Source organism: Chenopodium quinoa, unplaced genomic scaffold (assembly GCF_001683475.1).
Source record: "Chenopodium quinoa cultivar QQ74 unplaced genomic scaffold, ASM168347v1, whole genome shotgun sequence".
In the NCBI taxonomy this organism is placed as follows: Eukaryota; Viridiplantae; Streptophyta; class Magnoliopsida; order Caryophyllales; family Amaranthaceae; genus Chenopodium; species Chenopodium quinoa.
This window is the reverse complement of record NW_018745684.1, coordinates 7,966,957-8,027,904: the sequence shown is the minus strand read 5'-3', so window position 1 is coordinate 8,027,904 and position 60,948 is coordinate 7,966,957. Positions and strand designations below refer to the sequence as shown.

The 60,948-nt window shown below is 35.4% G+C and overlaps 6 protein-coding genes and 1 long non-coding RNA gene across 9 annotated transcripts; 5 read left to right on the top strand and 2 right to left on the bottom strand.

The window, feature by feature from the left end:
• Positions 1-301: 301 nt before the first annotated feature.
• LOC110717718 (transcription factor HY5-like) lies at positions 302-4,053 on the top strand. Of its 2 annotated transcripts, none has more exons than XM_021896483.1 (4): positions 302-450; positions 619-769; positions 2,910-3,066; positions 3,767-4,053. In XM_021896483.1, exons 1-4 carry the CDS (start codon positions 378-380, stop codon positions 3,821-3,823), a joined length of 438 nt encoding a protein of 145 aa, XP_021752175.1. In that variant the 5' UTR covers positions 302-377; the 3' UTR covers positions 3,824-4,053. The 2 variants fall into 2 exon arrangements, with proteins under 2 accessions (XP_021752175.1, XP_021752174.1); XM_021896482.1 differs by having other exon boundaries at positions 586-769.
• Positions 4,054-13,452: 9,399 nt separating this feature from the next.
• Positions 13,453-20,313, top strand: LOC110717959 (pectin acetylesterase 10-like). Its single transcript, XM_021896759.1, has 12 exons — positions 13,453-13,911; positions 15,057-15,139; positions 15,274-15,403; positions 15,524-15,597; positions 15,805-15,891; positions 15,970-16,094; positions 16,661-16,721; positions 17,078-17,131; positions 17,233-17,310; positions 18,114-18,219; positions 18,341-18,486; positions 19,597-20,313. The coding sequence occupies exons 1-12, from the start codon at positions 13,701-13,703 to the stop codon at positions 19,708-19,710; spliced, it is 1,269 nt and encodes a 422-aa protein (XP_021752451.1). The 5' UTR covers positions 13,453-13,700; the 3' UTR covers positions 19,711-20,313.
• Positions 20,314-20,438: 125 nt separating this feature from the next.
• On the top strand, positions 20,439-30,018 carry LOC110717958 (DEAD-box ATP-dependent RNA helicase 50-like). Its single transcript, XM_021896758.1, has 9 exons — positions 20,439-22,006; positions 22,304-22,515; positions 23,373-23,917; positions 25,232-25,426; positions 25,935-26,122; positions 28,135-28,348; positions 28,769-28,900; positions 28,980-29,155; positions 29,513-30,018. Exons 1-9 carry the CDS (start codon positions 21,858-21,860, stop codon positions 29,748-29,750), a joined length of 2,049 nt encoding a protein of 682 aa, XP_021752450.1. The 5' UTR covers positions 20,439-21,857; the 3' UTR covers positions 29,751-30,018.
• Positions 30,019-30,404: 386 nt separating this feature from the next.
• Positions 30,405-33,822, bottom strand: LOC110717924 (cell division cycle 20.1, cofactor of APC complex-like). Its single transcript, XM_021896719.1, has 5 exons — positions 32,881-33,822; positions 32,505-32,780; positions 31,516-31,785; positions 30,817-31,398; positions 30,405-30,722 (listed from the first exon to the last, which is right to left on the bottom strand). Exons 1-5 carry the CDS (start codon positions 32,929-32,931, stop codon positions 30,585-30,587), a joined length of 1,317 nt encoding a protein of 438 aa, XP_021752411.1. The 5' UTR covers positions 32,932-33,822; the 3' UTR covers positions 30,405-30,584.
• A 2,154-nt stretch (positions 33,823-35,976) lies between these two features.
• LOC110717810 (50S ribosomal protein L18, chloroplastic-like) lies at positions 35,977-38,950 on the top strand. The gene is made up of 3 exons (XM_021896590.1): positions 35,977-36,253; positions 37,953-38,114; positions 38,575-38,950. The coding sequence occupies exons 1-3, from the start codon at positions 36,065-36,067 to the stop codon at positions 38,722-38,724; spliced, it is 501 nt and encodes a 166-aa protein (XP_021752282.1). The 5' UTR covers positions 35,977-36,064; the 3' UTR covers positions 38,725-38,950.
• A 2,577-nt stretch (positions 38,951-41,527) lies between these two features.
• LOC110717698 lies at positions 41,528-45,766 on the bottom strand. Of its 2 annotated transcripts, XM_021896463.1 has the most exons (3): positions 45,063-45,766; positions 44,547-44,675; positions 41,528-42,610 (listed from the first exon to the last, which is right to left on the bottom strand). In XM_021896463.1, exons 2-3 carry the CDS (start codon positions 44,638-44,640, stop codon positions 41,826-41,828), a joined length of 879 nt encoding a protein of 292 aa, XP_021752155.1. In that variant the 5' UTR covers positions 44,641-44,675; positions 45,063-45,766; the 3' UTR covers positions 41,528-41,825. The 2 variants fall into 2 exon arrangements, with proteins under 2 accessions (XP_021752155.1, XP_021752154.1); XM_021896462.1 differs by lacking the exon at positions 45,063-45,766 and having other exon boundaries at positions 44,547-44,977.
• Positions 45,767-51,788: 6,022 nt separating this feature from the next.
• On the top strand, positions 51,789-54,397 carry LOC110717928. Its single transcript, XR_002510821.1, has 2 exons — positions 51,789-52,261; positions 52,360-54,397. It is a non-coding gene; the product is annotated as an uncharacterized LOC110717928 (long non-coding RNA).
• The last annotated feature ends 6,551 nt before the right edge of the window (positions 54,398-60,948 follow it).

Here is a 60,948-nt window from a genome sequence, read left to right as displayed (position 1 = left end):
TTAATATACAAGAAGAACACAACTTTACTCTCACAAACATTACTTAGAAATTTCATTAGTTTTTTGTCTCATCAATTTCACTGGGTCAAAACTTAATAAATTATTTAATAAATAATAGGGCAGACAATCGAGAATGAAGAGCATTAAACATAGATCAGTTAGCAAACGAGTAGCAACGTCACCATAAATATTTTCCCCCACAAATCCACGTTATCCTAATATTGTTAGTACTACGTGTATTTTTTACGTACTCTATATATATCTATATTCCTTGAATTTATATAAATACATACATAAAAATGAGACATGTTTAGCTCTATTATTCATATCCTCAAAAAATAAGAATTATACTATCTTATATTATACCTAGATAGATCATGGCTCAACCTGCTACTTTGCCTCTTCTTCCTCTTTCTATTTCTACTACAACAGGAAATAATAGCAACCTAGGTTGGTTTATGTTTCTTAAATTTTAATATAAAGGAATAAATAATTTTACTTAAATAATTATTACATCTTGTGTTTTAATATATGAAATAATACTAAAGGAACAAAAATAAAGAATTTTTTTTGGGTGTTATGCAGAAGAGAGTGATGAAGAATTGTTTATGGTGCCAGATATGGAAGCGGGAGAGGAAGAGGAAACAAAGATGATAAATCAAGGAAGTTTGCAAAGCTCGAATAGTAACAACAATGGTGGCGAAGTAGCGCCTCCTAAGCGTAAAAGAGGCCGTAATCCTGTTGATAAGGAGTATAGAAGACTTAAGAGGTTTGTTAATAGTTAATAATTGTGTTGTTTTCAATTTAAGTCATGATCTATGTAGGGGCTTTTTTTTTTTTTTTAAACATAATAACCAATAATGATTTAAGGTAATTAGTTCATTGGAAATTAATTAGGTTTAGCACTAATTTAAAGAGATATTATCTTAGCTATTAAGAAGAATTTGACACTTAATTTTTTCAAAAAAAAAGAAATATAAAAAGGTAATGGCAATGCAAGTACATTAGATTATTTTAAGATATGAGAATGAAAGGTGGAACATAAACTCTAACATGAAATTTAATGTACTATAAGTCTATAATGTACCTCAATCTTCTATTAAAAAAAAACAAAAAAAAAAACAAAAAAAAACAAAAAAAAAAAAAAAAAAACACTGTACCTCAATCTTTATCCTTAAATAGCCTTCCAATTGATTAAACACATATAGTTAGGCATTTGTTAAAATAAAAGAGAAATAAATACATGATTAAATTTGCTCAATATAATAATATGTTAATAAATCATATCATGGATTTGTGCCGATTGGATCGATTGAGTCTTAATTGAGCTTAGATAGATCTAATGATTTTTCTTGCATTGTGAGATCATATGTCACAACAATGAGTCCTTGAGAAGGATTGATCGGTTCCTCCATTACTCAACAAAATGTTTATTTGGTGTAGAAAATGCAATTGGGAGTGTAATGATTTTTCAATAACAATAATAATAAAACTTTATTTCTTTACCTTATAGGTCCGATAAATTTTGGGACTGAAGCTTTGTTGTTGTTGTTGTAGTAGTAGTAGTAGTATTTGTCCGATAAAAGGGTAAAATAAAGAAGTAGATTAAGAATTAGAATTAAAAAAGAGATCTTTGATATATATTTATATATGGACCACACATTATTGCATTGTTTTGAGTCTTTAAGTGGATTGTAATTTTGTAATCATGCTAAGCAAATATGGTAGTTATCAGTTTGTCATAATTTTATCTTGAAGATCAACAAAGTCATTTAAGCAATTTATTTAGTTGTTCATAATATATGAATTGCAATTTGCAAAGCTAAATACACCTTTTACATACAATATAATGGGAGATGAAAATTCAAAGCTAAACCTAATATTATCCAAAACCTTGTATACTTCATAGTTATTTAAATCTTTATTTATTTATTTATTTTAATTTGAACTCATCAACAAGGCTTACATATATACACAGTATATTTGAATATGCTTCTTTGATATTATGGTGATGTGTTAGTTTTTTAGCCTTTCCTTTTTCATACATGCAATAATTGTATATTTCTATCAAAGATTTTCAAGCCAAAAAATCAAGACAATAAATTACTACATTTTGGTGAATATATGATATATGTGAAATTGTTTGACAGATTGCTTGAATAATATTTGTTGGGCGTGCAATATTGTGTTATTGTCAACAAAAAATAAAAAAAAAAATAAAAAAACAATCCCTAATTTTAATTTCTAAAGTTGTATTGTTTGATGGGCTAGGTTAGCCATTCCATATCAATAGAACGACTATATACATACCAATCACTTATCTCCTCCATCCCACTGTAGTCGGTGATTCAATGTGCAAATATTTGGAAACTCGATCTGTTAGTAATTAGAAATATAGGGTCTATTCGGCATCACTGTGGTTTTCAGTTTTCTGATTTAGAAAGTCATATAATATAATTCATGAATAGAAAAAAAAAATAGTCAAATTTATTAAAATCATCATTATTTTTGAAAACTGACAATAAAAAAGTCCAAACCACATTTTATGGTTTACTTTTTTTGTTTTAAGTTTAAAAAAAAACAGAAAAATAAATAAAAAAATAAATAAAGACGAACGAACCCATAATTATTTGTTTTTGAGTGAGTCTATTGAAAACAATTTAAAAGATGGTTATTTTTTACTATGTACTATTTTTGAATAATAATGTTAAAGGGTTGTTTTATTGGTTGACCCCGCTTGCTAAAATTACCACCATTCGTAGCATTCGACAAATAAAGAAAGTCAATCAACGAATTATATAAGATCAAATCTGTGTCTAACCTACTTATACAATTAAAAGTTAGATTATGTAGTAATGAAAGAGTAGGATATTTTGTAATGGAAACTACGTTGGTTAAAATGCATGCAGGTTGTTAAGGAACAGGGTGTCTGCTCAACAAGCTCGTGAAAGGAAAAAGGTTTATGTGAACGATTTAGAGTCGAGAGCCAATGAATTGCAAGAGCAAAACTTCAAATTAGAAGAGAAAATTTCCACTCTTGTTAACGAAAACACCATGCTTCGAAAGGTACGTATATATGTTACTAATTAATATATTTGATAGAGTATAAAACATATTTTTAGAGTCTCAACCATTAGTTTAAATTTTTGGTTGAGGCCCCAGGAATATGTTTTATACTCTATCATTGATAATATAATTATAGCCTTAAATAACTTTTTTTTGAAAGACAAATGATATACGTAGTCCACAAAGTGTATAATATAAGAAGATTCAAAAGGAAAGATTACGAGTTACACAGTATTAAGCATTATATAATAACATTGGCTGACACAACACAAGATTTTGTTATAAATTCTCAAATTCATATCATTTTAAAAAGTGTATTTAATTCTTATGTACAATCTTAAAAGCTACTTCGTATATACGTACCTGTATCATATACGAAGTAGCAAGCCTAAAGTCCTAATGCTTAAGTGCCTAACTGTTAGGCGCGGTGAGTCGCTAGAAATGCCTCACTGGTAACTTCTTTAATTTTGAAATAGAAATATTGTTAATCATCATAACTTTGGCAAATTTGTTACCTTTAAATTCATCAAAATTTGACTCTAATAATAACCAGTCGCACCTACCAGTCGATGAAGTGTAATAACGTTGTTTGGTAATAAACTTAATAATTGACACAAAAAAATAAAGGAAAAAACAAAACTGTTTTGATACATTCTTACGAAGTATATTCATGTATTTATTTGTTTTGATATTATTGCAGATACTCATGAATACCAGACCAAAGACTGACGAAAGTGAAGACCCCAAGTGTTCATAATTTTAAGATTGCTCGCATTTTTACTTTCTTATTTTGCAAATTTCTATTTAAAGATGTAATTTGTAAAATATTTGAGTTATTTACATACAAAAGCTTATATATAGTTTAAGCATAGATACATAAACTTACCATCAAATATACGAGGCTAACTGTATGCATGCATGCATGCGAATTTTCAATTTTCTTTGGTAAAAAGGGTTGATAAATGTACAATTATTATTACTATTTATATCGTTATAAACTCTAGACAATTTTTTAAAAAATTAAATATTATTGTGCAGCATATGTTTCGTGTTTCATACTTTGATTTGCGCAATATTCATATATATAGGTCATGTTTTATTGGACTTCTCCGCAATTAATTACAATTCAATTCTGTTTAGTTCAATTTAGCTTGTTTATGATCTATGAATAAGGAAAATTACAGTCATGTGAGATCTTTATTAAATTCGTTGCGCCTATTTTACTTATTGACAATTAAGCACATTGAAATAATGCAATAATGTATTAGCAAACGCGATATGAAAAGTGTTGCAGTTTTAGTAAAACGAAGGAAGTACAAGTCAGTATCATAGTATGTGTTATGACCTTTTTCCTTCACGACTTTGTATACTAAAACATTAAATCACTAATTTTATACAATTAGAATTACGGATGTAAAAAAAAAAAGAGTGTGAGGTTCATTGTTATATTTTAAAGTGAAATGATTTTTGGCCCAAGCAATCTGAGATGGATTCTATTCAAATGAATTGATGAGGTGTTTCTGCGTTGGTTTGATCTTACTATAACTTTGATTATATATATTAACATTATGCTAATATATATAAAAAATGTTGATAATTTAATTTCGCAACTTCAGTACGAGTAAAAAAATTCCATATATGTGGCAATATAAAAATATCAATCAATTAGAAGATACGATTTGTTTAGAAATGTCGTAAATTGAATATATGATCTGATTTTAACAAGAATGCTTAAATAGTAGTTTCTTGCATGAAACTAGTTGAACTACACATAACTTAATTGGATCAAAAAGGACAAGACATGTCTTTAAGGATTGCCTTAGCTAGTATCCCAGGACTCGTTATTGGTGGTAAATTTCCTTTGATTGATGAGCCTTTATATAAGTCATGTCCATTGAGGTTTGTGTTCATTGAGTAATTCTTCATGTTTTTTGTTTTATACTTGATATTAAATGGGTGCACAGTATGTATTGTGCATACGCCTCCACCATCATATTTGCATTATCTCTCCCAGTTACCATAAGGAACATAGAATAAATATCAATAAAAAATAATATCTGAAAACATATCTTAAGGACGCCCTAAAGCGCTCATGGTTTCAATTCAACAACAAAAATTATCTTCAACTCCGACGCAACAAAACCCGGCCCCCCTTTTTGGTTGCCATCCACTTCCCTGTCCATCGTTAGCCTTTAACCCAGCCACATTCCCACCTACCTTTTTCTCTCTTCATTCACTCATAATATTTATTTGTGTTTTAAGGGATGTAAGTTGGATGTGATCAAATTGAAGATTTTTGAGAGGGTGGGTGGAGTTCGTTATTGGGGTAGGGTGGGTGATATGATGTGGGAGGTGGGTTGTTAGATCAAGGTTAGGTTGGGTGATTTTGGTTGGGTTGGGTTGGGTTTCGAGGTAAGTTGAAGGTGGGATGGGTATTTGAGTTGGTGCATGGGGGCAGTTTTAAGGTCGGATGAAGTGTTTTTGATAGAGTATAAAATATATACCTTGGCCTTAACCATTTGCTTAACCTTTTGGTTGAGTTGGTCCTTTAACATGGTATCAGAGTCAGTGTGATACAAAGGTCACAAGTTCAAATTTCATCCATCCCCCACTTTCAAGTGGAATATTTCGCGTAGGGTATGCGGAGGGCCCATGCTGCATCCACATTTCAGGGTCAACAAGCTCTCGTGTGAGGGGGCATGATAGAGTATAAAACATATTACTAGGCCAATCATCGACTTAAAATTTTGGTTGAGTTGGTCCTTTAACAAGTTTCAAGGTAGGATTGGGTGGTTTTGGGTTTGGGGCATGGAGGTAGGGTTGGGTTTTTTTAATTATTTTTTTTCATGGGTGGGTGTAAGGTAGTCTTGGATTAACAATGGTGGTTGGATAGTGGTTAGGTGGTGGTGGCTGGGGTTGGGGTATTGCTTTTATCAAGGTTTTATTTTATTTATTCAATCAAGCCTGATTTAAACTTGTTCAAACTCAAAATATAAATAAGCACATTCGTGAACAAAGCTCAAACAAGTATTAGCATCATTGACACAAATTACCTCACTAGCTGAGTATTGCCCCAAGCGCAAAGATGTTTTCTTTTTCTCTCTCTAGCTTTCTCTTTCTCTCTGGAAACTCATCAAGGGTTTCCCTTCTTGTTTAGGCAAGAAGGCCTTGGGAGCTTTCTTTTTATTAAGAGGATTGTCTTGTCCTAATTCCTGCAATCTTTCTAGCTTTCTTTTCTTAATGGATATTTCATCCTCACAAGTTCATCTACTGCCTTCCTCATCTCGGGTGATTCTTGTTACTGGGATATCTTAATGGTTGAGAATTGTGATGATAATAGTAACAAATCAGTTGATATTGTTACAAATCAGAACATGCATCCTTCTTCAGATGGTGATGCAATGGAAGGTGTTGTTACTGCTGCTAGTCCCTCAGCAACACCACCTATTCAACAAAAGGTGTCTTTTAGAGAGGTTGTCAAGGCTTCTTCTCAATGGTTCTTGGAGGCACGGAAGATCGTTATTACCTCCACTGAGTGGGAGGATGAGTCTTTTATCCCTCCAGCTCATGCTAAAGTTGTATCCTTCCCGAAGGCTAAGGCATCCGTGGAAACTAACTTTGATGGGAAAATGTTTAGGTATCTCTGTTAGGCCATCCTTTATAACTCAACGTGTTAGAGCGATGTGGAGGTCAAAGGGATCTCTAGAGGTAATTGATCTAGGCAAAGATGTGTTCCTTTTTCATTTATCAGTACAAGATGACTATGAAAGGGCTCTTCTTGGAGGTCCATGGTTTATCTTGGATCATTATCTAATGATTACGAAATGGAAGCCAAACTTCAGGCCATCAATGAACCCTTTTGACAGTATGACTGTTTGGATACGTTTTCCGGAATTACCAGTGGAGTACTATGATAAAGAGGCGCTTTTTGATATTGCAAAATTAGCTGGTAAGCCTTTACGAGTTGATTATGCAATTGATCACCTTTACTCGAGCTAGATACGCTAGAGTTTGTTTGGATATTGATCTTACTTCTCCATTGATCACTAAAGTTTGGGTGGGTAATAGTTGGCAAAATATCGAGTATGAAAACATTCAGTGTCTTTGCTTTATTTGTGGAAGAATTGGCCACACCAAAGACCATTGCAACGACAAAAAAAAAAACAATGAAAAGGAGATTATTTCAATCCCAATTTCTCCTAAAATTCAAGTTAACATTTCTGATCAGCCAACTACCTCCACCCCCCTTGTTTCAAGGGTCTTGGTTCCCCACTTTGATTCTGAGTATGGACCTTGGACCATGGTTACCAACTAAAAGAAAATGGGTACTTCGAAGAATTATAAAAAAACCTCTGCCAAACCAAACTAAGCCAACCCATCTTAGTTTGGTTTAGTTTACTAAGAACGATTTACCAACTAAAATGGTTCTAAGAATTTCTCTTCTTCAATTAGAAATTCTTCTGCAATTCTTGATTCCAATACTAATATTTTAAATAATGAATTTTAAAAAAAAAACAATGATGAGCTTCTCCTAGAAAATGACAAACAAAACCCCAAAAATCTTTCAAATATCACCCTTCTTTCTCACGTTTCCCCTTCCTCTTCCAATTTCTTCCCCTCAGTTCCTTCTTGCCAAATGACATCCACCGCCTCGAGTCCTTCAATGGCGATTGCAATTTCCTCTACCAATTCATGCCTTTTAAACTCCCCTTCTCAAAATTTAAACTCACAGAAGAAACCTTCCACAGACAAATTCTCAGAGAAATTAATTTCAAATGGAGAAAAACAAAGGGAAAATAACCCCAATTCGTCCTCCGACGCGATCAGGGAGGATTTCCAGACGGAGATCCTCATCGCCTCCGCTGATAATGCCGCCGTTGCTCCAAAACCTCCATTCATCCGCTTGCCTTCGCCCTCTGCAATGCAACCCAATCTCCTTCCCTCAACCTCTGTCAATAAGAGTTTCGTTCTCTCCTTACCCTCAATCACCCCCAACCACCACCTCGCCTCCCCTTCAACAATTCTTTAACTTCATCTCAAATCAGTTCCATCGTTCAACCGACCATCCCCCAGTCGACACCTCTTCTATGGTCGTCAATAGAAACCCCTCCGACGCCGGAGAAAATCTCAATGATGTACAATACCCTGCTTCAAATCACAAAATTGATCAACAATCAGCTATCTCAAACACCATCCTCGCCCAAACAACCTCAACAGCTTCGCCCATGGTATCAACAACAGGTTGCCTGGCCGAATTACCCTCCTCACAATCTAATCCCTCCTCCTCAAAACCCTCAGGCAATTCCTCTTTTGTCGGAAAACAGCGAGCAAGATCTCGAAATCCCCGATCACCATATGAAAATTATATGATAAAAAAAGAGGTGGTGGGACTTCAAATAGAGGTCAACTTCTGGGAGACAACAAACACGATAAGGGAATTAAATTCTATGGTGATTCCATTGAAAATGCAAGATGTGGTTCTGATGGATCGGAGCCAAGCCTGGAAGGATTGGGATAAGTTTAATCCCCTATTCTTAATGGGTCAACCTGTTCCTTCTTTTCCAGATTTGAATATGAAGATTGTCATGTGGAATGTAAAAGGAGCTTCCAGGAATGAGTTTATCCCACATGCATGGGAAGTGATAACGGCCCACAAGCCGAGTATTTTCATTTTACTGGAAACCAAAAGTGATGGTTGTCATGTTGCTGAAGTTTCTAGATTACTAGGTTTTGATCATTTCGAGTTTATCAAACCTAATGGTCTTCGAGGTGGTATTTGGCTACTGTACAGAGATTCTGTTGAGCTCATTGAGTATGTGGAAGGTCATACCAGAAATTACTTTCATGCTTTGTTTAAGTTTAGTCCTGAAGCCAAGGACGTTCTTTTGATGGCTGTGCATGCTCCTTCTTCACCTACAGAGAGGCACAGGCTGTGGAATGAGCTTCAAGCTTCTTTACCTCCTGATGATGCTCCTTGGCTCTTCCTAGGGGATTTAAATGAGGTCACTGGGCCTTCTGAAAAATTGGGAGGTATGAGATTTAGACAATCTCAGTGTGTTGATTTAAACCGTCTTGCTGATGCTGCTTGCTTTGTTGATCTTGGTTTTTCTGGAAATCCTTATACTTGGCATAATGCGAGGGAGGGTTTAGATTTAATTCGGGAACGTTTGGACAGGGCTCTAGGGAATCCGAGTTGGCTGAACACCTACCCTAACACCCAAATATTTCATCTTGCTCGCACTTTTTCTGATCATAATCCGATTCTATTGTCTTTATTTGATAATCATAGGGGCGGCCCTTATCCCTTTAGATGCAAGGCTACTTGGTTAGAACATCCTGACTTTAAGAAATTTTTTGTCAAAAATTAGTTTCTGCATGATTATGATTTCTTAAAAGGAAGGGATGAATTTCTCTTAAATATAAAACATTGGAATCATGATGTCTTTGGTAACATTACCAACAAAAAGAAAAGAATAGTGGCTAGAACTGATAATATTCAGATTGCTCTGGCTAAAAATTATTCGACTTTTCTCATTCAGTTAAAAAAAGAATTACTCTTTGAGCTTAATCAAATATATAAAATTGAAAGAATCATATGGGCTTAGAAATCAGGTTTGGATTGGAGAAGGAATGCTGATTGTAATACTAAGTATTTTCACTTAATAGCCAACATTAAGAAAACTAGAGGAAAAATTTTATCTTTAAAAGTGATGATGATATTTGGATTTCAGACTTAAATACCTAAAAATATGGCCAGGAATTATTATTATACTGTTTTCAAAAGTGTTCCTATTAATGAAACTCTTTTACGATCTTATTCTTATCCAAAATCTATTGACCCAACGTTGATAAATGATCTAGGGCTCCCTCCTTCTTTAGAAGAAATTAAATATGTTCTCTTCCAAATGGAGCCCATTAAATCTCCAAGACCAAATGGATTACAACCTATATTTTACCAAAAAAATTGGATTGCTCTGGGTAATTCGACACAGAATTTCATTTCTGATTGTTTTATTAAAGGCTCTATTCCAAGTTCTATTAACGACTCTAATATTTCTCTTATTCCAAAGTGTGACAATCCTTCTAATATGAAGGATTTCAGACCAATTGGTCTTTGTAACTCCATTTACAAAATTCTAACTAAATGTATTTCTAATCGTTTAAAACCTTACATGAATTATCTCATTAGTCTGTTTCAATCCAGCTTTATTCCTAATTAATAGAACTATTGAAGAATATGTTATTATTATTAAAGAGGTTTGTCACCACTTTAATAAAGCTTCTAAACATGCTAATCTTATGGCTTTAAAGATTGACCTATCAAAGGCTTTTGATAGTTTAGAATGGAGTTTTATTAAGGGTACTCTTCTTAGTATTAACCTCCCCTCTAATTTCGTCAATCTTATTCTAAGTTGTATTTGTTCTCCTTCCATTTCTCTCCTTTGGAATGGAGAGATTACTAATTCTTTCAAACCTTCTAGAGGTATTCGTCAAGGTGATCCTTTATCTCCTTATATTTTTGTTCAGTGTCTTGACGCCTTTCTTCTATGATTCAACAAAAGGTTATTCAAGGAGATTTGAAGCCTATGAAAATTGCCAAGGATATTAATATTTTACATCTTTTTTATGTGGACGATGTTTTTCTTTTAGGAAAGGCTTCTTCTAACATTCAGGTTATGATGGATGTTCTTGATCACTTTAAGAGTATTTCAGGCCTATCTATTAATATCATGAAATCATCAGCCATCTTCCCTAGGAAGATGAACCATAGAAAGTCTATTTGTGATATTTGCAATATTACCAATACTACTTCCTTTGGCAAGTATCTTGGTATTATCATTTCTCACAGCTGCACAAGCGTTTAAGTCTTATGGATTATTTTCTATTATTGGATAAAACTTGTTCTAAAATCAGGTTGGCAAGCTAAACTCTTAAACATGGCCGGAAGATGTACCCTAATTAAATCTGTTTTAAACTATTATCCTGTTTATGCTATGCAAACTAATGTTCTTCCTTGCAGCGTTCTTAATGAACTTCAGAAAAGGTGTAAACAATTCCTTTGGAATTGAGTCAATCGTTCTAGATATATCCTTTATGGCTAAATTAGGATGGAAAATTTTACTCAACCGCATAAGCTATGGGTTCAAATCCTTACTTCTAAATATTTAAAATTTTCTAACTTTTTAGATTATACCATAAAACCTTCTGACTCCACAATTTAGAAAGATATTTTTTTTGGTAGACCTATTCTCAAGAAAGGAATTATCATTAATATTGGGAATGGTGATGACACTTCTCTATGGTATCACCATTGGATAGGAGAGTGTCCTATTTACCTTATTCCCAATGTCAATATTCCTGATTCAAAAGGTCATTGGCGTGTTTCCAATATCATAAGAAATAATAAATGGTATTTAAATGATGTTTCTCATATTATTCCCTCTTTTCTTTGTTCATTAATATTAGCTTATCCTCTTCCTACCCTGGTTCAGGTTTCAGATAGGCTAAAATGGACCTTGGACAAAAAGGGGTCTTTTACTATTAAATCGGCTTACAATTCCAATAATCCTATCTATAATATTAACCCTTCCTTCTTATCTAACTTCTCTTGGAAAATTTGTGGAAAATCAGAGTTCCATTTAAGTATAAAATGCTTATTTGGAATCTTGTAAGGGATATCCTTCCTGTAAGTACTACTCTCCAAAAGAAAATCCCTTTCTTTGATCCCATATGCATAAGATGTGAAGCTACTCTTGAAAACACTATCAATATATTTAGGGACTGCCCTAATTCATCTGCTTTTTGGTCTTTAGTTTTTCAAAAATTTGCTCCTGTAGCTTTTGATTATGACTCCTTTTATAATACTAATCTTTCTCCTTGGTTATCTTTTAATTTCACTAATGACTATACTTGGAAAATTATTTTTGTGGTGGGTATTTGGCATTTATGGAATACTAGGAACATGGCTATTTTTTAACAAAAAAAAAAAAAAAAAAAAAAATGCTTTTTATAAATTCTACTTTTAATAAGTTCTGGGTGGATTACCATCACGCTCTAAATTTGAAACAGGGACAAGTTGGCATGTCCTCCTCTCCAAAATCTATTCCCAGGAGATGGGCTCCTCCTCATAAGGAGTACTTCAAATTGAATACTGATGGATCTTGAATGGGCCTGGACAATGCTGGTGGTGGTGGAGTTTTGAGATGTGAGAAAGTTCTCTGGCAAATTAGGTATGCTGTCAATTTCAATGCTATGACTTATGCTGCTGCTGAGCTCTTAGCTATCAAAGATTGGGTTACTCATCGCTTAGGCAAGGGAAATCAAGTTCTTGGAACTTGAAACAAATGCTAAAGCTTTAAAGAAGATGTTGGAGGATCCTGATTCCTTCAAAGATCATGATCTGGTATTATTAGGGATGTGGCTTCCATTCTTAGAAGAAGCTGGAAGGTTATCATCTTTCATGTAAACAGAACTGTCAACCGTGTTGCTGATAAACTAGCTACCATTGGTGGATCAAAAGTCAGATAAGGAGAAATAACCCACTACCATTACCCTCTCGTTGAGTTATTCGAAACATATGCTTCAGATATCCTAGAGATGGTGGCTCCTTAGTGCTGCTCAAGTTCAAGGTTGTGCGCCTAGTTCTTCTTTTGACTAATATGTGTTACTTATGAAGGATTTCGCGACCTGCCGCTTATCTTTAATTGCTGCATTTTCCTTTTATGTAGTTTGTTTTTGTGTTAACCCATGGTTGATAACCATAAACTCTACTATATTACATTGATGTAATATAAGTATTTCCTTTCCGTGTCAAAAAAATCATTGACACAAATTTCTATACCATGAAAAGATGACAAAATATCATCTAATCATCTAGAAGACTTATAAATGAAGACTTAGAACTTCACTCCTCATAACCACCGAACCACCACTCACGCCAAACCACCACTCACGCCTAACCCCTTAACTTCCATCGAACACATGTCAAAATAATTTGTTTTCTTTCAATCCATGAAGACTTTTCGGCCCCCCAAAATTTGTTAGACAAATAATCCTACATTGGTGATGAAATCCATATGATCCATAACCCTACCAATTTATTTATATGAAAAAGTTCCATTACCCTACCATAAAACCCCCTATTTCTTCTCATGCTACCACCGACAAGATACAGATTTTTACCAAAAAATATGGTATTTTGGTTCTAACAAGATCAAACACTCCTTTTACCAAGAAGAATGACAAAGATTTTACCCGGGAATATCGCCCAATTATAAAATTAATTCATGCTAACAATATCACTGTAGCACATCGGTGCAACATTAATTATTATAAGATTTTTAACCTATAGTTTTTATGTAATTAATAATAATTATGAGTAATGAGTAAGAAGACCAACATTTCCGTGAACTACAACTGTAAAGTCCAGCTGCATTCACATTTCTCACCTCTTTCTGTTTCTGTCACTTTCTTGGTGGCCCATTTCACATCCATTTTTTTCATTTTAAATCACAAATTACTTTCCATTTCTATGATAAATCTTGCTCTTAAAAAGGGTATTTTTTTAATTTTATTTTTCTTAAATCATTTATATTCTTTTGAGTGAGATTTAAGCAGGATTTAAGATATCCAAAATGGGAAATTTGAGGTTATTGTTTAATAAACCCATGAAAATTTTCTGGGTTTTGGGTGTTGTTTTTGTATTAATTTCAAGGAAAAGAGTTGATTGTTTTGAAGGATTAAATGTGACAGAGATTGTTTATGATGAGCAGAAAAATGGGTGGTCTAATAGACCTCTGTTGGTGGGTCTCACTCTAATTTCTTCTGCTGCTGCTAAAGGAGCTGGTATACTACTCTTCATTTCTCTATTATTTTCATAATTATTACTTCCTTTTTTTTTTTTTTTTTTTTTTTTGTCTTTTGAATTATAGTTTTATTTCTATTTGTCAGTTGAATTGCTTTTGCTATAATTTATTTGTAAGCATTTGATTTTCTGTTGCATGACTGATTTATTATTGTTTTAGTTCAAATAGTTTGCAACTTTGCAATTTTGCATGCATGCTCAATTCATTGATGTGTAATGTCTTCTTAGATTGGATGCCGACTTTTCGATACCAGAGATCGAATCTCGTTTACATATTGTCTTTTGTGACTTACTATACGCCAAAAAAAAAAGTTGTTTAACTTCCTAGAGCTTCAGTGTAGATGTCTAAGGATTTGTTATGCTAGTTATAGTTAAGCTGCTTAGATTTGGTCCTAATTACACGCATTTGTACATTTGCCTTTGCAAGATGAATCGGATGTATTTTTTGGAAAGTAGCTTTATAAAGATGTCAAATTTGTTGTGCAATTAGAATTTTATGACTAGTTCCATGTTTGGGAAGGGACTATATATTTGTTAGAATTCAATGTGTTGTCTAATTCCTGAAGTGTTCATTCTTAATTGGATTGCACCGCGATCACTTTCATATGAACATGTAGTCATTATTGCACTGTGATCACTTGTACATGAGCATGTAGTCATTAAAATCATTCTAATCACTTGTACATGAAGTCATGAAGATCTAGTCATTAAAATTGCCTTTATAGATATGATTTTCTTCTATGTACTTGATTCGGATTGCAATTGCATTTTAGCTTGTAAATCTACATTTTAGCTCAAGTGCTCATGCTGGCTACTTGACAATCATATGAATGTGTATGGACTATGGACACTTCAATTTCAGTCAATAAACATTGTTTTAATGCATGTATAACAGAAAAATGTAGATCTCATGTCCATATCATAACTTTGGGCACTAGTATTGGTGTCCACATGTCTTCAAGACTTCAAGTTGAGATCTTTTCATGTCACTCTCGGATCCATACCCGAGTCTGACACTTTTATCTATGGTCCAAGCATCACACTTCATATATTAGACACTGTCATTGCTCTCATTGGACAGCCATAATAGCTCCATATAAAGCACCTCATTGATCTCAATGTGCAGTCTGCTTGGATGGATCATTGCCGGGATACCATCTCCACCGTGGATTTGGATCAGGGGCAAACAGTTGGCTTGTTCAACTTGAGGTGCGTGAAAAAACTTGAATATTTAGCGACATGTTGCTGGCATTGCTGCTCTTCAGCTGGCATGCTCTACAAGTTGGAATCAATATCCCCCTTGTTGGCTGCAGTACTGATTTTGTCACTTGAGATGATAACAGGGGGGAGGATGGTGTGATACAATAAGAAATTGTGTGTATAGAAAGAAAACACGTCATGGTTCCTCAAAGTATATGGAGAAGTTCATACCGTTTTCAGGATTACTCAGCAATAAGCGTTCCGAGAATCCTGGTATATGTTTGTTCATTTACTTGTTATATCTTCTTTATTCTTTACTTATTGATTTCTATTGGATTTCTGCTCTATCAATGGACTAATTTTACTTCATTAATGAGTTAATGGTTTCTGCAGATTTTTACAATTGGAACCGAGTAAAAATTCGCTATTGTGATGGTGGCTCATTCAGTGGGGATAGCCAGCATAAGGTTTGTAAAACCATGGTTTATTTTACTGAAAGAAATTGAGGATATCATAAAAACACAACATAATTCTAGCCAATTTAAAATTAATACTATTATTCAAAAAAAATTTAAAATTAATACCAACTACATATTCTGTTAGCAATATTTGCATTGTCAAAGTTACTGTGATTCTTGTTTCCTTATACTTCAATTGAATGCCTTTTTTCGTAGGGAGCACAATTGTACTTTAGAGGACAGCGTATATATTCAGCGGCTATGGAGGAGCTAAAGTCACTTGGGATGAGGCACGCAAATCAGGTAATGTTTCTTTTGTTCTGGATGGAACCTATTTATGTGTATCTGGGCATCTGCATATGTTGACAGTTGATTCTACAGGCTCTTCTCTCTGGATGTTCAGCTGGGGGTGTGGCGTCGGTACTGCATTGTGATGAATTCCGAGCATTATTCCCAGGGCATACAAGAGTAAAGTGTCTGAGTGATGCAGGGTTATTCCTTGATGCGTGAGCTCCTATTACCTAATTGACTTATAGTCATTCTCTCCCTCTTAAACTTTTTTTGAAGGAACCCTCCCTCATTATTTAATCAGACTAATATATTCCTGTAAAGTATTTTGATGACCATTGAAGCGATCAACCTTTTTTCCATGGATGCAATAATTTTTCTTTTTTTCCCCATTGGATGAGTATTTTACTGTCTTGCAAGATTATTTATCAAAAGAGATGGAAATCCCGAATTATTTCAAAAGTGAATACTCCGTAATGTATCATATGCACAAAGTTAGTGCTACTATTATTGTAGAGTTAAAAGTGTATGAAAATAACATACAAATGAAAGCATGACTAACACAATCTTATCCTGATAAATGTAGTTGGAAATTGGCAATGAATCATTTTTAAATGCGGTGATCTATTAGTTATATGATGTCTGTCGAACAAAAAGAAATTATCTATAAAAAAGGGAAATCGGAGCTGGAATATGAGGAATGGTAGAGAGAACCCGCTAACAAAAGGAAAAAGAAAGCATCAATGGCATTCATGATTTTTTACAGTTGTATTTGGTATTACAGAGTTGATGTGGCCGGTCAACGCACTATGAGAAAATTATTTGGGAATGTTGTTCGCTTGCAGGTATTATTCTGAAATGACTTAGTAGATATAGCTCTTATGCAAGCATGTGCACCCTATGTTAAGTGTTAATTACTTAGTTGTGTAGAAATTTGAGGGATACATATGGCAAGGCCTTTTACAGCCATACGTCATCCTTGTTATCCTTACTTTAGGAGTCAGCTTCATGATCACATTCATTGAAAGTTCTCTCAATTTTGTAAATTTTGTTCAGTTAGACTTCCTTTCCCATTTGAACAGAATAAATGTGAAGTTTGTGAAACCTCTTAATAAGCCATCTATTTTCTCTTCTTTTTCCACCTTTTCAGTTCTATTTTTTTTAGATACTAAAGTATTTTTCTTTCTTGTGAAATTTGCAGGCTGTGGGTCCACACCTTCCTCGCAGTTGTACTAGCCGCCTTAATCCTATCATGGTAACATATTTAGCAAGCAAGCATGTTATATGAGTTAAAAATAGAATTACAAACATTTTTATGCCCCAAGCCTAATCTTCTGTTAACTTTCTCTTCCCCAGTGTTTCTTCCCTCACCGTTTAATAGCAGATGTTAAGACACCATTATTTCTCGTCAATGCAGCATATGACTCGTGGCAGGTTTGCCTTTTGATGTTTTGACTTGAATTCGTTTCAGATGAACTGTGTCTGTCACTGTGTGCATTGTGAATTTTATTCTGAATTTGTCGTGGTACTAGTGTCTTTCAAAAAGAAAAGTGTGCAGACTACTATGGCGTCACCTATTTAACTATGAATTTGGGTTGAATCAGGCAATCAGCATCATCTAATAGAACTTAATTTGTGGATCTATTATCAACAGTTGCTGGGCTTTTGACTGCCCTCCACATCTTATTATCACTTGTTAAAAAGTGTCATTCAGAAACTAACTACTAAGACCATTTAAGTAAATCATTCTTAGTATGTATTAACATACCTTATGTAGTGCATTATGAAGTAGCTCTTATCAGAGCTAATGTTCTTGCTTGACAAGAGAGTTGTTTTAGTATTTAGACCTAGAACCCATGGTGCCCATGGCCTCACATTTTTTCTTCGGGTCAAGGCCTCACCGGAGAAATTCATGTGATAATACCCCACATCTTTTTGGTTAGTTATGTCCATTGCTCTGGATTTGGGACCAGAACTAGACCAATTTGAAATGTTACTGTCTCTGTCTTGTCTTTGCTGTGTAGTAAATACATGGAAGGATCCTAATTGATTGGTTGATTGGACTTTTCAACTATCTCTAGACTGCATTAATCTTGCCACCTTTATTCATTTTTTTTTTTTTTTTGTTTTTTTTTTTTTTTGGGTATCTGCTATTGTTCTAACAATCCTTACTTCGTATTATAATTGAAAATTAACCAAGATGACTTACCTATGATCCTACGTTTTGCTTCAACCAGATTCAGGCAAGTTTAGCTCCTGCGTCTGCTGATCCTCACGGAAACTGGTATGGATGCAAGTTGAATAATGCACACTGTAGTGCTCCACAAATCCGATTTCTCCAAGGTTCATTATAGCCATCTTATTTTCACTTCCTGTCTTTTCATATCCGTTATGTTATGGTTTCTTACTTTATTGATAGGCTTGCATTGAAACAAATTACTGAAACTGAACCATTTTGAAACAGGTTTTAGAGGACAGATGCTTGGTGCAATTAGGCGCTTTGGTAAGTTCAGAAAGAACGGGTATTTCATCAACTCATGCTTTTCTCATGGCCAGACTGAGAGACAGGATACGTGGTTTGCCGCTGGCTCACCTCACATTGGAAATAAAGTATGTTCTTATTGTTTTATAGTCCTCCAAAAAGCATAGCTTTGCCTATCAATGGCCATTTTAGTTTCTCAAGTTGTAGTTTAGAAAATTGAATTAGATTGTGGGTATATGAGGCCTATGTGGGCTTTGTCCCACGTTAATAGTGCATGTTTCCATTAAAAGCTATAGTAAAAATATTCAAAAGTTAGGGTAACTAAAACTTCCAGGAACAAAAATTTCCAGCTCATATAATCGCTATCACAATACTAACTAAAGATTGGATGCCATTTCACAACAAAAGCTTCAATCAGAGCAACGATATACCAATAACCTTGGTCAATTGGGAAATAGAGGAGTTTTGCTCATTTTCAAGTAATGCTAGTCTAGACTCTAGTGGATTCTATTGGTACTAAATCGTGTTTACCAATTTCAGTACCAAAATATTTCCATCAATATGAATTTAGGCTTTGTAAAATAGACTTCTTTTTCAGAACTCAATTGACGCTAACAATGCACAAATTAGTACCAATAGGATCTCACTAGAGTCGTCAAGGACCTTTGTGACTAGAGGTAGAGACTTTCTCGTCATTGAATTATCAGCCGTTTTTATTTCCCACCCAGATTTTTTTTATAGTTATGACCTTTAATGTCTTGATTATTTAGCTAAGCCAATCAAACTCTGTATGTTTTTTTTAGGAAAGTCAATCCAACTCTTGTACCCTCGTTTTTTGCATCTTATTGTCAATAAAAGACCAACCTATGTAAATTTGTACGAAAATTTGTTCATTTAATATTCTAGTTGATGCATTTGTTCTATAAATATTGCACCTTCGTGTTTTTGTTTCTCGTTTTGATATAAAACATAGCATTTTACCATTTTTACACAACCACAAATTACTGTTGTCGACCCAACACTGCCCTTATTTCTTGCCACATTTATTGCATGGGTTGATTAACGATGTTGTCATCCAATATATACTCCAGTCAATCCCATTTGCCCCCCACCGGCCACCACCTAGGGAGAAAAATTGAGCAAAAAGAAAAAGAAATGGTTGCTAGGGGCAAAAGGGATGTCTTTTCCCTTTACTTTTCAAAATCATCTTGTTAACAGAAGTTATTTATAATATGCAGGGGATCGCACAGTCGGTTGGCAACTGGTATTTTGATCGAGCAGAGACAAAAATCATTGATTGTCCCTACCCTTGTGACAAAACTTGTCACAATTTGGTTTTTGCACATCTTTAAAAGCTTATTTAATTTTATTATTCACACACCCACCACGCCCAACCCCAACACCACCCAAACAAAAAAAGTATACAATACGGTTGCACATCATCTCATAGTTTTTATAGAGAGCATAGATAGAATATACTTCATAGTATCTATCAATAAAGTCTTTCTTTGGCTATCAAAAATCACTATTGATTTGCTCGAGATGTAATCGAAGAATTTATAGCTGAGATTGAAGCTTATAACATTTGTGCTTGAGTTAAGCCCAAGTTTTGTGTGGGAAGTTTCAGTGTTAACCATGGCTCATGAATCACACTGTTGCGTACTTATACAAACATAGGCTTGGAGCTCAGAGGTGTAAAGGTGGAGGCTAAGCGTTAGTCCTCGGAGAAAGACGAAAAGCAGTGAAATAGTATATTGGAATAGAGTATAATGTTGTATACTTGTATGCACGGCTGTGCAAGGATTAAGAATAGCAGCTGAGTTTCCAGAGCGATGCATAGGCGGCTTTTATCATGATATATGTTGTTTCCGTTCATTTAAATGTCTGTCTAAGTACAATTTAAGACAATAATACTTAATATAAATTTAAGTGTAATACATTATCATTTTTGGTTATTTCTCTCTTTACCTTTTCTCCCACGATCGATCCACACTCATTTTCTTTCGCCCAAATTGAAAGATACATTGTACTCCATATCTGAGTTTGCCCAGGTTTTATCTTCTTAATAGTTTAATAACTAACATTTGTTTTTCAAGTGGCAACGTTATACTTTTGCTGTTTTATTTTAGGATTTTTAGCTGACACGTTTTGACTCGTCATTATTCACATAAGTTACTTTGACTCTAAATTGTGACCCATAAGGGAAAAAAAATATATAATCGAGTAGCGTCTTGTTTGATTTGTTTCAACGTCTATTTTCTAAATATTAAATTTTTATAATTTTTGGTTGTACAAAATTGAAGATATTATTATTATTAATGCATTAGCAAACACGTCTAAATAAAATGTATCAACAAAGGAAATACTCCATAATACTTTTGGGTAAATTTAGATAAAGCTGCTAACACCATAAATAGCCATGAATAGGGTAAAATTACGCAATTTTATTACATTACGAATTTGCCACTTATAAACAAACAATGTGGTAAACTTGTATTTTCTCCGCCAATTTCACTAAGGGGTCGTTTGGTTCGCAAGGGGTAATCGAAATGGATTGAACAAAGGGAAAAGAAAAGAATGGAATGAAAATACCATATATTTGCTATGTTGTTTGTTTTAAAAACAAAGGGAAACAAATCCCACTAGTCCCACCACCACCACACATCCACCTAATTCATTAACTTTCCACCTTTTCCAGCCACCATCTATCCACCAAACCACTCACCGCACCTCCCCCACCATTCGCCGCCCTACGCCAACCCTCCCCCACCCCTGCCGACCCAGCGCAGCTGATCCCTCCCCCGAGAAACCTCCCTTAGCCCAGAAAACCCTAGAATCTAGTCTCACTCCCCGTAAAACCCATCGGTCAGCCCTCCCCCACCCATCGAAACCCTACCGCCTAGGGTTTCGATGGTGGGGGAGGGTCGGTCGTCCGTTTTACAGTGAGGGAGATGGGTTTTTTTTAGGTTTTTTAGGTTTTTCGATGGTGGGTTTTTGAGAGTGAGGATGGTCGACGAAGGGAGGGGAGGTGCGACGAGGGGTGGGAGAGAGGCGGCGAGTGGTGATGTGGCTGGCCGTGGTGTGGTGGTGCGACTTTTCGGTGATTTGGGTAGGTAAGAGGGTGGTGGTATGGTGGTCTAGTAGTGGCTAAGGAATGAGAATGGAAATACCTATTGGGGTGGGGAATCAACTTAGAAGAATTTAGGGGAATGAAAAGGTAAAATGGAATGGGGAAAAAGGCGTAACAAATAACAACAAAGAGAATCAAGACAATTGATTCCCATTTACTTTAATGAACACCGCCAACCAAACGGCCCTAATTATTATACCAGTTTAATAACCATGTTATCACATTCACTCCTAACGAAAAGGCGGGACAAGAGTCACAAACTCCCAGTACAGAGCCAACAGAGGCACACAACAATTCATCTTCTTCACGGATTTCAACAGTAGCAGAGGAGAGAGAATTTCACAGCCAAACAAGCTCAGAAGTTCAGCAATGGCGGTTTCTTCATCATCCTTTAACACCGCCTTTGCTCAACCCAAATTCATGTCTCTACTCTCACAGCGCTTCCGTTCATTCCATCCATGGCGTCCTCACCTCGCAGCTAACCCCAAACTTCCCGCCATTTTTACGCCTAAATCAAGGTATGAACTTCAATTACTTCCTTAACTCAATTCATTCTTAATCATATTGTTGATTATCATACTCAATTTCATCCATTATTTGTAATTATGAATTTTCAATTGAATTTGAATTTCTGATAATAACTGTGAATTCAACTGTATGCTTTTTTTTTTTTTTCTTCTAAAGTGAATATTATCGAAATTTGTAATATGAAGTTGAAACGCAATTATGTAATTTCGATTATATACAGTATTTGTGTGTGTTTAGTAAAGAGATAAACCTGGAATTTCCTGCTAAGGAATTGTTGGATTTTGTAGAAGTATGACGGTTAGGGTTAATGCTTGTTACAAGAAGAGGCCGATGGATACACCGGGGGCGTACGAGTTGATTGATGAGGAGAGTGGTGAGAAAGTGATTCTTTGGGGTGGAGTTGATGATGTTGAACCTTCAATTCCTAGTAAGAAAGTACTTTCCTGGACTCCAAGTAAGGATCAGAAGAAATCTTCGAATGCTCGGGAAAATATTGAAGGTACATCTTTTTTAGCTTATAGATTCTGTGTAATGGACTTGTGTAGTTGTGTTAACATAACTTGATAACCTCTTTGATTATGATTTATGAAACTTACTTATGTTGCCAGCCTGCCAATTCTCGGTTTAATGCATTTTATGTGCAATGTTTCTGAAGTTAATGCTTGTTATTATGCTTTCACCTTTCGTCGCTGCCTTCTTGGTATTAATAGAAGAAAACAATCTTCTTGGTTTAACAAATGAACTTAGGATAAAAGGAAAGGGGTGGTGGAGTTGTGACTTGTATGGTTATTGTTAACGGATGAACTTAGAGGAAAAGGAAAGAGGTGGTGGAGGTGTGATTTGTATGGTTGTTGTTAACGAATGAACTAAAGTATTTATCTTCTTGGTTGGAAGGAGTTAGGAAGGATATGAAGTATATGGATTTGTACGAGAATGAGGCATTTGATTGTAAGGGATAGAGGAGGAAGATTTTTGTGGATAACTATATGGAATAATCACTGTTGGTTCATGTAGCCGACCCCACTTATGGGATAAAGGCTTTGATTGGTTGATTGATTGATTTGGAACAAAAAAGAAAAACAATGAACAACTAACTTTAGAGTTCCTTCTTTTCTTTTATGTTCTACTCGCTTTTTAAGAAGCCATTCACTTCCATATGTTATGCTGGGTTATGCAAAGATCTTCCTATTTATCCATTAATTTGATCATTAAAAAAGGGTTTGATATGAGTTCTAATAAATGAAAGTTTTTTTTTTTTTTTTTTATTTTGTAAAGAAAATTCTGTATCCTTGATTTTATATTTTTTATTTTAACAAATTTATTTTTCTTTTTTACTTTTCGATGTATCCTTCATAGGCAGTGAACCTTCGTCCGCTCACAAAAATGTTCGTTCGTCTCCAACTACTCTAAGATTGTCCAAGGGTGTTGGAAGGTTGAAAGCTGTCAAAATCAAAAGCATTGTAAGAAAGACTTCAAGGGAAAAGGAGAAAATTAACGAGCATAGATATGAAGAACCAGATATGGATGAACTAGATGATGATGACGATGATGATCCAATTGTATCGTCGGATCCTCAAGGTGTCTGGATCAGAAAGAAAAATATTTCTGCTAAGAGTGGCATTGAGCAGCTCATGGAAAATAAATTGTCAAGGAAACCTTTTGAGCCAAAGGATAACTTGACTGATGCTGGCTCATATGTTTCTGCTACTCATTCAAGAGGATGGAATGATAGAGAACCAAGACGTGGTTATAGGGGTGAATCAAGAGACTTGAAACCTACACGTAAATATAATGCTGGGAGTGACTTTTTCAGTCGAAAATCATTTAGAGAATCGGGTTGTGGTGATGAAATGATTGAGGCTCTGAGGGTACAGGATTTTGTTCGCCCTTCAAACATTCAGGTACATCAATTTATTGCTTGTAAAAGTTCATTTGGAGTTTTCAAGCTACTCTCTTGTCCAATTTACTGCATTCATGAACCTATTGTGTATCATCTAGTCTTGTGTTTGTCTTTTCTCGCTCTTGCAAACAGTAGAATCTGGTCAGTTGTGTCATTTAATTTATTGGTTCAAAGTGATTCCTTTTCTTGTTTGTTAAAGTTTGAACTTGAATTACATGTGACTGCTACAATCTGTTATATTGCCTGTCTACTAGATGATTTCTGCATATGATATGTATGTCAGTTCTTGTGTGCAAAGGTCTTATAGGTGCAGCGGTTTGACAGCTCCCTGTTGGACCCACAATCTCGTTTCACACCCACTTTTCCATTAGAATAACCATACAAATACCTCACTGACTCCCTTCACATCCCCTTTTCTATTAAAATTTTGTACTGTTATAAATGTTTGAACTAATGTGGGTTGGAGGAATCAAATGCATATTTATCTTATTGATATTTCTGTTCTCACTACACTTACATGCTATTGGTTAATACCTACTCATTTATTTACTCCTCAATACTTGTGGATATTTAGCATGGATATTATTACTTAGATATATGGAGTATTTGCTTATGATGTGTAAACACTATTTACATTCGTCTCAACTGATTTTCTATTAGAAAATCTTTTTAGATGCTTAAAGCATAGTTACTGATCAATAAGAATTGGTCATAATTAGCTATATTTGACAACAAAAGTGAAATATTGCCAATTTTAAACTGCATAATGTGGTAAAGTATCATGCTACTTAAAATATCATGTTTTATAAACTACATAACTTATTATTCCATACTATATATTTTTGGCCAATTTAAATAAAAGACAGGATGTAACAGGTAAAAAAATTGTTCTAACGTGGTGAGTCACTGTTACATAATGGAATACGTGGTGAAAAGGACGTGATTTTTGTCGTGGATTCTGCAGAATGGAAAATCCCAAAATATATTACTGAACAACCGTTCTGTAACGGAATAGCTGACTTTTAATTCCATCCAAAATCTGACATCCATTTTGCACCATACTGTCATGGTATTCCTACCAAACCCCCTATTTGCCCAATTAACTGCATCATATTGTGCAGACTGCGGAGTAATTCAGAAGCTATTTTTCTCCGAGGCTAAAAGCTTCTTATTATTTTTCTGAAAGTTAATGCCAATATTAAACATAAAGGAAAAATTACAGTACTTCTGATTGGTTTCCATTATGTTTTGTATACTATATGAGTGCTATATACACTTCATGAGACTTACTATCACTTGAGATTGTTGAATGCAGGCAATGGCATATTCTCCTGTTGTAGAAGGGAAGAGCTGCATTATAGCTGATCAAAGTGGATCAGGGAAAACGTTGGCATACCTGGCTCCAGTTATTCAGCGTCTTAGACAAGAAGAGATTGAAGGAATTAGTAAATCGGCATCAAAAAGTCCTCGAGCTGTAATATTAGTCCCAACTGCCGAGCTAGCTTCCCAGGTGAGCTGATACTGTGCCATGATTGCCATCTTCTTGCTTTTGCATCATCTAGTGCTTAATATGCTTCTATTTTTAATATTATACCTGTTTTGTTATTGCTCAATATGCTCATTTATGACATAAATTTTCTTTGAAGGCATTTCTTATGTTTCTTCTTAAGCTTCACATATTGACAGGCCCTTTTCTTTTGAATATACTTGTTTTACCCGGGATATACTTGAGAAACACATCATTTTCTTTGTTAATGGTTTTCCTTAATTGATTGATATGTTACAAATACATGATATGCAAGTTAAAACTAAAGATTTGAACATTATTGTCAATTGTGAATTTTAATATATGCGAGGAGCATGGAGCATATGTGCCTGAAATTAGAATAACTAGTCAGAAGTGTTCTGAAATCCTGTTCTTAATGGGGTCCATCCTGTGACAGTGGCTCTAGACTGTCTTGTTTTTAAAATTTTGTTACACTGAATCTGCATTCTGTTTCGCTCATGTTTAAATGCAGGTTCTGCTGAATTGTCGATCCATCTCAAAACATGGTGTTCCTTTCCGCTCTATGGTTGCAACAGGAGGCTTTCGACAGCGAACTCAGTTGCAGACTCTTGAACAGGATTTGGACGTGCTTATTGCCACACCGGGACGTTTCATGTACTTAATCAAAGAAGGGTTTTTACATTTAACAAACCTTAGATGGTATCTCTCTCTCTCTCTCTCTCTCAGATTGGACATAACCTTATTACTGAATAGACAAAAACTCTTAGCAGTTTCTTCCACAGTAGTAATTATGCTCCCTTATTTATATTACTTATTAATTACTCCGTTATATATTTATTTATGTGATGATAAAAGAAGCATTATTTTTAATATCTTTTCTGCCTTATGATTATACCTGCTTACATGTGAGAGAATCTGTTACCTTGTTTACCATGTTGTCAATAAGGAAACACTTTTGATTCTAGTGAAGAAATTAGTTGTAGTTGCATAAGTAGAAAATCAGTTTGAAACATTGAAGGTTTTCTCTTTCTTCTTTTCTAGTTTGTTGTCAACTGTGAGGTCATCTCAACTTGTGGATAGAATATACATTTTAGATACTGAATTTCCTAGTCTGGAATTAGGCGGTTGTGCTGTAGATTATAGATATGATTATACCTGGGAAATTCAAGTCACCCAAAACTAAATACTATGATTTTTGACTCAAACCAAAATTATCTGGACCCCGTTGGAGCTTGAGCCAACTCAAAGATACTATGACTAATATGATTGATTTTTCATAACAGTTAAATTTCAATAGATCCAATGTGATCCTGACTGAATTGATCTGAACTGAATCAAATGACTCATCAGCCTAATACTACCCAAACTGAAATAACTTAAATCAAACCCAATGAGAATGATCATTTTCCACCCCTAGACATAAATATACATGATTGAGCTAGATACTAAGCACATTCTCTCACAAGATTAACAGGATATAACTCCCTCCATCCCACTAACATTGCCTCTTATACCCTTTAATTTACCTTTTAAAGAGTTCATTTGAAAGGATGTAGTGTTCTTTTTTGTCTTTTGTGGTTGCACATGGATTGTTAAGGGAGGAACATATACTAGTAAGGGAATGGGCAAACACAATGGGACATCCAATTTAGGATAACTTCGTGGGATGAAAGAGTAAGTGATAAGAGCAAATGATAGGTCCCAATTAGACGGTCATAAAATTTGATCTCTTGTCAGTAGTACCAGGATAAAGCATCTTACTTAATCTGTTCTGAACTTCTGATGATGATGCACTGTGTTTGAAAATTTTAAGGACAATTTTTATAAATATTGTCTTCCAATGCAACTGTGTAAGCTGGTTTAACCTGTATGATTGAGTGACAAACTCTCATTACTACATATATACATCCTTGAGAGCTGAGAAAAGTCTTTGGCAAAATGAATACAAGTAGATGAATTCATTGCAAGAATCAACAAAAGATGGTAGTGTAACCTGTCAATTGACAAAAAGCTAGTCCTTCAACAATGGTGTCCATAATTCCTTGTTGCAGATGGGACGTTGAGGTTTGAAGATTTCATAGAGATTATGAGAATAGTACCATCATAAGGTGACTATTAATTGGGATTACTGGATTATGAATCACTTACATATCAATTGTTTTTACTGTCAAGGCCTTAAGATTATGGTCAGTCAGTTTTTTTAAGCAGATATTTGCATATTTCAGAAATATCAGATCAATAGATCATACCAGACCAGATCATATCTTTTTATTTGAGTTTATTTATCGCAAAATTTCTTTTATTCCATAATAATAATAAATTACAAAAATTTCATATTTGGATAGTACACATTAATACGAATCCAATGAGTTATCTTAAGGATTAGTGTACAAATAAGGTCCAAATTTAGTCAAATCTGGAAGTCAAACTAGGTCATGTTATAAGTATTGAGACCATGGTCTTGTAAAAGGAAATTCATAGTCAAGGCCTTCCATCCTACCAGTATTGCTCTACAATAAATGTCTTTGTGTAATGAGATGTTTGCTTGTTTCATATTGGGTGACATTGCAAGTTGATTGTACGATGCTTGATATGACCTTGGTTAAGGGCTTGCCTTTTTTTTTCTTTAATATACCTTCAGATCTTGTAGGCCTACTCTAATGACAGCTGAGTAGTTTCACTGTTATCTTACTGTTAAATTTATGTCACAGTGCTGTGTTGGATGAAGTGGATATACTCTATAGTGATGAAGATTTTGAACAAGCTTTGCATAGTCTAATTAACACGGCACCGGTTACTACGCAGTACCTCTTCGTGACCGCCACATTACCTGTGGAAATTTACAACAAACTAGTTGAGACCTTCCCAGATAGTGAGGTGATCATGGGTCCTGGAATGCACCGGACGAGCTCCGGTCTTGAAGAGGTGCATATCATACTACATTCATTTTGAAACAACCTCTTTGAATCTGTTATCTGACATTACTTAAATTGTGCGCAAAAATTCTTTCTGTATGCTATGCCAGTCTAGTTTTGTAGAATCTCAATAAGTTTCCAAATCTGCTATATGGAAGCTTAAATATTCAAAACATAAAGCGGAGATTTTTGGTTTTTATTTATGCTTTAAGAGTGGCACAAAGGCTTAATTAAAACCATTGGATCATCTTTTGGTTTTTCAAAGCAGAGATATTAGCTTTACCTTTACTGTGAAGTGAATTCTGTAGGCTGTAACTGTAGTGACATGTTGAAGCCCGTGGCTCATACTATAGATTTGACATGTAGGAACTGAAAAAATCTAAAACAAATGACAATGTGGTAGACTCAACCAATTACTGTTGCTGGGCAGGTTCTTGTAGATTGTAGTGGGAATGAAGGGTCAGAAAAGACCCCAGAAACAGCATTTTCCAATAAGAAGTCTGCCCTTTTGAGGCTTGCAGAGGAGATTCGAGTTTCTAGGACTATTATATTCTGTAATAAGGTAATTTGGACTACTTTCCATTCTGTGCGCACTTGTGAATGATTTGATTGTTCTTACTTTCAGTCTTTGATATATGTAGATTGAGACATGTCGAAAGGTTGAGAATGCCCTGAGACGTCTTGATAGAAAGGAAAATCAGATACGAGTTTTACCATTTCATGCTGCTTTGGAACAAGAAACAAGGATCACAAATATGAAGGAGTTCCTTAATTCAAAAACAGAAAATCGTTCTCTGTTTCTAATTTGCACCGACAGGTTTGTCACTGATGCTTTTTAGTAATAACCAAAAATAAGCTTGGCTCTTCTCTATTTATGTTTTAGTTATGTTGATCAAACTTGTCTACAGCTAAAGAGTATTGGCAATTTTGATCATTTATATATATAGGATTTTGGACTTGACCGATTCAGAATATTTTGTCCATCTGTGAAGATTTCAGTCCCTTTGTCACTGACATCGCTACTTAGGGATGAAATGAAAATTGCATTTTACAAAATCAATTGTTAGATTTGTTTTAATTTGGCCATCTTGCTTTGTTTAAAGTAGTATAATACTCAGCTACTCACATCCTGTGTTAGGAGTTCCTAATTTTGAGTGCTAAAACATTGTTATAGGGCTTCACGGGGAATTGACTTTCCCAGCGTGGATCACGTTGTACTGTTTGATTTCCCTCGCGATCCCAGTGAATATGTACGTCGTGTTGGCAGAACAGCAAGAGGTGCAGGAGGTATAGGCAAGGCTTTTGTGTTTGTCGTTGGTAAGCAAGTTTCTCTGGCAAGGAGGATCATTGAAAGAAATGAAAAGGGTCATCCTTTACATGAAGTGCCTTCTGCTTATGAATTAGTACGGTGATAAGTCTCAGACAGACCTGCACTTGTGAATGTTGAAATTAGTAATGCAAGGGGTCAGGTTACTTGTGTAATTTTTAACCTTTGACTCCTACATTTTTGAGTTGTAAAATAAATCATAGCTAATCATTTTAACAAGTTATAGTTGCGAGAAGTAGGAGTCATTATAGTATGATCTGGTAAAATGTATGAATTTTTTTGATTCGTGCATGTTGATAAAAGTAAGATATGCTAAAATATACAGTATGTCAGTATGATGTTTTATTGATCCATGGAGAGGCTAGGAGTTATATTTGTCTAAAAACACAAGGTGCCAAATGCCGATGTGCTAATGTAAAATGAGTTGGGTCACCACTGAAGGTGCTAATGCTTGCCTAAGTTACTTGTAAAAGGGGCTGGGTAAGTTGATAACGGTGGTGCACGGCAGTGATTTAGGAGATATGAAACAGAGGGAAATAAGAGGTAAAAGAACTCGATTCATTTAGCTAACCGCGTTGATCAAGGTATGATTTGATTCAACTAGGGTTTATTGCCCCCTAATTAAGAAATTTTGACAGAGTTATTTCTTTCATTTTAGTGGTTGATTTGTGCTTTATGCATTTCAAGACTAAGAAAAGAGAACCAAAATTTTGATACCATGTTGAGAATAGAATAGTTGGGAAGCTCAAGTATATTGCAATGATCAGTTATATAAACAAACTACAATGGTAACAACTAACCTAAGCTTAATCCTAGAAATTAGGTATATATATGGACTAACTATAATAACAAACTAAGAATGTATCCAGTAATTACAAAATATATAGACAGAAACATTTTAGATTAATGATCCCCTGTATCAACGGATGCGACTCACATGAGCAAATGGCTCATGAGTCACTTCTTTCTTAGGCGTCGCTTGGTCTGGATTGCCAAATACATTCCAGATGCGCAAGGTCTCGTCCCCTGCAGAAGCTACTGCCAAGCCATCAGGACTCTGTAACATAAATTCCAAAAAATCAGTAAAATACAAATAATGAGGTAACTTGAGAAATAGAAGCTGCAGTTCTCAATAAACCAAGAAAAATTACCTGAGACATGAAAAGTACTCTGGACGTATGCCCAGTAAGCTCTGCCATCTGCACCATTGATGGATATTTCCACAAAATTAAATTGTTATCAGGAAGCCCATGTGAGCTCAGCAGCTCGCGTTCATTATTGCTCCATATCAAAGCCGAAACCTGGGATCCAGTGTTTACCGAGTTCAAGCATGCACCAGTATTAATGTTCCAGAATTTTATGCATTGATCGTTCATGCCTCCTCCAGAAGCCAGCATGTTACTCTGAAAGGGACACCAAGCAAGGGCTTTAACTGCAGCAGTGTGGTCTTGAATCCTGTGCAGCCACTGAGTGGCAGAATTGAAACTGGCCATTGATCGATCCCAGATGTGCACAAGGTTGTCGTTGCCTCCACTGGCTAGATATCGACCTGAAGGTGACCATTTCAACCCACAAACTTCATGCCGATGTCCTCTGTAAGTTTCAACTATATGACTCCTAACTCTCAAGTCATTGTTTATGATTCTGCTGTCTGCTGATCCAGTGGTGAGGATGTTTCTGTTCCAAGCCAGTGAACCAATACGAGCTTGGTGACCTTCCCTTAATGTTCTCACCTGCAAGAACAAAACAATAACAGTAAGAAATCAAGCGAAACATAAAACTCAAGCAGATGAGAAACCAGGACTACTAACAAAAACAAGAAATAAAGTATGCAAGTTAGATTTATTCACCTTTCTACTGGCAGTAGAATCCCAGACCTGAATTTTAGAATTGTCCAAGCCAATGGCAATATGACGACAATCAGGCGCCCAACTCACACTAGTTACTGGGCCTTCATCATCAGAAACAGTCACAAGCTCCAATGTAGTATGTGTGGATGCATCCCACAGGTATACAGTGTTTTCAAGAGCAATAGCAAGAACATTGCCCTTACCCCAATCGAGTAAGTTCAAGTAATAGTCATTTATCAGGCCAGGGCAATCCAGTATGCGCTCTGCAGTCTGCAACACAATCACAGTGTAAATTTTAAGAATTGAACACCAAGAAAAGATCAAAAAAGAGCAGAACACAGTAAGAATATGATCTTGGAGTCTAGGCACTAAGCAATAGGCAAGTTCACATGTGTAGGCTAAGCAAGACTAGGCACTTCAGTTAAAGATGATTGGTAACTCATACCTAACATCTATACATACAATGATACAAACACATTCAGAAACTCTGAAAATAAGATATAGTATTCATTGAAATTTTCAAAATTATGCCTCATAAGTCCATAAATAAAAAGCATACTCAATAGATATTAAATCATACTTCGTACTATGTAACATTTTTCCTCTTTTGCTTAAGAACATTGGAAAATTGTTGCCAATACGTGCACATTTATCATACACTAAGCCCTAAACAGATAATTTGACAGTAGAAATAAGACAATCATACATATAAATTTTATCAAACACCATCATAATATCAAACTTCAAGTAATAAATAAATAAGTAAATAACACAAGGGTTCATGATAAATTTTCTTCTTTAAAACAATAGAAATAAGTACCAATTTCAACCATTTGAAACAAATTGATGATCAAGGTCTTAACTCTTAATAATCAACATTACTAAATTTTTAAGACATACTCGTCTAACTCTTACATATTCAGACACATTTCCACAACACCAAATTATAACACATAACCGAAAACATAATCAGAGAAAAGTCTATATACCTGAGGAACACGACGTATTCGCTTTGGAAGAGACACAGCCTCCAAGTTGGGGGTGGCAAGGGGAAGTGGGGCGGGTGGCTTGTTACTGAAAGCAAGAATTCTAGACCTATTCATCCCAAACACCTCCTTCAAACGCTGCCGGTACGCTTCCTTTGACGGCGAAAAGGGAGATTGATCCTCCTCCTTCTTCTTCTCCTTCCACCCTTCTGTCAGCATGTAGTGCGCATAATGGAAATCCATAGCCGACCTACTTGGAATAAATCTATCCAACTCCAACTGATTTTTTCAAATCATTCCCAAAAAATACAAATTATCAGTAGCCGTTAACCTAATAATCCGACAATTATTCAGATAAAAATAGAATTAGAGGTCTTACATTTTCTTTAATTCGATTATGGGTCAAATTGTAGCGAATGTGAATTGACATGGTGTAAAATAGATTGGATCGCAAGAATTACCAAGTTCCGACGAATTCCGAAAAAACCCTAAAATTCAAAACAAAACAACAACAACAACAACAACAATAACAATAACAAAAATAATACAGAAAGAAGAAAAATACAGAGCAAAACAAAACAGAGTTAGTATTAAAGAAGATGAGAAATTGGAAGAAATAAAAAGAAGTTACGAAATGACGACAACGAAAGGTTGGCGCTTGCAGAGGAGAGAGAGAAATTGAGAGCGATTTCACCAAATTCAAGCGTCGATCAATTGACGGAGATGATGAATGAAAATGAGGAAAATACTTTGGAAAACAGGTTGAATGTTTTTATAATGGTAAAATAATGTTTAAGGGCGCGCTTCTGTTTACTTAACTCGTACAATCAAGTCATTTTGTGGGTAAGTAGATTGCTAGACCGTAATTATGAGTTGTTATTTGGCTAGCACCACATTAATCACGTTGTCCCTATTTTTATTTTATTTTTCCTTTTTGACCATTTATGATTTTTAAGACCCGTGTTAAAATGTACAGTACTTAGTACGGTTTTATGTTGGTGAATTTTGTTAGGAAGGGGTTTTGTTCAATGACTTCAATTTTTTTTTTTTTTTTTTATGTGTTTTACCAATTATTGTTACAGTAAATATAGTCATTTATAAGGTAAAAAGTATATATTTTACAGGTTTTATTCATAATTTTAAACAAAAAAAAAAAAAAGACGATATGATCTAAGATCGATTTTTAAAGGGTTTTGAACTAAACCAAACTGAACACCGATTTTTTTAATTTCTCGACCCAGAGATTTTACTTAATTCTTCGGTCCAATTAAAAAAAACATATATATACCCTTTTCTCTCCATAACTAAAATATTTAACATTCTCCATTAAACTTATTCTACCGTTACCACATGTAGATTGGATGCAGTCAAATTAACTAGCTTAGAAGAATCCGAAATAGCTTAGGCAAATTGAAGTTTTGAATTGGATACATGACACTTCATTCAACTGTCGTGTCCGTGTCGGACACTGTGACAGACACCGACACTCATTGAGCACACGACGATACGTCTCACACCGTATCCTACTATATGATATGGTTTGTTGTGCTTCGTGACACGCCACCTAATCTTTTTCATCAATTTTTTTAATAAGAAAGTTTATGTAAAGTTAGATAAAATAAGGTAATAGTTAAATAATATGGGTGCCTTTATATATAGTTCATTGTTCATATGACATAGTATTATCTAATGAGAGAATGGAATGACAAATATATTACACTATATGAATTATAACATCACGTACCCGTGTCCCTTATTTTTTATATAAACGTTTTTCCATATCCGTTTCGTACCAATATCCGTGTCAATACCCGTTCTTGTGCAACCTAATTGCATGATACAAAGTTACTACTCCCTCCGTTTTTTTTTATAAGCCAGAATTACTATTTTTGTCCTTTTTTTTTATAAGCTAGAGTTTCATTTTTGGAAATCTCTTACAATCTATAACTAATACTAAATTAGCAACCGCTGACGTCATCTTTTTTCAAAGCTGTACACGTGGCACTATCTCATGAAAAGATTTCCCGCTCAAATGCTAAGCCCATTCAACATTTTTCAATTCAAATCTATCTATCTATAACTAATACTAAAGTAACAACTGCTGACATCATCCTTTCCCATAAGTGTACACATGTCGAGTTGTGGCAGAAAATTTTCCCGCCTAAACTATATGGGATGTCAACAATTTTTTTATTTTTTTTTGGTCAGCTACTTCACTGATACTCCAATTTTCCAAAAAAAAATATGCATGTGTAATTTTCATTTTTTATCTTTATAATTTGAAAATTTATATCAATTAATGAAACAAACTTAGTCCAATAATTTCACAATTGTGACGATATAACAAATTACTTCCTTTGTCCCATAATGCTTGACACAGTTACCATTTTTGTCCGTCTCAAAATACTTGACACTTTACTAAATATGGAATGTGACCACTAATAAAAAAATATTTTCCTATACTCTCTTTGGGACCACAAACACCAAAATCCAATTAAATCCTACATTTTTTCTCTCCTCACTACCCCCACCTCTCTCACTTTTTGTTTTCTTACAATATAAAAATAAAAAAGAGAATCATTTATATAATAAACAAATGTTTTAAATGGACCTACTTGTAATTTTCTTAAACTACGTGTCCACCCCAACGTCCCAAGTATTATGGGACGGAGAGAGTATTTGACGATTTGTCAAATCGTGCATCGCACGAAACTAATTTAGTAACTAATACTAAAATAGCAACCGCTGACATCTTCTTTTTCCTCAAATTGTACATGTGTCAGCTTTTCCTTTAATTTTTTCTTACCTAAACTTTTATTTTTCCTCTTCCATTTTTTTTTTGGAAAAACTAAATATTGACTGTAAAGTAACTTTACACAGTATATTATCTTAAGTTATATATAGCTAATCTTATGGAAAACAAATATTAATCCTATATATATATGTGATTACTCCGTCTAATTACAAAGTCCACTACATAAATTTTATTTTGTTTGTATTATTTTAATTTTTTGTAGTTTGATTTATGTTAATACAAAAATTTTAAATGTTTTGAGTGATATTATGACTTGAAATATACACAATTATAAATTCTTTTTATTATATCTGTGCATCGTACGGGAGCTACTCTAGTTTAATAATATATCTTTACCCACTAATATCCCCACTCTTTTTTACTTTATCACTTCTCACTCTTCCAATTGTCCCACTCCCTCTCACACCATTTTATTTTTCAATAAAATAATAACTTTATCCACCCCACTAACATCTTATTTTATCAAACCACTTAAAACTCCACGCAATCTCATCTCTAGCCTATCAAAAAATCAGAGGGAGTATTTACCAATACGTTAATCTACCTCTTAAATCAATTCTATAAACCATTTATACTCTCGGTTGCATAAAATAATTAGCGTCGCCAACCTACTAAAACCGTAAAACCCGAAAAAGAAAAAAAAAGGAAAAAAAAAAAGGATAAGGTGCTCAACGATAAAAAGGCGGGGGAACGGCAATGAAGAAGATAAACAAGAGTGAGAAAAAAGAAGCTCACAAAATATTCAGGCATGGCTGCCTCTGCCTCAGCATCACTCTCATTCTTCAATACCACTTTAGCTTCATCTTCTTCTTCACAACAACTCTTTCAGCCGCCTAACTTCGTCAATTTCCGCCCACAAACTCTCCCAATCATTCAAGCTAAGGCTCACACTCGCCGCGAAGACCGCACTGCCCGCCATGTTCGTATTAGGAAGAAGGTATTATTGATTTTACCTCTTTTCTTTTGTTGAAATTGAAGCAGTTTTTTGGTTTCTGGGTTTGTTTGTTTTCTGGGGTTTGACCATTTTGCTTTAATTTTTGTTGGGTATTTTGTTATTTTAAGAATTGTTTTGTTTTGAATTGTAATTTTGGAGGATATAGTTTTGTGTGTGGTGGACATTGGTTGGGAAATTGAAGTAAATTGTGAAAATTATTGTGTTGGATGTTGAATTTTAGGGTCCTGGTAATTTGATTAAATCCCATGAATTGGTATCCAAAATAGGTGAATTGGTAGTGTGTTGATAAATGTAGCTAGTGAATTGCGTTACCATACCCGTTCTCGTGCCACGAATCAGGTGTCTACATTTTTAGGAAGAATGTGGGAAATGTATGATTGATGTATGGTTAGATTTATTTAGAGAATGAAGCAAAATGTGATAATCAATTGGAAGTTAAATTTAGTGAATTTAGAGTCGTGATAAGTATGACCCTAAATTTAGTTGTTCTTGATCTTTGGAGTGTAAAAAGAATGTGGGACTTACAAAAGATTATGTAAGGGAGAGTTTGTTTGGATACATGTTGTGAATTGTGAGCTTGGTTGCTTATTATGCAATCTAAGAGCTATGGTGTTTTTGGTGTGAAATTTTTTTAGTTGGAATATGGTTTGAAGTCCATTCAACTGTGTTGCTGTGTCATTTTGCCGAGAATTTAAACGAATAACTAGTATGGACAAAAAAAATTGGTTCATCTTGTGATTCTAGAGTTCTATCTGCATCGTGTATTCCTCATTGTCGGTAATTTCAGAGGCCTAGGTTTTGGTGTATATGGACTGTTTATTTGGTGCAAGATTAGCTCTGCTTAACTGAAGGGTTCGTAAAACAGGCTGTATGCAAGAGAATCTATTTCTATGGTCACTAAAAGTACTTCATAAGAGCAATGTTGATGCACTTGATGAACTATTTACAACTCTATTTGGTTAGACTCGTATTCTCATGTGGGGACAGTCGGACACTTGATGCATCAGTCAAGATTCTCTGCCTCTCTGGATCATTGCATCATAACAGTGTCATTATATCTAGCTATTAGAATGGTATAATAGATCAAATGGTTTCTTCCCATGGCTCCACAATCGAGGAAGTCGAGTAGTATGGAAAATGGAGGGGATGGGTAATTCAACATTAAGAAACTGCTATATATACAAAATTATTTGATATGTAGTATTTGTTATTAAAAGGCGGGATTTTTATCAGTTCAACATGCTTGATATTTATTCTGAAGATAACAAGAGAGTAAAAAGAGCACCAAATAGTATAAAGTTGTCAACTTATTGAACACAATTTGTTGATCACCTTATAATTTAAGTGCTGAGAGTAGTTCAATTGATGAGCTTGAATTCATTTTAAATATGGGATGGACTTGAAGCGGTTCCTTTTGCCTTCTTGATTTTTTTAAAGGTTTAAGGTTTTTCAAAGAAACTAAACTCAAGCGTGTACTGCCAGCAAATGCTTATTTCCCCTTATCACCCCTTCTTGAGCTCTCTCTCTTTGAAAATCCTATTCTTTTCTATCCTAATTTTAGTTTAAAATGTTGCTTTTTTGGGGTTTATCTTCTGTATCTTAAAATCCAACTCTATGGGCTTGGGAGTTGGCATCACACTCTATTCCAAGTGTTCCAACACTAATATTTGAGGTTCTTCAGGTAGAAGGGACACCAGAAAGGCCAAGACTCTGTGTTTTCCGCTCCAACAAGCATCTCTATGTGCAAGTAATCGATGATACAAAAATGCACACTCTTGCTTCAGCTTCTACAATGCAGAAACTTATATCAGAGAGCATTGACTATTCATCAGGTCCTACAATTGTAAGTATATTGTCTTAGAGACCATTGCTTTATATCTTTTTTACACAGGATTTTATATATGATTATCTTCAGTATCCTGGCTTGCATTTCTTATCCTTTTGAAACACAATGAAGTATGTTGAATTTTCTAAGCTGGTTGAATCCATTATCTAGAATTCGATCATGACAGTTTGTTTAAGGTGACAATTAGCTGTGGCAGGAATCTGGACTTTCCGCTGTAACAATATGTTTTTCGTAGATTGACAGAACATTATTACGGAGGCCGTTTGTAAATAATAACAGGCCACATTTCTAATTTTAGTTCTTTGTAAAAAAGGGTAACTTTGCAAAAATAGTATGTTCTTTGAGACTGTTGACAATCCTACATGGAATGCGTATCTGCCCATTTTTGTTTAAACAAATTTGTGTTGAGTGCAATTTTCTGGAATGCCTTGCTGATTATTTTGTAATTTAATTACAGGAAGTGGCACAGAAGGTAGGTGAAATAATTGCCAAAAATTGTTTGGAGAAAGGAATAACTAAGGTGGCCTTTGACCGAGGTGGTTACCCTTACCATGGACGTGTTAAAGCCCTTGCTGATGCAGCGCGAGAACATGGCCTTGTATTCTGAAGTTAATTGTAACTAAATTCCCCTTCCCGTGAGAAAAAATTTTCCCCAGTCTGCTTAGTTTTGCAGCTGCTTTAGCAAAGAATCGTAGTTGTAATGTTAAAATTTTTTTTTTTTTTTTTGGTACACTAAATGGCATTTGAAGAAGTATCATTGATGTCAATGCATGTAAAATTTACATTTGCAAAGATTGAAGCACGTTTAATTTTCTTGTCATGACTACTAAATATATTAAGTTCTTACTTCTTAGGGCTTGTTCAGCAAAATTAAACACTACCTCCAGGCAATTACGACTGCCAAAACTCTACTTGCCTTAACTGTATAACTGATTGTTTAGTCTAATTATCATGTTAAACCATTAATGCCAGTTGCCAAATACGCCATCAATACAATTTCCACTTAAAAATGGAAGTAGATGGACAGACAGTAAATTTATTTAATCAACTAACAAGCATTCCATGTAAGGCATACTGTTATGTTCAATCGGTTTATGTTACCAAACTAAAATACTGAGCCATCAATTTCATTTTTTTTTTTGGACCGTCTTAACCATACTAATATAAGTGCTAAAAAGGGGATTGGGGGTACAAACATAGTGGATTGCTTGAAAATACAAATAAGGGGTTGAGGGGATTCATCACTAGTATTAGCCATAAGATGTTCCACACTTGATCCCTTGCGTTTCTTGATCCTGCAAAAACAAACTCTGTGATACCTTTTACCTTTCTTGTTCTTCACCCTTGACGTGATAGGCCTTCCATGCTTCCTTGACGAGGCAAAGAACTCGAAGGTAGAGAGTGGTGGAAAGGACTGCTCCTAGTCTGGTTCAAAACTCATGGGGTCTTCTTCAGTAGAACCTATGGATTCCACTTCAGCGATGTCAGTGGTAGTTAAAACTCTCGCAGGTTCCTCACTCCCCTCCTCGATACTTGAACCCTCATTGTTGCTAGAAGTTAGGCAAGTAGATATATGATCATCTAACTTCTCAACAATAGCGGTGCTGGACTTGAACAACATCGTTGACCATGGCGGCATCCATGAATTGCGTGGCCTTTTCCTTTTGGCTCTTCCTAACGCGATTCCTCTTTTCCAGACCACCATCTTAGAGGGCATGAACAAGGTTACAGGAACATTGGAGTCCTTTGCCTTGTGAGCTTCCAGATGCTCATCATGGGAGGTCTTTTCTTTCACTCGTACGGTCATCCATGAAAAAGCAGAACCTTTGAAGAAATTCAAGGTATTCCCTTGATTGAGATCCGAGTAAGACAATTCGGAAATCTTAAGGGATGGATTAACTCTCAATCTGTTGAGGAAGATATGAGTTCTCCTGAACCCTTGTTCTTAGCCTGTCTAGAATCCTAAAAGTTAGGGGGGCTAGTGGCATCATTATCCTCCTTAAGGCTCTCTACCATCATCTCACTAGCAGCATCCATGGTGGTTAAGTTTGTAACACCACTCTCAACATCGCTACTAAACAACCTATCAGATTCTAGATTGACAGAAGGCTTGCTCATCTTTCCCTTTTTGTTGAGAAAGGCGTGGGACAGGTCGAAATCCTCGGTCCCTCTCTTGCCCTTGAGCTTGCTAGTTCTGCTTCTTAGATCCTCCACTATTTCCATCTCACAGAGGATGTCTTGGTTGTTAGGCTCAGCCTTGGCTGCTTTGCCAAGGTCTTCATGGGCCTCTTCAAGTTGATTGAGCTTGATCTCGGCTAAAGCTCTTCTGTAAAATGCTTTCGTGTTGTTTCCATCAAGCATGATGACAATCGAGCAGATCTCCTTAGTTTTTTAATAATCACAAACCTTTAGGGCGCAAGCTGCAAGGTTTAACTCAAGGGATATGACAAGGTTCCATAATGGAACACTATCATCTTCATTTCTCGGAAGTACAAAACACAATAATTTCAGTCCTCTGTCATATTTAGCCCCAGGAAAAACGACTTCACCTTTCTTAAAAAGGATATTGCCCTCCTCCTTCAAGACCTTAGCTTGATTTAGGATATTTCGGGGGGCAATTATTAGAAGCAAAGTTGACAATGCTTTTATCATAATCGTAGTTGAAGTGTGTGTGCATAAGGGCGATATTCAATTTTTTTGGCAATCCATAACAAACTTATGAAGAAAAGGATTGACTAAGAAAAAACTTCAACAAAAGGAACTCACGAACAACACCAAGTTGTAAATAGTAAAGAGAAACAAAATTGAGGGAAAACCCAATTAAAAGAACCTAACTAGAAGCTGAAGAAAGGAAACGCTATATAACAGTCGGAGAACGGAGTCCAACCACAACCAGCTGGAGAAAAGGCAAATCAAAACAAATACACCAAACGGTAATCGGAAACTACCACTAGCGACCACATCCGCGGAGATAGGCAAGAAGCACAACCAATACGACATTGGTTTGTTTCTCAAGGGGCATAAACTGCCAGCTGACGGAGAACCCGCCAACTGGGTTCACGGTCGGAGAACCACCACTATCGATCCGTCACCGAAAGAGGCGATACCCAGGCCAGGTCTAGCACCGTTAGCTAAAGCGAAAAACAAAACCCGCGGCTGGTTACGACGGCTCGAAATAACGACCACCGGGTGAGGCTTGACAGGGGGTTTGCCGGCGATCGAGGAGCAAGCCAACCCACTCTAATCGCCGGCGACCCGTCAGATTCCTGCTAGTAGGGGAAGAGCTGGTTTTTGTAAAACCAGGGGCTCGATTTTACTTTTTTGGGGTTTTCAAAAAAGGCGCGAGAGGCGCGTTCTGTTGCTCCTTTCTTAGTAGCCATCAATTTCTATCACTAAGCTAAATCCTCATCAGTAAATAAAATATCTTATGCGATGAAGGTCTAGATTGAAAACAAATGACATCCAAAAACAACTTACGCGGAGATTGTCTTTGTTGTACAGGTTCAGTATTTACACCAATTTGATTGCCCTAAAGTTTGAATAGCCAACTTCCAACAAGGATAGGTGACTCAGATATTACATTTCCAACAAATCAGAGAATTTTCTCGATAAATATAATTCCACACCAGAACACAAACAATAACCTGAGGAATTGGTCTCAATCGAGACAACCATCAATAAGCTGGTCTTGATCAAGACAGCCAAATACTAGTCTTGTTTAGCAGCAGCAGATTCACCAGGCAGGTCTAAACCACAGCTGCTAACAAGCCTTAGTGTAGCAGTTTCAGTCTCGGCTGGCAGATCTACGTCACAGCTGTTAACAAGCTCTAGTTTAGCAGTTCCAGTCTCAGCTGACTGGACTAAGTCACAACGGCTAACAAGCCTCTCAACAGCAACCTTCATCACATCACGCCTCACTCCAATGTCAGCCACCAGCCTGCTAACACAGTACATACCACATCCCACGGCTGCCAACCCACTACAGCTAGTGGTTAAGAATCTTAGTGGGGAAGAGACAATTGCACTCACAGCAGCTACAAAAGCCGTGGCTTGTCCACTTCGCCCCACACTTATGTCTGTTACCACAAGCAAACCCGTCTTGCAATATATGGCAAAGTGCTCACAGTTATTCCTGAAGATGTTGTAACCACCAAAACCATTCTCTAAGAGAAAGGAAGCACGGGATAGAACATCTTCTGGAGGGTCTGAGGGGGCCAACGTGCAGGTTCCACCACGTGCCTTTGCAAGGAAGAAAGCAGGTGTTACCTTGTATTCAAAGAGATAAAGCTCGCCATCCCAGAGGAAACAGTCAAGACAGGATGAAATGACACCACTGAGGTTTGATTGGTCACCACATACAGGGCACGGACTTTTTGTACGATCAGAGGAAGCTGATGAGCTGAAGACAATATTGTCTAGAAAAGTTCCTGTGCCTATTTCCTGGCCTGGTCCTCTTGTAAAGTGGATAACTTTTCCCTCGCCAGCATATATGCCTGTCGAAATTTACACCAAAGCCAGATAAGCACTTGCAAGTTCTGCAAGAACATGTTAATAAAAATAATAAAAACAAAAAGAACAAGACACCCATAAAGGTCTCATCCAAGAATCACGCAGTAAATGGACCTAAATCACAGTGGCTAAAAGATGAAGCTAATTTATCAGAACTGCGAGTTCTTTCGAAAATCCTACCAAGTCTTGATGTACAACGTTTTGATTTTACTCCAAACTTTAATTCTTGTTAGAATTAAGAGGAGTTAGACTATCTACTTCCTTAAAGGCATAATTAAAATCAACAGTGACAAAAGCGCTTGAGACTTGAGAGCCTCATTTACCTTAAGGAATAAGGATACACATAAGGGTTTCACTTTCAAGTTTCCTTCAAGGTAATACGTCTAGATAGCTCACCCTTGATGGTTAAACAATATTTCAATCAAACAGACCAATGGTACTGTGCCCTGGGTCTAGAAGCACGGCATAAGCAACCTTACACATCCAATTTATCAAAATTTAACTTATACCATGAATTAATAGTTCCCACTTAACTCTTCAATAAAAAAGTGCTATAGACTAGGAAAATCAGAATACTAATGCACAGCAAGTAACTAGCAAATAGAGGAAAGCTTGAGGAATTTTGATTGATAATGGAAGTAACGGCTACAAGGAACGACAGAGTTACTACTTCTCTTGAGGAATACTACAACTACTACTACTCTACTACAAAATTCTCCAATAACATGAACCTACTGTTTCATTGCTCATCCTTATATATCAAGCTCTCCCTCACAAAAGTACTCTCACATTAAACAAGAAAAGAATGATGTAACAACATTCCCTTCCTTAGTCCAAGATAAAAAGTTGATAATCAATACTTTCATACCACAACCATTTTCTCTAGTCAAGGAATGTAAATTTTTAAAGACTTAAATTTCTGACTTTCCATTGTGTCAGCCCTGAACCAGCACTACATGGCTATATCCTCATAAATGGATAAAAGGTAACTCCATACCAGAATGAACATCATCTAGTTTTGAACAAACATAAACCAAATCACAGAGATATAATGTATGACAAGCAGTGATATCTAAACTTTAAACTACAAGCAGTGATTCGAGGTGAAGAGCACAACAAAACCATGTATACATCTAGAAACAAAGTGATAATCGTACCATTACTGTTGTTTAATTACTGAACAACCCAAATACTACTTCTGATTAGAGCAAATGGCAGACTATATTAAAGCTACCTTCATACTGAAGAAAATTACAGAACATAACCTCAATCACGCTGATTCGTGTATAGTTGCGCGAGTATCATACGGTTCTTATCCTCAGGTAGTCAGGCCAAATAAAAGTCCAACATACTGGTCAACTATATTCTACAAAATGATCCATAACTCAATGACCGAAACCCGGAGAATCACATACTTCGTGCATCATGTGATTCATATCAATCCAACAAATAAGCTGAAACTAATCAGCAATAATTTGTGATTAATTTCCCATCAAGTGCTCCCAATAAATACTTGTTTAGTTACAAGATCAAAAGCTTATAAAACACAATTTCATAATACAGATAAAATTAATAAATACCCTTTGTCAAAACCTCAATAATGTTTCAAAGTACTAGATTTCATTATCATAAAACTAAAGATAACAAAGTCTAAAATTAGAAAGTTCCAGAAAAAGCCAAAATTAGAAAGAAACAATTAAAACCCAATTCCCACAAACATGTAAAAATCCCAAACAACATTTTAACTTCTACCCATTAAATTACTAAAATTGATTTAAAAGGGTTTTCAATAATTTCGGCTACATTGCTTTAATTAGAAAAGGGTACAAAATAAGGAAGAAAAAACCCACAAAATTACAAAAGTAAAATACAAATTAATTAAGAAAAAAACCAGAAAAAGAGGAGAGAGGAGAAAAATACCATGATGAGAGTAAAGATAGGCGTTTCTCCAAGAATAGATGTGATCTCCGGGTTTCAGGACTTCCTTTGAAATCTTATTCGAAAAAATTCCCATATTTTTTAATCCCTTTTTCTGGTTTTCTTCTTTCTCTGAAAAGTGGGGAAAAACTGCAAATCTATGAAAATGCAAAATTTAAATCCAAAGTTCCCAAATTTATTGTTTCCTTCGTAATTAAGGCAGCAACAGAAGTTTTTTACGCTAATTTAAGATTTGATAATTAGATGAAGTGTAATTCTTGATTGAGTTTACCCTTTATATTACTGTATTATTTCTTTTTGGGAAATTCTCAACGATGACCCAGCTTTTTCACACCAATGGTTACCTCCCTTTTTTTAATTATACAAAATGACTTTAGTTAAAAATTTCATCTCACTCGTAACCTTATTTTATTAATTATTAATTATGGTTAGATTTGTAATTTTTTTAAAAAAGATTAAAAAAATTAACCCCAACCACCAAAAACCAGCCACACCCACCTGCCAGCCACCATCACCCTTTCCGGCGACGCTACCCTAGGTTTCTCCGACCGCCAGCGATGCTACTCAGGCTCCCCGTCCGCTAGTGACGCTGCGCCAGCTCTACCTCGACCATCGCCAATCAGATTCCCAAATCCGCACCCACGACCCTCACTCTCTCTCTCCTCCTTCTCACGTAACCACCTCTAAATCGCCGAACTCAGATTCCCGACCACCCCCAGACCATCAAATTAGCCAGATTCGACCACCGATCGATCTCTCTCTCTTTCTTCTCCGCCTCTCCTTCATCGATTTCTCTCAGATCCCCGCCCAGAATTGAAACCTCAAACCCTAAACCCACCACCCCTCCTCGACCAAAACCAACCCCACGGCGAGAATCGAAGGTCAAAGGAGAGAAAGTTGTGAGGTTAGGGTTCGGGTCTAGGCGGTGGAGGGTGGAGGCGATGGTTCAGCGGTTTGGTGGCAGGTTGGCGTTTTCAGATGAGGGGTTCGGTGGCTCCGGTGAAGGTGGAGGTGGTGCTGGTCTGGCTACGTTTGGTGGGGATGAGGGTGGAGGTGGTGGCTAAGATGGTGGTTTTTCTTTATAGTTTTTTTATTTTTCAAAGCTAACCATAGTTAGTTTTTTTTAACTAAATAACACTTATTAATGTCATACGTGAGATAAATTTCATAATTAGGGTCATTTTGTATAATAAAAAAAAAAAAGGAGGTCACCATTGGTGCGTAGCAAAAGTTGGGGGTCACCATTGAGAATTTCCTTTTTTTTTTTTTGAATAACCCTTTATATTATTTGTATTATACCATGTATATTCCAATTAGGATTTAAGAATACTTAAATACCCCGTAGTGTTTCACAAGATCCTGTTGCTGAATGCTAATACATACAGTAGGAAATTGCCCATTTGGATAGCCTAAGGACCCATTCTATTAAGCCGTATGAATAATTTCAGTTCATAAAATATAAGTTCGGTTCAACAAAAATAAGTTCAATTTAGTAAAATTAAATTATAATCAGCAAAGATCGATAACTTCAAGGAAAAAATGTATAAGAGAATCAATAAAAATAATTTTTATTCGGCAAAAAATAATATCAGCTCAGTAAATTTAGTTCGGTAAAAATAATTTCGGTTTAGTAATAAGGTAAAGAAAACAAGACCTAACTAAATTTATCAGTTTTTTTTTTACTTTTTAAAAAATACAATAGGAAATTTCTAAAATTATATCTTATTCTCTTTCTAAATTTTAATTGTTCAAATATTGTACTTGATAGGGTCGTAAAATATATTATTTATATATGTTAAACTCTTTATTTTATATTGACATTTAATGATTTAAGGGTATATTAAGCAACTTTCTTCCCGAGACATGAGTTAATACTATTTTATTTATTTGGTTGTAGGAAGGAAGATTACGGCATCAAATTACATTTTTACAAACCGTTCGGATCAAAAGAAACAAAGGCCACAAGACGAGATTAAGTTACATTTGTTTCAAGCCCAATAAGATATTATTGTGAACGGGCATACTAGAGAAAAGAGAGCTACATACTCATCAAATCTTTTTCTTTTTCTTTCGATGAGCAGTGAGGTAAATCTCTTGAGCGATTTTCGCGGGTACCGAATTGTCAAGCAAGAGATGATAAAGATAAAATTAGATAATTATTGAAGCGAAAAATTCGGATTAGTTAGGGATCGAAGACTCTTATTGATATACATGGGGCTGGCAAATTGGAGGGATTATCATAGTGATACAACCACGAATGCTGATGCTAGTGCCATACATGTGACCACAGGGAATGAGACTGCTCGTGCAATGCACATGGTCAGAGAAGATACAATGAATGCTGCAAATCAAACAACTGGCAGTGCTGAGTTGGAAGGAATTATTCTAGAAAGGGAATATTAGCGAACAAACTCCCATATTTACGCTTTTCTGTTATTTTAACTATTTTCCTTGTAATTAAGGCTATTATAAAAGCCATTAGTGAAGTATGTAATAGTTATCAGAAATCAATACAATATTCCCACCTTCCTCTCTCTATCTCTCTGCCTTTGTAATATCATTAATACATTAGTCAAGATCCTTGTGATTTCCCTTCATTCTATCGGATTATCACTGGAATTAATTAATCACAGCACTCATCTCTTCATTGAGGTTGGGTTGTTATACTTTATTCATTCATACAAAATTACTATTCCATCGAAACGCTGTTGCTTACCTTAATTCCCTTACTACTGTTCAGTTCAATTGCCTGTAGGAATTGTGACTGGATTTTGCTGGATTATATCATTGGTATCAGAGCAGTACGATTCTCGGATTCAATATGCCACCCAGAAAGAACCCCGACCAAACAGATGAAGGTGAAGGCATCACCCAGGCTGATATGCAGAAACTTGAGGTAACCTGAAAAACCTACTGGAAGCTCAGGGTAAAGAACTAGCTGATTCTTGTAAGAATAATAATGTAAATATTGATAAGAATACTAAGTCCATTGTTGATTTGAATGATTTAATCGTTGGTCTATCTATGCAAGTAACGAAACTAGTGAATGATAAACGAGGTGAAAAAGGGGATAGCTCTCGGAGTATGGTAGAAAAATATGGAAATAGCCCTGGCCCTTTTTACTCCACTAGGTTAACCAAGATAGAATTTCCTAAGTTTAATGGAGAAAATCTGAAGTCCTGGATTTACAAGTGCAATCAGTTTTTTGATCTTGATAATGTGCCTGACATTCAAAAACTGAAGTTAGCTGCCATTCACCTTGAGGGTAAGGCTTTATTGTGTCATCAAGCTTATGCCAAGGATAACCCTCCATTAACGTGGGATCAATATGTTAATGATATTACTAGTAGATTCGGTGATTTATATGACGACCCCATGGCTAAGTTAAAGGCTCTTAAACAAGTTGGCAGCGTGCAAGAGTACCATGATGCTTTTGATGAGATAGCCAGTAGGTTAAACATGTTTGTAGAGTACCTCCTAAGTTATTACTTGGGTGGATTAGAGGAAGAAATCTAGCTTGCAGTAAGAATGTTTCATCCCACAACCCTACAGCAAGCCCATTACCTTGCTAAATTACAAGAAGCCTCCATTAGAGCCAGGAAACCCACAAAAATCCCACTAAAACCATCACTACACCTTCTTTCCAACCCCAAAAACACCCCAAACACTTACCAGACCACAAATAAACCTAACCTTAACAGAAGGATTCTTACTGCTGCTGAAATGAATGACAAAAGGTCAAGGGGTCTTTGCTTTTGGTGTGATGAGAAATATGAAGTAGGGCACAATTGCAGGGGTAAAAGACCTAGGCTCTACCATATTGAAGTTGAGGGTGGAGAAGAGGAGCTAGAAGAGGAGCAGGAGACATTAGAGGAAGTGATAAATGAGTCAGCAAGTGCTCAAATATCTCTACAGGCCCTTGATGGCGTAAGCACTTTCCATACCATGAGGATGAAAGGATTGATAGGGAAGAAATGTTTGCATATTCTTCTTGACACTGGCAGTACACATAATTTCATTGACACTCCCACAGCTTTAAAACTCAGTTATAAGGTGGAAGGTGTGCCACCCATGTCGGTCAAGGTGGCAGATGGGGGGCAATTAAGGTGTGATAAGGTGGTGAAGGATTTGGAATGCCAAATGCAGGGCTATAAGTTTAAGGCTGACTTCTTACTCCTCCCCTTAAGTGGAAGTAACGTGGTCTTAGGTGTGCAATGGTTTGCAACCTTAGGACCTATCCTTTGGGATTTTAAAAATCTGGTGATGGAATTCAAAAATGAGGGGCACAAGGTGAAGCTGAGGGGTGCTACTTCTAAAAAGCTTTCAGGCATTCAGTCATTACAACTTTCCAAATTAACGAATCACTCCGATGAACTGACTATGCTGCAGGTGATACCGGGAATTGAACAAATCAGAATCCAGAGTGTTGAAATGTCTGGAAAAACTCCACCTCACCCAGCCATGCAGGCACTGCTTGCTAGATTTGCTGATGTCTTCTCTCCTCCAAAGGGCCTTCCTCCTGCTAGGGCTCACTTTGATCATAGGATCCCACTGAAGGAAGGCACTGATGTAATCAATCAAAGGCCATACAGGTATCCTGCTGGTCAGAAGATTGTTATTGTGGAATTGGTTTAAGAAATGCAAGAACAAGGCATTATTAGGGATAGTAATAGCTCTTTTGCTGCCCCTGTAGTGCTAGTGAAAAAGAAAGATGGTGGTTGGAGAATGTGTGTGGATTACAAGGCCTTAAACAAAGCTATAATCAAAGATAAATTCCCTATACCCATTATTGAAGAATTTCTAGATGAGCTGAAGGGTATAACTTATTTCTCCAAAATTGACCTCAAATCTGTATACCATCAAATTAGGATGCATCCTAATGATATACACAAAACAGCATTTAAAACTCACTTTGGCCATTTTGAGTACTTAGTTATGCCCTTTGGGTTAACTAATGCCCCCTCAACTTTCCAGGCTTTAATGAACTCAGTCTTTAAAGTTTTTCTTCGGAAGTCCGTTCTTGTGTTCTTTGATGACATCTTGGTATATAGTACTACATGGGAGCAGCACTTGCAACATGTTCAAGCAGTGCTAGAGACTATGAGATAAAATTCACTGCAAGGAAACCTCAGCAAATGTTCCTTTGGCTTCACAGAGGTGGTATACCTAGGACATATTATTTCAGCAGAAGGTGTGAGAACCAAACCGGATAAAATCAAGGCAATACTGGAGTGGCCTCTACCTAGGACACTCAAGCAATTAAGAGGATTCCTAGGGCTCACTGGATATTACAGAAGATTCGTCAAAGATTATGGAAAAATTTGCAGGCCTCTAACCAACTTGCTGAAAAAAGAGGCTTTCAAATGGAATGAGGAAGCAACCGAAGCATTCACGGACTTAAAAAAAGCTATGACGTCCCCACCTGTGCTAGCATTGCCTGTCTTCCACAAACCTTTTATCATTGAGACTGATGCATCAGGCATTGGGCTAGGAGTAGTGTTATTACAAGAAGGGCATCCTATTGCATATGTTAGCAAGGCGTTGTCAGAAAAGAACTTGCATCTCTCGGCTTATGAAAAAGGAATTAATGGCAGTAGTTTTTGCTGTGAAAAAGTGGCACCACTATTTGATGATGATGCCTTTTATTGTCAAGACTGATCAACAAAGCCTGAAATATCTCCTTGATCATAAAGTGGTCACCCCCTTCCAACAGAAATGGTTCTCCAAATTGGCAGGCATGAATTATATTATTGAGTATAGGAGTGGGAAAGAGAATAAAGCAGCAGATTCCCTAATTAGGCTCCCTGAGCCTCAACTGATGCAATTGTTAGCATCAAGCATTCGCTCTTCTTTAATGGAAGAAATATAGCTCACTTGGAAGAATGACCCCAATGTACAGAAAATTATAAGGGAGCTACAAGACAAGTCAGTGTTACATAAACACTACTCATGGGAAGCTGAACAATTAAGAAAAAAAGGAAGGCTGGTGATAGGAGATAGCAATGATCTCAAGGTCAAAATCTTGGCTTGGATGCATTATTCTCCTATGGGGGGACATTCGGGGGTCGAAGCGACACTCAGGAGAGTGAAGACTCTGTTTTATTGGGCTGGTCTTACGAAGAGTATCAGGAATTATATCAAAAAATGTACCATCTGCTAGAGCAGCAAATATGATACTTCTCCTTCCCCTGGTCTTCTGCAGCCCTTACCAATACCAGAGAGAGTGTGGGATGATGTTACCATGGATTTCATTGAGGGGTTACCTACCTCTTTAGGTAAGCAAACTATCATGGTTGTCATTGATAGGTTGAGCAAGTATGCTCACTTTATTCCATTAACGCACCCCTTTACAGCCATTAAGGTTGCTCAAGCCTATGTTGACTCCATTTACAAATTGCATGGCTTCCCAAAAACCATAATCTCCGATAGAGATAAGGTTTTTATCAGCACATTTTGGTCTGAACTTATGGAAAGGCTGGGCATACAGCATAATCTCTCAACTGCTTACCACCCTCAGACAGATGGTCAATCTGAGGTTCTCAATAGGTGCCTTAAGACCTATCTTAGGTGTATGTGTGGGGATATGCCTCATGACTGGGCTAGATGGCTACCACTAGCATAATACTGGTATAACACTAATTATCACACTACAATACAGATGACTCCCTATGAAGTTATGTATGGTCAACCCCCACCCACTCATATACCTTACTTGACAGGGGTTAGCAAGGTTGAAAGTGTGGACAGGAGTTTGCGACAGAGGGAAGCTACTCTCCTATTACTCAAGGAGCACCTCAAAGCTGCCCAAAATAGGATGAAGTAACTGGTTGATAAGCATAGAAGTGATAGATCCTTTGAGATAGGGGACTGGGTGTATCTAAAACTGCAACCATACAGGCAGCAATCCGTGGAGATTAGAGCAAAAAACTTTGGACCCTATTTAATTATCAGGAAGATAGGGAAGGTCGCTTACACCTTGCAACTGCCACCTCACTCCAAGGTACACCCCACTTTCCATGTTTCTCAACTCAAGGCGTATCATGGTCCTCTCCCACCTCCAGTTGATCCATCAGCCTTCTCCAATCCTACTCTGGATGAAACAAAAGTATCCAATAGCCCTCATCAACAAAAGAAGTGTCAAGAGGTGCAACATAGCAGTTGTTCAATGGTTGATTCAATGGTCAGGAAGTGCCCCTGAAGATGCTACGTGGGAAGATGCTGTAACAATTGAGCAGAACTATCCTGCTTTTGATCCTTGGGGACAAGGATCCTCTCAAGGGGAAGGCTTTGATACAACCACGAATGCTGATGCTCGTGCCATACATGTGACCACAGGGAATGAGACTGCTCGTGCAATGCACATGGTCAGAGAAGATACAATGAATGCTGCAAATCAAACAACTGGCAGTGCTGAGTTGGAAGGAATTATTCTAGAAAGGGAATATTAGCGAACAAACTCCCATATTTACGCTTTTCTGTTATTTTAACTATTTTCCTGGTAATTAAGGCTATTATAAAAGCCATTAGTGAAGTATGTAATAGTTATCAGAAATCAATACAATATTCCCACCTTCCTCTCTCTATCTCTCTGCCTTTGTAATATCATTAATACATTAGTCAAGATCCTTGTGATTTCCCTTTATTCTATCGGATTATCACTGGAATTGATTAATCACAGCACTCATCTCTTCATTTAGGTTGGGCTGTTATACTTTATTCATTCATACAAAATTACTATTCCATCGAAACGCTGTTGCTTACCTTGATTCCCTTACTACTGTTCAATTGCCTGTAGGAATTGTGACTGGATTTTGCTGGATTATATCACATAGTTATATTTTGGGGAATTTTCTGAGCGAGGTTCAGTGGGGTAAAATTGATGAACTTCATCTGAATTTGGCGAGGTATCTAGCAGGGGATAAGCAAGACGAACTAGTCGAGGCGACTCGGTTCAGCTTGTGTTTACTCTGATTCTTACTAGAAGATTTGGTACTGTATTTATGTTTTCATTTTCTTTCATTCGATTTCAGCCTTGGTTTATCTTGAATTAGAAGTAGTATAAGTTTTGCTTTGGAGAATAAAAATGAAAGTTTGTGCTTTTACTTTGTTATTTTGCTCATGAATGCGTCAGTACTAGCTGGTATGCAATTTGCTATATTAATTTAATTATTAGCTTAATTTTCATTTATTTGCTTTGTTAATTATTTTGATTATGAATTTTATGTTCGACTATTTCACCAAAAGTCACTGAGTACTTACGAAATTCACCGAATGCCATCGCGTTTTTCAGAATTCACCAAATGCCACTGAGTTTTACAAAAATTCACCGAGTGTCATTAATGACTGACAACCGTTAGTTAACCGTTGGTTGACCCCACCACTTGCCACGTGTCACCTTCTGATTGGTCCGTTTTAAAAAAAAATTAATTTTTTTTAAAAAATAAAGAATTTAAAAAACCAAAAAAATTAAAAATCAAAAAAAGAAGAGGAGGAGAGAGAAAATGAGGAACAACCGTCCTTCCTCCACAATCTCCCCCTCCGGTCAGCCTCCTTTCTTCCCCCTCCACGATTTCCAACCCCCTTCCTCAATCTCCGGCAACCGTCGCCTCACTCCGACCACCTTCTCATTCCGGCGAACTTACACATTTTCTTTCTCGCGTCTCTCTCTCTCTCTCAGTTCTCCATTGTAGCGCTTCCTCCTCCCCGATTTCGAGGCCCCCTTCCTCCACAATCGGCGGAGATTCCTCTCGTTCATCGGAGAAATTCGCTTGGTGGGTTGTTGCTCATTCATTCCCCTTCTCCTCCTTCCTTCGACGAATTACATTGGGGGTTTTTGCTCATGAAGAACCCTAAAAAATTGAATTGGGGGTTTTTATTTGGTGAAGCAATCCACATAATTGTTTGTTCCAATTGATTGTATGTTGAATTGTGAACATTTTGGTACAAGTTTAATGCAATTTGGTGAAGAAATGAGTATTCCTCAAGCTTACCGACGAAGCCCCACCCTTCAAAATAACTGTTCATCATCTTCAAAGAAGAAACTGGTTCATATTCAACGGTTCATCATCTTCGTTTTCGGTTTCGAAATCTGGTTGGTTCTTCTTCGTGGTCCCATTTGTAGAAACCACTATTATTTTAAAACGTTATCCCTGTTATTGGTTGTTCGTTTTTTGGGTTTCAAGAAACCAATTTCCAGACATTTTTTTAAAAAAAAAACTCCACCGGAGATAATGATTCTGTTGGAACTAGATGGGCGGATTTGATTGTTGGGTCTAATGGGAAGATGATCGTTGCAATCGATGAGACTGGGTGCTTTTGCTGGTGATTACGATGCTATAATGGAGAAGGTGAAGGTGAAGTTGGCGGAGGCGGTCAGGGTGGGGAGTAGGGTGGTTGGTTTTAATTTGGTGGTTTTTTTTTTTAATGCCACCGAGTAATTTGGTGGTTTTTTTTTTTTTATTATTATTTTTTTTAATTTTTTTTAAATATTTTTGGTTTTTTTTTTAATTTTTTTTAAAAACGTACCAATCAGCAGATGACAAGTGGCAAGTGGTGGGGTCAACCAACGGTCAACTAACGCCCGTCAGTCATTAATGGCACTCGGTGAATTTTTGTAAAACTCAGTCGCATTTGGTGAATTCTGAAAAATGCGATGGCATTTGGTAAATTTCGTAAGTACTCAACGGCATTTGGTGAAATAGTCGTTTTATGTTTTCTATTATAGTAACCTCAATATTTGTTATGTCAGGCTAAATTGAGTAGGGAGGTAAGTTATGTATTGGATTATTGGATTGTGAGAATAGATATGTTGTAATTCTTGGGTATTATGTTTATTTCTTAATTGGTTTGATAATCCGTTTGAATATTACGAACTAGTTGATTATATTTGAGATTGGCCATCTTTGGTGTAATTTGCTAATTTGACGACTAGAGTATTAACTTGGATCCGTAATTGTCCTAGTTGACACCATTAGTAGTAGTTAGGTGTTTGATTGGTCACTAAAACTTGTCATAATCAACCGTTTGAGTTGTACAAGTCCGAGCTTGTGAGAATTGTAGCTTAAGTTAACTACTTTCTTGTTTTTAATGTTGATAAGAGTCTAGAGAGCTTGTTCTAGATTATATTAGTTATTTAGACAATGAGTCAAGAGTTTGTTTGGTTTATTTGCAATTAAGGGAAGTTTTGAATACTTGTATGTGTTCATTAGTTAATATTAAGATATAGGCATGATTTATATTATTTGATGATTAATTGATACTCAAATGCTATAATACACCTCCTGCTCCCTATTTCATTATGTTTGATTTGTTTATCTCTTAGTTTTATTATTTTTCATTTCGTTTAGTATGTAGTATTTTTTTTCTCTTAAATTTATCGTCAAAACAGGGGTTTCTAATTTACACAAGTAATAATTTGATAATCCAATTCTATGTGGGATTGAACCTAGCTTACCCTACTACATTTTAGGAGGCTTAGTTAGGTTTATTTTTGGTAGACACACGAGTTTTAGGGAAGATAAACTCTAATTACTTCATATGAATATCTTTGAAAAATTATTAATGAAAAGGAAAATTTGTTGAAAACCATATTTTAAAAACCAAATTTTGTTGAAAACCATCTTATAATTTTTTTTTTTTTTTTTGTCAAAGCACACCTGTTTTAAATTTTTTTTGTCAAGTCCCACCACTCCCCGGATTCCAATTATTGACTTACATTTTCGGCGTTGACTAGCATGTGCACCTTACGTGACCCAACCCCACTCTTCTTTTGTTTTTTCCCCCTTTTCCCTCCCTTCACTTCCTTTGACCAAAAAAAAAAAAGAAAAAGAAAATAAATAAATAAATTATAAGATGGTTTTCAACAAAATTTGTTTTTTATAAGATGATTTTCAACAAATTTTCCTAATAAAAAACTTATTCATAAGGATTGATTCGTTTTGATGTGTAGTCTATTACACCCTCCATTCCCATATATTTGACTCGTTTTGACTTTAATCATACTTGGTAAGTTTGACTACCAATATCTTTAATCTTACTTATTAACATAAAAAAAAATGTGTGGTAAAGTTTGCAAAACTCAAAGCGTGTCAAGTATTCAAAATTAGAGGGAGTAAATTTAGTTTCGTTTACTTGCAAGAGTTGCAACACAATCTTATGGCATGCAATAAAAGATTTAATAATGTTTGCACATTTTCTCAAAAATAAAATAAAATAATGTTTGCACATAGTACCTAATCTTTCCTTATCCCGAGCATAAAATTATAAAGTCGCTCATATACTTGATCATTGCTACCTATAAGTATGTGCCTTGGAACTATGTCGCTAATTAACATTTAGGGTGTGTTCTATTCATCTGATTTTCACTTATCTGAACTTAACTGAACTTATCTGAACTTAACTTAACTTATATGAACTTATTAAAACTTATTTTAGTTGTAATTTGAACTTGGGTAACCCTTATTAGAACTTATTTTTCCTGAACTTAACTTATCTAAACTTATATGAACTCATCTGGACTTATTTGAACTTATCAGACCTGAAATAAGTGAAAATAAGATGAACAGAACAGACCCTTAATCAAATCTTAAAAGTGTGTGCCTTGAGCCTATGTTGTAATTAATATAAAAAAAATGGAGGATGATAATGTTGTTTAATATACTACCTCTATATCATACTCTGTATTATGTGTAACAACGGACTTGCACGGACTCCTTGGTAGAATTTGTTTGTGAGTGTTGAATGGAGAGAGAAAAGATAGTGATGCATGTGATGAAGAGAGAGATAGAGAGAAATGATGACTTAAAAAGGAATGAAAACATTTGCTACACATAATTTATAGCAACCACTTTTAGTAAATATTGCACATAATATGAAACGGGGGTAATCTGTGTTGAAAACATTGAAAAAAGACAAATGAGACATACTCAATATAACAAATGGAGTATATCACAATCTTAGTAAAATTTACTTGTAATTTTTTTGTTTTTTTATTAATTAATGTGTATGTAAGATAACAATAGTTATACTCATATAAGTTATTAGGAAAATATTATTCGATTTGATTATGTATAATATCTTCTCTTTATTTTATGAATATGTTTAATAGTTCACATATTAGGCCTCCTATTAGGGGCCCAAACTACAGGCTATTAGCTTAGAGGATAATGAAATGATGATTATGCCTTATATTAATTGCAACACTCTTATTAATTTGAATTGAGTTACTATTTTATTAAAAAATTTGTTGGTACATAAGGCACAATCCTTAATTGAACTTTCTCATTAAGCTTATAATGAAACCTACTACTCCTAGTCCAACTCCTACTATTACTAGTCTAGCTCCAAAACCTTTGGCTCTGATACCATTTATTGGGCTTCTTCCTAATTCTTTTCCATGTGGGACTTGGTCTGGATCAGTCGACATACTAACATTTTATACCCTTGTCCAATTACTTCATAATTGTTATAAATCAGCTTTCATATACACAATAAACAAAAAGCTTAAACATGAATACTCATCAACACACCAAATTATTAATAGTTGCTTAAAATTTGATATGCACATACTACGTATATAATAAGAAACGCTCAAACACCACACACTAATTACGCCCTTATTTTTTTGTATTTTATAAATTAATTAAGTATCTATAAAATTTATTTTAAGAGTTTAAAGTATTTTAATTTAATTATTAAAGGGCAAAAAAATAATTATGATATTGAATCCTTAATCAACTAAGATAGTTTTGGAAAAGAGTTTTAAATGAAAAATTATTTAAAGTTTACTAATGCATTAAAGATAAGAGCAAGGAGGTAACTTCCATCATTGATGACATTTTCACAAATATAAAATCTGATTTTCTAGGTAGCCCATAAATAAGCATGTTTCACGATCAAATTTCACAAAACCTCATTATTTTACCCAATTGCAAATTGATCATCAAAACCCCAAAACTCCAAACCTTGACTCTCTATCTCTTCCTTTGGCTCCCCTTGTCCAGCCGACCACCACCGTGCCACCACCAACCATCGCCAGCGCCACTAGCATGCTCCTAAAAATACTAATTTGCACAACGTTTGTACTCTCATCCACAATTAAATTAAATGAGCGCATTAGACATATTACTTACAAGTTATTATTGTGTAAGATTTTATTAGATTTTTTACAATGCATATTTTCATAATATCATCTTTGTAAATTATTAATAATTGACCATATAAGATAGGAAATTTTGCATAAAACCACCTTTTTAATCTTGTTTTTTTACAATTACCCACCTTATTTAAAAAAAATGTTGCAAAAGGCCACCACTTTTTTTTAAAAATGTTGCAACTTAACACCTATTTGACCAACTGCTCCGGCGTTGACCCAGTCACGTGCCATGCTCGTGACATTAATTAATCCCTAATTCCCCCCCCATTTCTTTTTTCTTTCCTTTTCTCTTTCGATTTCCCTTTTCTCCTCTCCTGGTTCCTCTTTCTTCCTCGCATTTAATCTTCTCGACAATGGCTGAGCATGTAGCATAGTAGACTTGACAGGCAATTTATTGCATTTGGTTGAAATAGTTGCTAGGTAATCCAAATAAGGTAAAAAAAAAAATTGATTTTTCATCTACTATTTTAACCAGGTCTTCAATTTTCGCCTAATTACATCATTTTCTCTGAATTTTTCCCCGAACAATTGTGTTGTCATTCATCAATGGTTAAAGGTACAAGAGGCAAACGCAAGGCTCAATTTGAGGGGGGGGGACCAGATGGGAGATTGAGACATTCGACCTAGGAGTACCAATTTAAGAAAGAAATTAGCAAACCTTAATTTCTGTAATTCGCAATAACAAATTGAATTCAATTAAACGAATTTAATTACCAGAGAAGAGACGAAGAAGAAGATGAACAGAGAAGAAAGAGAAAAAGAAAAAAAAAAACTTACTTGAATTGTTAAGAAGCATCAACAATCTACAATGGAGGAGGAATAGAGATGCGAGGAAGAAAGAGGAATAGAGAAGAGAAAGAAAGAGGAAAGAGGAAAGAGGAACAAGCCAGGGGTGAAAGTGGGAAATAGAAGGAGAAAAAGAAAGAAAAAGGGGGGGGGGGGCTCATTAAATGTCACGTGCCAAAAACGTGACTAGGTCAACGCCGGAGTAGTTAGTCAATTTTCCACTTTCTGGCAATAGGTGGTAAGTTGCAACATATTTTTAAAAAATGGTGGTCTTTTACAACATTTTTTTAATAAGGTGGTTATTGCAAAAAAACAGGATTTAAAAGGTGGTTTTATACAAAATTTCATATAAGATATTATTAGTGGTCAAAGTTGTACATCAGCATGTGTGTCAGTTAAAGTATTGAATCTATTATGAAATGAATGGAGTACATAAGTGTGTGCAGTGATTCGATCATGTTAACCAACTTCATTAGACAAATTGAAATTTCACCACTTTGTAATTTTGCGATGAATTGAAGTTGATCCAAAATTTTGAATTCTATTATCTCAAATTCTGATCATTGATCATGCAGCTCGAGGTATAATTCCCATTGACAATTTAATAATTAATTCAATTGTCAAAAATTCTAATTTTTGTAAGAAGACTAAGAACCCTAACTATGTACAAAGTAATTAATCAATTAAAATTAATGCATTTTATGTAACTTAATTCTCCTTATATTAACATCAAATGGGTCAAAAATACTTATAAAAGATTTTCTCAAACATCAAATGGGTCAAAAATACGTATAAAAGGTTTTCTCAAATCTAATTTTGGATTTTGTTGGAGAAATTTATGTCACTTTCAAAAGAAATTTCATTTAATTGGAATATGAGTTAAGCTAGTGAATTTGGACAATTCAGGAAATATGAGATGGTAAAAATAAGCACACACAAAAAATTTTATGGTTGTAAAAATCAAAATTTGGGTGACAAAAGGTGGTATGAGTGAAAAATATAAAAATACTCTTATTAATTACAAGTTCTTCTAAACTTCGTAAAATAAATTAATATAATAGATCAACAAAAAACAAGAAAAAAAATTAAGATTGGGGATACCTATGCCTTAGGGCTAATGAAAATCATAAGCAGTCCCTTGGATATACAAAAAATAATCAAAAGAGCCTCAATAAAAGAGATAGAACAACAACACATAATGAACAAGGTTGAACAGCATGATTTTTTATGATCATCTACAAGTTCTTTGACAACTCAACTAAAAGGTATGAAACCCAAAAATCAAATTTTAAAACTCCAAAATTGACATAAATGATAAATAGGCACCTTGAAATAATAAACCCCAAAATTGAAGAATGAAAATTATGCTACTTACAAATTCTTTGGCAACTTAATTGAAGGGAGGTTGGGCACGTGACAGCAAAAATGTTCAAGGATGATTGGAAGCTAGGTGTTACGGGGTTAAGGATGATGGAGGCGGCAGTATAGGTCAGATGATGGTAGGTGAGTTTGGAGAGAGAGAAAGAGGGGAGTTTAAATAGCGTGAGGGGGGGGGGGGAGTGTGGTAAATGTTAGGGTTTAAGTACGGGTATTTTGGGAAAACTGTTAGGTAATAATTAATACTGAACAACAAAGTTACGCTTTTTCAAAATACAATGGGACCTATATTTCTTTTTCTCACTTTTTTTTCGCAATCTTCTTATTCTTTTCCTTTTATTTTTGATCTAATGTTATTCCTCTTATTTATGTTATATTTTGTATTAAAAATTGAATCTTTAAAATGATGTAGATCTGTAGTAATATAGAATGAGATAAAAGGTAAAAGATCAAGTTAATACTCTTACTAAGCACGAATATTACAACTACATATATGAAAATTCACCAAATACACTAGATTGCATAATTTAATACCTTATTTTGTTTGAACACTAAATTTGGAGTTGCAAATTGCTATCAATTTTTACCTTTTGTTTCTATGGACTTTAAATTGTAAATATGTATTGGCTATATGTTTTTCCTAGTTTTTTTTAATTTTGGCAGTTTTTGTTGAGGAATTGGTTTACCGGGTCACAAAAATGCAACGAAATCGGACAAATTAAACACTTCAAGGCGTGAACAAAATCACTTTTCCAAAGTAATATTTTGACCCTGATATACACACCGGGTATCGCAAAATTACTAGGAGATACAACGAATACAATCACAACGGTGTGTAGTAAATTTGTGATCTGATGTAAGCAAACTTTTGGTTTTAATTATGATGATGATAATTCTTGACCAACAATTGCAAAACAAGAGAATCAAAGAAAAAAAGTTACTATACCTATCTTTTATTCACCAACTTCCATCATATATATAAGATGCATATATCTAGGAGCAAAAAACCCACTGAACAAAGAAAATAACCGCTTGAATCAAACGGCATCAACCCAGAAATTACATGAC

Coding starts and splice junctions, on each gene's coding strand:
- LOC110717718 (XM_021896482.1), top strand. CDS start 378: ATGGCTCAACCTGCTACTTTGCCTCTTCTTCCTCTTTCTATTTCTACT. Junction 770..2,909: donor GAGTATAGAAGACTTAAGAG/GTTTGTTAATAG, acceptor AAATGCATGCAG/GTTGTTAAGGAACAGGGTGT. Junction 3,067..3,766: donor AAAACACCATGCTTCGAAAG/GTACGTATATAT, acceptor ATATTATTGCAG/ATACTCATGAATACCAGACC.
- LOC110717959 (XM_021896759.1), top strand. CDS start 13,701: ATGGGAAATTTGAGGTTATTGTTTAATAAACCCATGAAAATTTTCTGG. Junction 15,140..15,273: donor GTTGGCTTGTTCAACTTGAG/GTGCGTGAAAAA, acceptor AGATGATAACAG/GGGGGAGGATGGTGTGATAC. Junction 15,404..15,523: donor TAAGCGTTCCGAGAATCCTG/GTATATGTTTGT, acceptor TGGTTTCTGCAG/ATTTTTACAATTGGAACCGA.
- LOC110717958 (XM_021896758.1), top strand. CDS start 21,858: ATGGCGGTTTCTTCATCATCCTTTAACACCGCCTTTGCTCAACCCAAA. Junction 22,007..22,303: donor ATTTTTACGCCTAAATCAAG/GTATGAACTTCA, acceptor TGGATTTTGTAG/AAGTATGACGGTTAGGGTTA. Junction 29,156..29,512: donor TTTCTAATTTGCACCGACAG/GTTTGTCACTGA, acceptor ACATTGTTATAG/GGCTTCACGGGGAATTGACT.
- LOC110717924 (XM_021896719.1), bottom strand. CDS start 32,931: ATGTCAATTCACATTCGCTACAATTTGACCCATAATCGAATTAAAGAA. Junction 32,781..32,880: donor ATAATCGAATTAAAGAAAAT/GTAAGACCTCTA, acceptor TGAAAAAATCAG/TTGGAGTTGGATAGATTTAT. Junction 30,723..30,816: donor GAGTACTTTTCATGTCTCAG/GTAATTTTTCTT, acceptor TTTATGTTACAG/AGTCCTGATGGCTTGGCAGT.
- LOC110717810 (XM_021896590.1), top strand. CDS start 36,065: ATGGCTGCCTCTGCCTCAGCATCACTCTCATTCTTCAATACCACTTTA. Junction 36,254..37,952: donor ATGTTCGTATTAGGAAGAAG/GTATTATTGATT, acceptor GAGGTTCTTCAG/GTAGAAGGGACACCAGAAAG. Junction 38,115..38,574: donor ATTCATCAGGTCCTACAATT/GTAAGTATATTG, acceptor ATTTAATTACAG/GAAGTGGCACAGAAGGTAGG.
- LOC110717698 (XM_021896463.1), bottom strand. CDS start 44,640: ATGGGAATTTTTTCGAATAAGATTTCAAAGGAAGTCCTGAAACCCGGA. Junction 42,611..44,546: donor CTATCTTTACTCTCATCATG/GTATTTTTCTCC, acceptor AAATTTCGACAG/GCATATATGCTGGCGAGGGA.